At 45.2% G+C, this 72,089-nt stretch overlaps 1 protein-coding gene and 1 long non-coding RNA gene across 5 annotated transcripts; one reads left to right on the plus strand and one right to left on the minus strand.

Annotated features, from left to right (window-relative positions):
- Nucleotides 1–14,649: 14,649 nt before the first annotated feature.
- On the plus strand, nucleotides 14,650–21,491 carry LOC123497156 (uncharacterized). Its single transcript, XR_012203912.1, has 2 exons — nucleotides 14,650–15,158; nucleotides 21,189–21,491. It is a non-coding gene; the product is annotated as an uncharacterized lncRNA (long non-coding RNA).
- Nucleotides 21,492–22,726: 1,235 nt separating this feature from the next.
- On the minus strand, nucleotides 22,727–39,296 carry LOC109772644 (uncharacterized). 4 transcript variants are annotated; one of them, XM_045233312.2, is made up of 14 exons: nucleotides 38,477–39,296; nucleotides 37,923–38,075; nucleotides 37,779–37,829; nucleotides 37,550–37,645; nucleotides 37,201–37,299; nucleotides 36,864–36,986; nucleotides 29,609–29,704; nucleotides 29,401–29,478; nucleotides 29,228–29,314; nucleotides 28,914–29,137; nucleotides 27,416–28,166; nucleotides 27,142–27,216; nucleotides 26,982–27,063; nucleotides 22,727–23,455 (listed from the first exon to the last, which is right to left on the minus strand). In XM_045233312.2, exons 1-10 carry the CDS (start codon nucleotides 39,023–39,025, stop codon nucleotides 29,117–29,119), a joined length of 1,353 nt encoding a protein of 450 aa, XP_045089247.1. In that variant the 5' UTR covers nucleotides 39,026–39,296; the 3' UTR covers nucleotides 22,727–23,455; nucleotides 26,982–27,063; nucleotides 27,142–27,216; nucleotides 27,416–28,166; nucleotides 28,914–29,116. The 4 variants fall into 4 exon arrangements, with proteins under 4 accessions (XP_045089247.1, XP_045089246.1, XP_045089245.1 ...); XM_045233311.2 differs by having other exon boundaries at nucleotides 22,728–23,455; nucleotides 27,142–27,284; XM_045233310.2 differs by having other exon boundaries at nucleotides 22,730–23,455; nucleotides 27,142–27,293; nucleotides 27,416–28,003.
- Between the last annotated feature and the right edge of the window lie 32,793 nt (nucleotides 39,297–72,089).

A 72,089-nucleotide genomic window follows, 5' to 3' on the forward strand; every position in this document is an offset into this window, starting at 1 on the left:
TGATATAGCCGATCAGGCTAGGAATGACTTGAAGGATTAATAAACTTCTCAACAATGAAGTACTGGAAGTACTGAATCACAGTGTTGATTTGATTCACAAATCGGTGTTCTCGGTTGACGACAACCCAGAACCTGTGGAGTGACCATGACGGGGAAAGGTACTACTTCATCAGAAATTCATAAGATGTAGTGTAAGGGGTTGATATCCTCGAGATACCAGGGGGTATTACTCAAGGTAGATCAAAATAGAGGTTGGGCAGGCGTATTGATCTGCAGCAGGCAGGTACTTAAACTTGTCCGATAAAAGGATCAAAGATGATCAATCATGTTTGGAACCACGTTTGCAAAGGACCAACATGGATACAAGATGAACTTATAACAAGGGGACCATTATTAATTCAAGAAGCTTCCATGATAAGTTCCACATCGGGTCCATGGGCATGAACACAAAGTTCAAGGTCGACTCCCACTTCTCCAATACACAACTTTTCATTTACTGCTCTGAGTTAAGAATGTTTAGAGTTTGAAAGTTTAACTGGCGGAATACCAGAAGGTTATGACCCATGAAGACTTTTGGGTTCACACAAATTAAGGAAGGTATATGTTCAACCCATCGGGGCATCTTAGAAACATATACCAGAACTTCAGGAGAAACTTATACAAGCTCGAAAGTAGAGCATTGTTGAGAAAGCAGAGGATACAATCTACCAAAGGCATTATGTATCCGAGGAAAAGCTCACAAGGTTATTGAATATGAAGGACGCTGTCAGATAAAATCCAACAAGGGATCTGATGTGAGCATCGGTACTCAACCAGAAGAAGAAAGAATGCAAGGAGATAAAATTATAGAAACAACTGACTAATTCAAAGCTCAAATGTAAAGGAATTATTATTTCCAAATCAAGGGATCAGAAGCAAACGCTCTGATTAACAATGGATAAGTCGAATAGACTTAGGTGTACATTCAACGACAACTTGATTGGTCGAGGACCAGCTTATGTTCAAAATGACGTTTGAGCCGGAAGGATGAATTCTAGGATCTGATTAAGGATTGCGAGCATTCGCAACATATCGAATCAAGTGACTCGAAATGATAGTGACAGAGGATGTCAATGGAGATTACTAGAAGTATGGAATTAACCATAATGCAGGAAGGCAAGGAAAGCAAGAGCAATGGGCTGCTGAGGATCCTTAGAAAATTGAATGGTATTCTGAGTACTTTTGTGGAACACATGAACAGCTAGGGATGAGCGGATACTCGGCAAGTGCGAGGAATTATCTGTAGGGGTATTTATGTGGCAAGGAACTGCAAGGCAGTAGGCACAAAATTATACCCGGAACAATAGAGAGAATTTCAGGGTATCTTGTAATAACAAGATCGACTAGGAATAAAAGTAAGAACGAGAGGTGTAAGTATTTATCCATAGGGATATTTCGATGGTAGGGAATAGCAAAAGCAACGGGCACAAGGTCTCGAGAGAATATCAGAGAGTATATTCAAAATCTTCTGGTGCAGTAAGCAGTCATCTAGAGTGAGGGGCTCTCCGGGAGGATGTAGTTACGAGAACCTAGAGTCAAAGTTAGTAAAATCATTTCACCCGAATAGAAGAGAGGTCAGAGTCCCAAAGTATAGGTCGAGGAATAAAAGATCCTAATACCACCCAATGGCGACGTGCGCCCGTAAGACACACAGCCATGTTAGTAAAACTTTTTGCAATGTCTAGACTCGACTTCGGCCAAGGAGTGTGGAAGGGGGATTCCTACAGGCCGTCGGCTCTGATACCAACTTGTGACGCCCCCGATTTGATCGTACACTAATCATGCACGCAAACGTGTACGATCAAGATCAGGGACTCACGGGAAGATATCACAACACAACTCTAAAACATAAATAAGTCATAAAAGCATCATAATACAAGCCAGGGGCCTCGAGGGCTCGAATACAAGTGCTCGATCATAGACGAGTCAGCGGAAGCAACAATATCTGAGTACAGACATAGGTTAAACAAGTTTGCCTTAAGAAGGCTAGAACAAACTAGGATACAGATCAAAAGAGGCGCAGGCCTCCTGCCTGGGATCCTCCTAAATTACTCCTGGTCGTCGTCAGCGGGCTGCACGTAGTAGTAGGCACCTCCGGTGTAGTAGGAGTCGTCGTCGGCGGTGGCGTCTGGCTCTTGGGCTTCAGCATCTGGTTGCGACAACCAGGTAGAAAGGAAAGGGGAAAAGAGGGAGAAAAGCAACCGTGAGTACTCATCCAAAGTACTCACAAGCAAGGAGCTACACTACATATGCATGGGTATATGTGTAAAGGGCCATATCGGTGGACTGAACTGCAGAATGCCAGAATAAGAGGGGGATAGCTAATCCTGCCGAAGACTACGCTTCAGGCCACCTCCATCTTGCAGCATGTAGAAGAGAGTAGATGGTAAGTTCACCAAGTAGCATCGCATAGCATAATCCTACCCGGCGATCCCCTCCTCGTCGCCCTGTTAGAGAGCGATCACCGGGTTGTATCTGGCACTTGGAAGGGTGTATTTTATTAAGTATCCGGTTCTAGTTGTCATAAGGTCAAGGTACAACTCTGGGTCGTCCTTTTACCGAGGGACACGGCTATTCGAATAGATAAACTTCCCTGCAGGGGTGCACCACATAACCCAACACGCTCGATCCCATTTGGCCGGACACACTTTTCTGGGTCATGCCCGGCCTCGGAAGATCAACACGTCGCAGCCCCACCTAGGCACAACAGAGAGGTCAGCACGCCGGTCTAAATCCTATGGCGCAGGGGTCTGGGCCCATCTCCCATTGCACACCTGCACGTTGCGAACGCGGCCGGAAGCAGACCTAGCCTAGCAGGCGTTCCAGTCCAATCCGGCGCACGCCACTCAGTCGCTGACATCACGAAGGCTTCGACTGATACCACGACGTCGAGTGCCCATAACTGTTCCTGCGTAGTTGGTTAGTGCGTATAGACCAAATGGCCAGACTCGGATCAAACACCAAGAAATCGTTAAGCATGTTATTTTGAAGTAACCGCGGACGCCGACCAGGGCCAGGCCCACCTCTCTCCTAGGTGGTCTCAACCTGCCCTGTCGCTCCGCCACAAAGTAACAGTCGGGGGCCGTCAGGAACCCAGGCCCACCTCTACTGGGATGGAGCCACCTGTCCTTTCAGCCCCCTCATCAGAATCACTTGCGGGTACTCAACGAGCTGACCTGACTTTAGTCACAACATGTGTCATGTATATAAAGTATATAGTATATACCCGTGATCACCTCTCTAGTGATCACGGCCCGATAGTATAGCATGGCAGACGGACAAGAGTGTAGGGCCACTGATGGAACACTAGCATCCTATACTAAGAAGTAGGATAGCAGGTAAGGGTAACAACTGTAGCAACAATGACAGGCTATGCAACAGAATAGGATTAACCGAAAGCAGTAACATGCTACACTACTCTAATGCAAGCAGTAGAGAGAAGGACTAGGCGATATCATGTGATCAAGGGGGGGGGCTTGCCTGGTTGCTCTGTCAAGGAGGGGTCGTCAACAGCGTAGTTGGTCGAGGCACCAGCAGCGGCGTCGGTCTCGTAGTCTACGGAGAGAAGAGGGGGAAGAAACAATGAATACAATGCAAATAGATGCCTAACGATGCATGACATGACAAAGTGTGATGCTAGGTGTGCCCAAACGCGGTAGTAGGTGATACCGGCGAAGGGGGGAAACATCCGGGAAAGTATTCCCGGTGTTTCGCGTTTTCGGGCAGATGAACCGGAGGGGGAAAGTTGCGAGTTCGATATGTTAGGGATGTGTGGCGGACGAACAGGCTGCGTATCCGGATTCGTCTCGTCGTTCTGAGCAACTTTCATGTACAAAGTTTTTTCATCCGAGCTATGGTTTATTTTATATTAATTTTAAAAGATTTAAATTATTTTAGGATTTATTTAATTACTTTAATTCAACATTATCCAGAACAGTGTTTGCTAACGTCAGCATGACGTCAGCAGTCAACAGAGGTGTTGACTGGACAAACTGACGAGTGGGCCCAGCGGGACCCACCTGTCATACACTGTTAGGTTAATTAAGGTTTAGGTTAAACTAATTACTGTTTATTTAAACTAACAGATTAATTAGATTAATTAAATAGGATTTATTAACTTAATTGATTTAGTTAATTAATTAAATTTATTTTTATTATTAATATATATTTTTCTAATTCTTTTAATTCTAGTTTTTTTCACGTTCTGAGGGCGGGGCCCATATGTCATAGGCCCCAGGGGCCTAAGCGGGCGCACGGGCTTACGGGCGCAGGGGCGCTCTCTGATCAATTGGGCTAATAGGTAGTTAGCTAGGCCTTAATTCTAGCCCACCGTACGACTCACCTCCCGTACGTTTTTCTCAACAAAAAAAAGCTCCCATACGTACCTTCCTCTGTAAAAGAAGGTCGCCTCCACAGCAATCCCCTCCAGCCGCACGCACTCCGCCTTCACGAGCGGTCATACAACAAAAGTACTATGCCATCACGTGATTAGGAAAACCAAAAAAGAATCTTCAAGTTCTCTTCAGAAAATGAAGCAGCAGTAGCATTTGAGAAGATAAACGATGATATGTAAAATACAACTTCATGGCATTCGTACATAAAACACAAGCCAAGTCTTGCACGGTAATATGCAACCATCAGTGCCAATATTTTCCTTATGCTAACTTTTTTTGTACATATATAATGATTTCATCTGCTTGATGGAAGAAACTAATTTACAATGTTCCAAACAACGGACAATATGATGCTACTGTCAAGATGAGTAAGGTGCTTATTCAATATCATTTCTTCTTTCCCTAAAAAAGATTAAATTTATTTTGTGTGGAATATGTAATGTTAAATTAAGCTCTTGACATGTGCCCGATTTCATACACTTGCGTGGCAACCAATGCACATTTTAAGTTCAATATTATGCCCAATACCGTAGTGGGAAGCAAATCTATATGTGCAGTTTCACTTAGAATTATACTTGAGTTTAAGTGCAAAATCCAGTATTCTAGGTCATTGGTGTACTTGACGCTACAACTCATAATTTTCACTCACCGTCGATCTTTTAAATGTTTTCCTTAATCTGTCTTCTATTTTTCGGGTTTGCGAAAGATTTGTAAAATCTCATGCAGAATTTCTTGTTCAAAGATATTTGATGATTATTTGAACTGGCCCCTTCTATATATGCGTGTACCCAAATTTTGGTATTCAAATATACTATAGTTTATGCTATTGAGGCGCTCAATTCAAATCTGAATTAAAAATTATACTTCTATTTCTTTCATAAATGCTCATATTATCACTAAGATGGACAGGTGCGGCAACGCGCACCTTGATGTTCTAGTGAAGAAGATAAACAAACACGCCATGACCAAGTTTAGCGACGCGTTGGCTGCTTGGAAAGCAAGAGTGAAACATCGGATCGTCAACAAAAAGGAACCCTATTCCGAGATTGTAAAGGATAATCCGACAATCACGGAAGAGCACTTTGAAATATTCAAGGCGGCTTGCGAGGCCGAAGCTGCCAAAAAAAGTCAAAGTACATGAAGGGGCTTCAACAGAGGAACATGGGGTGCCACCACCTCGGAAGCCGTGGTTACAGCGGGGAGAGGTCCATATGGGCCAAGGAGGACGCGGAATGCGAGAGTCTGGGCATCCCAGACCCCTTGGCGGACTTCACCGTCCCGCAGGAGCGTGACGTCCTCAGGGCAGGGCACCATTGGGACTCAGTCAAGAAGGTTTTCGAGACGGACCCGGTCACGATGGAGTTCATGAGACTGCTGATAATTTTAGTTTCTGATCAATTCGACTGCACGTTAGTCATATTTGTAAATGATCCTTCTTCCTTTTGCAGAGAGAGTAGCACAGGATTGCGGCCGAAAGCGACTCGCCGTCTGAGGCGTTGGCGAGGCCCAAGTGGGACACTCCATTCAACCGGGCGTTGAACATATTGAAAGGACTCCCGGTGGAGACTCGGTCGTCGTATGGACGCGTGCACGGTGTCGGAGACGGCGCCATGTGGAAGAAGTACTACCGTGAGACCACGGAGGAGAGAAAGGAAAGACGGAGGTTAACTGAAGAAAACATCAACAAGAAGGTTGAGAGTGCGGTTGAGAAGAAATCATCTGAGACAGTCGCAACAGCGGTAGCTGCCGCAAAACAGGTGGTTGCAGATATGTATACTGTCTTGGTTCTGGCCATTTTCAATTGGAGCGGGTAAAATCCAGAAAAAAATGCAGCAGACTTTCCCCTTGCTGACTTCGTCGGGAGCAGCTTGACTAGCATTGCACCAGCACCTGCACCTGCACCTGCTCCGGCACCGGCTCCGGCACTGGACTTACTCGGTGGTTCTTCGTCTTTGGCTGAGCTCGACGCCCTCACGGTATCTGTCACACCGGCCCTGTTCAAATGTATAATCTCCCGTTTCCGTTGCCTTTCGGATGTCTCACGTCGCAGACATGTCTTTGCAGGCCGACGTAACCCCGTGCACCATATTGTACACCATCGGCGACCAGAAGGTGGACGTGGGGAAGGCGACGATAATGAAGCCGAAGGAACCATTGTTCCACGGCCGGCCGATCCCCCCGGACGTCTTCAAGGTTTCCGTGGCCAGTGTCAAACCGGACCACGAGAATTTGGCTCCGCTGGTACTAGGGGGGATGACGAAGAGACCCCGCGGCGGCTTGGTGATTGCAATGGGTGGGTCCTGTTGTGGCCAAAGAGTCTGCTTCGTCTGGAGGCGGCAGGGAGCACAACCACGAGCACGCAGTTAGGTATGAACATCAACACCCCACCTACCCAATTAGCATCGGCTGTCGTGCTGGGTGATAGCGGACGGGGTGAGGAAGAGGCTCCATTAGTCGCCGGTGACGGCGCCATAGATAAGGGTGAGGATGACGATGACACTCAACAGTATTTCAATACTGGCGCCTACTCAGGGTTTGAGCGTCATGAGTCGGTGCCTGAATTGCCGCCTCCGGAGGCTGAATGTATTATAGACGACCTTCCGGTAGCAAAGAAGCCTGGAACGTATTATAGATTCTCTTAATGATGGATTCTATGTCCTACACCACATGCTGGAGTACAGACGGGATCACCAGAACCTTCGCATGTCACCTAGATCCGGCGATGCCCATATTCTGCAATGGGCAAAGAACTTAGGAGATATCGAGGACCATCGATTTCGAGCTGAGTTCTATCACATCCAGCGCGAACTTGCCCAAATCATCATGAAGGAGGTCGTCGAAAAAACAGGGATGTTCTACGAAGAAGGATAAATGTCGCGGGAAGACGTCCGAACACGCGTAGCCGCTCAGCTTGAAGCCTTTCACTAAGCTCGGGAACTATCTCCCTGACTTGGACGGATGGCAAGACATGTTGGAGTGATTGTCGATATATGACAATGTGTCCGTTTAGTCCATACTTTCTGTATGACGAAACTTTGAGTTATGCACGACGAAACTTTATTTGTGATGTAATTAAACCGTCCTCCTCGAGTAGCGAAGATCACTCTAGTTAGGGCATTTTGGGTACGATGAACTTTGTTATTTATGCTTATGATATGTTGCTTCTATTTTTGCCAAGTCTGTCTCTTTGTGTTGCTCAACTATATATGTTGCATATCATCGACTCATGTGACGATGCAGGTGCATAGATCATCGATGGCGAAGAAGTGCTACGCCAGGAGTATACGACGAGTGGCCGGAGTGTCAGGCCCAAGCGTACCGATTTCCAGTTTCCGAGCGACAGCCAGTAGTTAGTTTAGCTAGGTTCACGCTAATGCGAGAGAGGGATATATACGAACTCATGTACTGCATAGTTCCGCTATCACTCATAGTGATAGCACTTCTCGCGTATATCTTTATTTAGATGGATGATGTTATAGTTGCAAGTATTCGAGACTTGCATGTATCGCTATTTTCGAGATGATGACGAGAGACCATTTTGTGTTGGATGATGATTATGATGAGACTATTTGTATGTATATGCTATGATTACATTTGTGGTCTCGCAACCATTTGTATGTATATGATGATGATATTTGTATGTGCTAAACATTCTTGTATAAAGCCTGATCAAATACAAAACAAATATGCAGAAAAAAAACAAAAACTAATAAAATTAGCAGTAGCGAGTGGAGAAAAGTTAGCAGCAGCGTGCACTAGCAGTAGCGCGGCCTAGCAAAGTGCGCTAGAGCTATTAGCAGTAGCGCGCTTTCCTAGAGCTCGCTGCTGCTACGCTTGTATAGCAGTAGCGCGGGTGCACACGCGCTGCTGCTACGGGTTAGCTGTAGTGTCATATCAGTAGCGCGGGATCCAAAACCCGCGCTGCTGCTAGGCTTTGCCCTAGTAGTGTCTCCATAGTTAACTAATAAGGACATTGCCATCTATGAATACATGAACAAAACAAATTGGTGGCACAATGCTACTGTAATTTTGTAGTAGCTAGCTGCTAGGTCATGCTACTGCCGCTAATGTATAGATGTGATATACATGTAAATGTCATGCTACTGTCGCTGATGTATATATCTAGATGTGTTAATGTGTATGCAGTAGTGTGAACGTGTTAAAAACTAAAAAAAATCTCTGAAAAAGCTCAATGTGCATATATGTAGATGTGTTAAAATTTCAATGTTTTTTGTTCTTTGTCCGTTTTCACCGTCATGATAGTCTTTTAATCATGCATCTCTCGTTGCAACGCACGGGCAATTTTCCTAGTTACTTCTTAAAACCCAGTGTTTTATGTATCTGCTTGCAGCCTTCTATTATCTTTCATGTTTGATCCAGGCAATGCGGACAGCAGTGTGATGTCATTGTTGCACAATGTAAAGATCTTGTAGCTCATGGTCGAGAAAGCGGCACTGAAGCTCAATCATGTCATTGAAATCATTAAATGCTATCTCTACAATACTAGTCAGTCAGAACATAAGTGTCTAGTATTTGTTTCTATCACCTTAGCTTTCACTCTGTATTCATCCCTATGTTGAGTTTTACTCTAAATTATTTATTTGCCACATCTGGCTTCGTTTTCAGACACTGTTGAACCATGTTCCAACAAAGCTGAACGACAATCCATTTGATAGTACAGGTGAGTGCATTGACAAACATCTCAAGAAAGTAGTAGTGGGAAACTATTCAGACAACAGAGCTAGATTCAATGGATTTTCATGTCCCTTTTAGCTTGAACAAAAGATGGAGTTCTAAGTAACGTAAGCTGATGGATGTTCTCACTACTGGTAAAATTATGTACGTCGAGTGCTTTGGGCTATGCCGATAGCCAAAGCACGGGCTCTCGGCAGAGGCGATCAAAGCCAAGAGCCGTCCTCAGCAAAGAGCAGCACAGGGCAAAGACTTGCCATTGCCGAGACAATGCAATGTACATGATGAAGAGAAAACACTCAGCAAAAATGACATACGCCGAGGATCAAACAGTAAAGGCACGGCAATAACTTGCCACGTGGCATCTCCGTTTGCACTTCATGGCTCTGCGACGTCGGGTTGTGTTTGCTGAGAGCTCAGATCTGGCTCTCGGCATATATTTTCAAAAAATCATTTTCTTCGAGTACTTTTCCAGGTAAAGCCACGTGGTAATGCCACATTTTCAAACACTTTTAAAGTTTGCCGAGAGCCTAATAAATGATCTCAGTATAGCACAGACACTTACCAAGGTAATGCCACGTGGAAGTTTTCGCCCAGTGCAGCTGCTCTTGACAAAGACATGTAGTTGGCACTATAAGTCAGGTGCCGCCTCTGCCGAGAGCTGCCTCTCAGCAAAAGTTTTGCTTTCTGAGTGGGGCCCTCGGGAATGTCTGTAGTATCAATCAGCTGAAGAATATATTGCATGTTTGCTTGTTTTGACACAAAATATGATCGGTAGAAGTATAGTTCAGTCAACCCGAGTTGAGCATATCTTATGTCTTGAACCCACTTCTTGGCTCCTGCTATCTTATGTGTTGAAGCCACTTCTTGGATCCTGCTATAGCAAAAATGAACTAAACATGAAATGGGAATTATCAATAAAGAATTGTTTGTATAGGAATCCAATCCCGCGAAAAAGACAAACATAAATACTTAATAAAATGTGCAACAATCATAGAACTGAAACAGTTGGGGGGAGGATAATAACATGCTCATACAGTCTTACGCAAGGAGAGATCAAGATACAGGTGATCTCTCGAGAAAAGGCAAGGAAGGAAGAACATACCGCTGTGTTGAAGCCAGTTCTTATCTCTTGACATATTGCGTTTTGAAGCCACTTCTTAGCTCCTTACATAATCTTCTTATTAGTGATCTTTGCGCGGTATTAATTAATGCTTCCATGTGTACAACAATGCACCAGATATGGGTATTACAAAAATCTGGTGGAGTTTAATATTCTGAGAACCTTGGATCCCTATGCTACTTTTCACTAACTTAATTGTGGTTGTTTACTCTACATTTTGTGATGATGTGAGAAATGTTATATAACCAACCTAGGCATGTCATTATGAAGGGCAATAATCAATCTAATTGGTTTCAAATGACTAGACAACCACTAACATTAATGTTGAAGTGCATTATATTCTTCACATTATTGGGCGGACTCAGTTAGGATCAGATCAATAGGTCATAGCCTCGTTGTGATATCACGTTCTTTCTCTACCTTTATTATATAGCATGTTTTCCACATCAAAAATAAAATAAAATAGTGTAGCATTTTCTTCGCTTTTTGATGTTGGGGTTTTTTCACGTGTTTGTCATAGTATTGGCCTTTTATTGTCTCAGTTGCATCTCCGCTATCGACTCACAACAGGGCTTTTTGATTTCTTTTGCCGCAGTTGCAAGTCAATGAAAGACTCGCAACTAGGTCCGACCCTTTTTTTGTCCCGGTTGTAAGTCCACCATCGACATGGAACTCAGCTCTTGGTCCTTTTTTGCAACCAGTGACAAGCCCATCCTTGACTCACAACTGGACCCAATATTTTTTTGTCTCCAGCTACAAGCCTACCCCTCGACTCGAAATTGGCTCAATGTTTCTTTTGTATCACAATTGGGCTCGAGTCATTTTTTACATTAGTTGCAAGTTGAGTGTGGACTTGCAACTACGAGTGACTTTCTTTACGCCTTAGTTGCAAGTCCACCATCGACTCGCAACTAGGGGCTGACTTTTTTGTCCTAGTTTCAAGTCAACCATCGACTCGCAGCTATGTTTGTTTCTTTTCTTATCCCAGTTACAAGAAAAAATCATGGAAACACGACTGGAATCTTAATTTTTTTTTCCTGGAGTTGCAAGTCAACCAACAACTCATAACGAGATCCGATTCCTTTTTTGTCCCAGTTGCAAGTCCATCATTGACATGCAACTGGGCCTTTGATCTTTTTTGCCCCAGTTGCATGTCCACCCTTGACTCGCAACTAGGCCTGATTTTTTTATCTCCAATTACAAGTCCACCCTTCGCTCGCAACCGGTTTGATGTTTCTTTTATTTTATAATTAGGTTCGAGTCTTTTTTTTTGCATTAGTTGCAAGTCCACCTTAACATGCAACTAGGTCTGATTTTTTTTCTCAGTTTCAAGTCCACTATTGACTCGTAACTAGGTGCTGACTTTTATTGGTCCCAGTTTGCAAGTTAACATCGACTCGCAATTGGGCCCGCTCCTACTTTAACCATTGACTCAAAGATGGGCTCTCGATCCTTTTCTTTTCCGTAGTTGCAACTCAACCAACTACTTGCAACTGGGTTTGAGCCTTCTTTCGTCCCATTTGCAAGTTCTCCACTGACATACAATTGGACCCTTGATCCTTTTTGCCCTAGTTGCAAGTCCACTCTTGACTCGCAACTAGGTGTTCACTTTTTTTTGTCCCAATCTCAAGTGAACCATCGACTCGCAACTAGACCCGCCCCTTTTTTATCCCAGCTACAAGACAACCATCGACTCAAAACTGGGCTCTTGATCCTTTTGTTTACCGCAGTTGCAAGTCAACCAACGACTTGCAACTAGGCCTGACCCTTTTTTCAACCTAGTTGCAAGTCCTCTACTAACATGCAACTGGGCCCTTCATCCTTTTTTTGCCCTAGTTGTAAATCCACCCTTGACTTGCAATTCGGCCCGATGTTTTTTACTCAATTGCAAGTCTAACATCGACTCGCAACTGGGCCCTTCATCCTTTTTTTGCCCTAGTTGTAAGTCCACCCTTCACTTGCAATTCGGCCCGATGTTTTCTACTCAATTGCAAGTCTAACATCGACTCCCAACTGGGCCCTTCATCCTTTTTTTGCCCTAGTTGTAAGTCCACCCTTGACTTGCAATTCGGCCCAACGTTTTTTACCCAATTGCAAGTCCAACATCGACTTGCAACTGGGCTGACCCTTTTATTTGCCCGAGTTGTCCACCATTAACATGCAACTCGGCTCTTTGACCTTTTTTCCCCTAGTTTGCAACTCCATTCTTTGACACGCAACTGAGCCTAAATTTGTTTCCTCGGTTGCAAGTCCACTATCGACTCGCGAATGGGGCTGATTTTTTTTGCCTCATACGTGACTAAGCCCTACAATTCATTTGTTGAATGTGGAAGTTATTTGTTATGGGTAGGATACATAGGGAAGGAAGCATGTCATCATGCATTAGCTGATCCTTCGATGAGCTTTGCATGTTCATGCATATCAAGGTACGTACTAGCACATGCACATATCCAACGCAAGGCATAAAAGGCTTGCACGACAATCAGCGCATACAAGTACACACTAAAAAACTAAAAAGGTTCACTATACACTAAAAAATGTTCAGTTTGTTAAAGAAAATGTTTATCGTATATATAAAAAGTTCATCCTACACTAAAAAAGTTCAGTTTGTTTATAAGAAATGCTCTGAATGTTTGAAACATGCTCCCATTTTCAAAAATTATTCACAAATTCAAAAGGTGTTCATGTTTTCGTAAAACATTTCACTTTTTTGTTTTTTTGGGAATTTCAAGAAATGCGTCCATTTTCAAAATTTGTCCGTGTTTTCAGAAAATGTCCAGAATTTTCAAAATTGTTCGCATTTAAAAGTATTTTCAGGATATAAAAAATTGTTCGCATTTCCAAAACTTCTCGTGTTTCAAAAAGTGTTTGGAATTATATTTTTGTTCAGATTTTTTTTAAACTTGGAGTTCCAAAAATTCTTTCTGTTTAAAAAAAATCGGCATTTTCAAAATTATTCACAATTTTTCAATAAATTGTTCAAACAAGGTTTCATGCAGCATTGAGTTCTTAAATATTCACGTTGATCTTTTGCCACCAACATTCATTAGTTCCAGTGGATGCGTTTAGATGCAAGATGGTTGAGAGTTCTATTCTCGTTAGGTGCGCCAATTTTTCCTGTCTTTTACCCAAAACTGGGCTGGACAATAAAAAAACACAACAAACAGCGGCTGGGCTGGAAATCAAAAAACGAGGCTGGCTGGGCAATAAGAAAATATATAGGGGTGACGTTATGTCACATCGAAATGAGCTATAGTCACTCTCTTTTGGCTAATATTTTTTTTCCAATTACAGGATATGTGGTGTCGCGATTTTTTTTTCCTAATGAACGTGTGATATTAGGTTTTGCTAGAAGCCTAGAACTAGCTTTATGTTTTGCTGGAACTTGCTAGTTGTTGTTTAGCTGGAACATGCTATTTTTTTTTTTTGCTACATTGTTTTTTTAGTAGATTTTTTCTGCATTGACTTTGTTGGTGGAATTTGCCTCCTGTGATATTTTTTTTTGCCGACCGGCGCCCAACGCTGCGCTTTTTTGCTAAATGATGACAGGCTAAAACTTGGGCCGAAGAACCTCAAAAAAAAAAAAAAAATAACTAACCCTAACCGCGCCGCCACCATCGATCCCCAAATCCCTTGTCCTTCCTCCACCCAACCCTAGCTAGCTAGCCGCCATGGCCCCTCCGATGGTTCTGCTCAAGCGCGAGGTTGTTTTCTCCGACGACGAGGCGGTGTGCGGCGGAGAGTCACTCCGCTACCCATTGATACGAAGACCACAACCAGTAGTATGCTTCCAAGACATCACTGATGCAGTCACCAAGTACATGCGGACCTTCAAGGCCCACACAGTCCTCGCAGATCCGCCGAAACTCTCCTTCCTCAACATACTGCACCCGCCGGAATCCGTCCCGCGCCTGCACCAATTCCACGTGCTGCACTCGGGCCGCCTCTCCAGCGCGGACAAGAACCTGCTCGCCCTCTACGCCGGCAGGTACCGCCCTGGCGAGCATATCATGGCCATGGGAGGCTACCTCATCTACGACGCCACTGACAACTCCCTCTCCGTCATCCCTCGGCTTCGCGAAGACAACCACCATGTCCCCGCAGGGACCAGGTCGGCCGTCGTTATGTGCAACGGGGAGGACGGCACCTACCTTCTTGCCGAACTCGTCAGGCTCAGGCCACGATTTTCCCAAGCAGCGGTCTGGCTGTGGAAGTCGTCCGCCCCAGGATCAGGATGGGCCTTGCAGCCCGCGCGCCTGACCCTTTCACGAACCTTCTGCGCCCACCTGTGCTTCTCTTATCGCGGGTCTACCCTCTGCTGGGTGGATCTGCTCGGAGGCTTGGTGGTATGTAATCTGGCCAGCCCGGAGCCGGAGCTCCGTTTCATTCAGTTGCCCCTAGATTGTCCATCCTACAATATCGATGTTCCCCGTAGCGCAGACGACCCAAAAATATATCGGCACCTCTCGGCCGAGGAGTTCCGTTCCATGGCCTGTGTTGGCGACACCATCAAGCTCGTCTGCGTCGATGGCAATGTGTTCCAAGTGCCAGGCAAAAGCTTTGATCTGACCGTCTATGCTCTGTCGGATGACCTGTCAGAGTGGACCATAGACAGGAAGTACAATGTTGGAAACATCTGGGCAAGCGAGGCCTACCATTCTACTGGCATGCCAAATCTTGCTCCCTTGTTCCCTGTCCTGAGCATCAATGAAGATGACGTCATCTACCTGGTTTTCACTCCTCTCAAGTTGGTGGATGATAGAGCAGAGTGCACAAGCCAGTATTTGATTCGTGTCGACATGAAGAATAACAAGGTCCAGCTCTATCCACAGAGTACAGAGTCCAGAATTCATTCCCAAGTCTTGGCCAGTGAGATCAGTGCATACCAACAGCATTTACAGGATCACCCGGTACTACTATCACCACTGAGCATAATTTTATTTGCATACTGCTATCATTGTATTTATGTTCATTATCACTAAACATGCTTTCATTTGCATGCTATTTTAATTATGCTTAGGTTTTAATAAAATCACTAACATGCCAATGCTTGTTTATTGAATCCAGTTTGTGTCGTGCTTTCTAATAGAAATCAAGATATTTGTCCACCTACCCATGTTGAACAGTACATGTCTGATATTTGATGGTCCTTCGTTATCATGATTCTGCAGTCAATTGTTACTACTCCCTCCGTTTCTAAATATAAGACTTTTTTGACATTTCAATAGGCATATTTTAGAGCGTAGGTTAACTCATTTTGCTCCGTAGGTGGTCCATATTAGAATCTCTAAAAAGGCTTATATGTAGGAACGGAGGGAGTACAAAGTTACTCTGCCCCCTCGTCGTATTATGACCCAACTTGCACATCATGATGACTTCTTTTTTGCATGTCTTGTTATATCTTTTCCTTTTTTGCATACAATGTTATCATTAGCTTCGCCTCTCCACTTTAAGATTTGATGACGTGGGCATTCAGTGTTATCATACAGGGTACACGTAGTTTGCCCCTGAAGTCGGAATTGATATGACCCAAGTCCATTCAAAGATGCGCATAGCAGATGAAGCATGATTTCATACTAGAGCTGAACACTGACAGTTGTCTGAATGAAAGATGTCAAAAGTAAAAAATGTATCCTTGACACATAGATGTTCTAAAAAAATTTAATTGAGAGCATGTTGGACTGATCTTAGACATTGTGTTAGTGTTGCCCAGCTAATTAATATCGCCGCTGCACACGTACTCTGCCATGCACTTTTTTCCTCCTTTAAAATTGTTCTTATGGTAATTACTGTTAGGAATAAGCAACTTGTATTCCCATGAGGCCATAGGCCGATATATATACATGTACAGGTGTGGAACATATGCAGGAAACCCCTTATACAACGGGATAAATACAAAGGGGTACATGACCTATATTATAACTCTAACACCCCCCCTCAAACTCATGGTGGAGGAACAACACTGAGTTTGGAGAGATAAAAGCCATGTTGTGCTCTAGTCTGGGCCTTCGTCAGGAAATCTGCCAACTGTGACTCGGAAGGCACATACTGAAGAGCAATAACCTGATCCTGCACAGCAGCGCGCACATAGAAAGATCAACACCAATATGCTTGGTGAGCTCATGCTTCACAGGATCGCGCGCAATGCTAATAGCACCTGTACTGTCAGATAAGAGCAGAGTCGGTGTAGTGACAGAAACACCAAAATCCTGAAGTAACCACCGTAACCAAGTCACCTCTGCCGTCAAAAGAGCCATGGCTCGCAACTCAGCCTCAGCACTCGAGCGGGAAACTGCAATCTGTTTCTTCGTCTTCCAGGCAATGAGAGAACCGCCAAGAAAAACACAGTAAGCCGAAAGTGAACGGCGATTAGAAGGATCACTAGCCCACGTAGGATCCGCATAGACCTGAAGCTGTAAAGAACTGGAGCTAGGAAAGAATAGACGGTGAGAGATCGTGGCCCGAAGATATCGGAGAACACGAAGGAGATGACTATAGTGAACCGATGTGGGAGCAGAGACAAACTGACTCAGAATATGAACCGGATAAGAGATGTCCGGATGAGTGACAGCTAGATAGACAAGACTGCCAACAAGATGACGATAACGCGTCGGGTCAGGGAGAGGATCACCATCAGTAGCACGGAGGTGAACATTGAGCTCCATAGGAGTCTCAACAATGCGCTCGTCAGTAAGAGCAGCACGAGCAAGAAGATCCTGGATATACTTTTCCTGGATATAAAAAAGCCATCAGAGGTAGAAGAGACTTCAATCCCAAGAAAGTAGCGAAGAGGTCCAAGATCAGACATAAGAAACTGCTCACTAAGACGGGCCTTTACAAAGGCAATATACTCAGGGTCATCCCCAGTGATGACCATATCATCAACATAGAGAAGAAGAAGAGTCCGGCCACGAGGAGAAAGGTGAATAAACAATGCTGGATCATGAGCACTTGCTGAAAAATCAGCAGTACTGACCACAGAGGCAAAACGCTCAAACCAGGCGCGAGGGGCTTGCTTAAGGCCATAGAGAGAGCGACGAAGACGACACACCATGCCATCAGGAACAGAATCCCCAGGTGGTGGCTGCATGTACACCTCCTCACGCAGCTCACCATTAAGAAAGGCATTCTTAACATCAAGCTGAGATATAGACCAGTGGCGTGCAGAGGCAACGGCAAGAAGTGTACGAATAGTGGTCATATGGGCCACAGGAGCAAAAGTCTTGTCATAATCACGACCATGCTCCTGCTGAAAACCACGAGCCACGAGACGAGCTTTGTGACGCTCAAGAGAACCATCGGAGCGAGTCTTAACCTTGTAGACCCACTTACAAGTGATGGGACGGACTCCGAGAGGAAGAGAAACAAGATCCCAGGTACCAGTGCGTTCAAGAGCAGCAATCTCCTCTGCCATCGCAAACTACCATTCAGGATGAACAACAGCCTGACGGTAAGAAGTCGGCTCAAGAACAGCAGCACCAGCGGTGGGAAAGCCAAAGCGATCAATAGGCGGACGAGGACGAGAACGCAAGCCATAAGTAGGCTGAGAGGAAGAGGACGACTCATCCAAGGAAGCATCCACAGGTCGTGAACGACGAGTGTAATGCTGAGGAAAAGATGGAACAAGAGAAGGAGGAATCGCCAAGGTAGAATCGGGGGGTGGCGACGAAGAAGTCACCGGAGATGAAGGTGTAGAATCCGGTGACATGCTAGGTGAGGAGACCGGGGAAGATGGTGGCGGCGAATCGACGAGGGGTGGAGAAGCAGAGGGAGTGGAACGAATAGGCACAAGCGCGACGGGGGTGATAGGTGAGTCAGGAAAAGTGAGGAAAGAGATATCCTCCACTGAAAAAAACGAGGAAGATGGGCGTGGGTAGAAAGGACGAGACTCATCAAAAGTCACGTCTCGAGAGATACGCATCCGACGACCGATAGGATCCCAACAACGATAGCCCTTATGCTCATCACTGTAGCCTAAGAAGACACACTCAACAGACTGAGCGGTCAGTTTGGTGCGTTCGCGAGGGGCAAGAAGAACATAGAAAACACAACCAAACAAGCGAAGCATCGAATAATCGGGAGAACGATCAAAAAGACGCTCAAAAGGAACACCACCCTGCAAAGCAGCGGACGGCTGAAGGTTGATGAGATAGGCGGAAGTGGAGATAGCCTCGGCCCAAAAATGAGGCGGAAGAGAGGCGGCGATCATCATAGCACGAGCCGTCTCAAGAAGGTGACGATGCTTGCGCTTAGACACGCCATTCTGAGCATGAGCACCAGGACAAGAGAACTGGGTAAGAGTACCCTGCTCAGCAAGAACACCACGCAACATCTTAGAGATATACTCGCCAGCGGAGTCAGCACGAAAAACACGAATGGGTGAAGAGAACTGAGTATGAACCATGGCAGCAAAACGCTTATAAATAGACAACACCTCACTACGTGAAGTCATGAAATAAAGCCATGTGTAACGAGAAAAATCATCGATGAAAATAATATAGTATTTATGACCACCTTTCGAAGCGAAAGGAGCCGGACCCCATACATCAGAATGGACTAAATCGAAAGGACGCTTAGACACTGACTCACTATGTGAATATGGTAACTGAATCTGCTTGCCAAGACGACAACCCTGACACTCTAAAGAGACATCTCCTGAGACAGACCCCAGAAGACCTCGACGAACTAAAGACGATAACCGAGAACCACACAGATGACCAAGTCGATGATGCCACTGCTTGAAGGAACCAGTAACAGAGGCGACAGCAGCGGAGGGACTGGCGATGGTGGTGGCAGCGGAAGGAACATGAAGCCAGTCCAACTCCCAAAGACCCTAAGAATCACGGCGGCGAGGGCCAGCCCCAACCAGAGTGTGTGTGCGATGATCCTGGACAGAACAAGAGTCAACATCAAGGATGACACGACAACCAGAATCAGTAAGTTGACCGGCAGAAAACAGATTCATGGTAAGTCGAGGAACATGAGCAACATCAGGAACAGAATAAGAAGGAGTGGAAAGATGGCCTCTACTAGCAACAGAAAGTGGAGTACCATCAGCAGTGAAGACATGAACAGGAGAATCCAGCGATCGAAGAGACGACAAAGCGGAAGAATGAGAAGACATATGAAAAGAAGCTCCAGAGTCCAGAACCCATGGGGATGTACCTGACTGTGTAGAGGGCGGGTGCTCAGTGCGGGAAGCATCAGTCACAGAACCAGCAGTACCCGTCGAGGAAGAACCTGAAGCCGCGAGCAGACGCTTAAGTCTCAGAATATCCTGCTCAGTCAAAGCAATGGCTGAAGCTGGCGAGGGAGATGACGAAGTCCCTGAGGAGGATGATCGCGCCTTGCGCAGGTGTATCCGCTTTGTGTAGCACTGGGACTCAATATGACCATCATTGTTGCAGTAGTCACAATGTGGACGGGGGCGACCTGAGCCTCCAGAAGGAGTGGGCAAGAGCGGCGGAGCACTCGAGCGAGAATGGGGCGGTGCAGCAGGTGGAGTGGAAGAAGCCCGAGTAGCGAGCACAGAGGGAACCTCCAGCAAACCAGCACCACGTAGGCGAGTCTCCTCAGCACGAATCTCTGAAAGCGCCTCCATGAGAGAAATACGGCCACGAGCAAACAACTGAGCACGCCGGGGCTCAAACTCCTTACGGAGCCGAGACAGGAACTCGTAGACGCGATGAAACTCCAAATCGGCCTGGACAGCCTGGCAGCAGGGGCAAGTACGACAACCAGCACTGCGGAGAGAATCAAGCTGGCGCCAGATAGCAGAACTATGTGCATAAAAGTCATCAACAGTAGAGTCACCCTGCTGAAGAGCATGCTCCTGACGAACCACAGAAAGGTATAAGGCATCACCAGAGGGCTCATAGCGCTGACGAAGACAGGTCCACATCTGGAAGACAGTAGGAAGACCCAGAAACTCAGAAGCAAACTGAGGCAGAACACTAGCAGTGAGAACAGCTGCAGCACGAGCATCATCATCAAGCCACTGGGTGTAAACAGACAAAGTACCATGATACGTCTGAAGAGCCTCCTCATAAGCCAAAACCCTCTCATCATAGGCACAATCAGCAGCCTCATCAGCAATCTTAGCCGCATCCTTGGCGGCCTGATTAGCATCCGTAGGAAGAACCAGTGGAGTCAGCGGAGTAGGGGCCACCGGAGGAACCGGACGTGGCGGACAGCAGACCTCGCCAGAAAGAACACCCCAGAGACGGATGCCACGCATGTGAATGCGCATGAAGCCAGCGAACTCGGTGTAGTTAGTACCATCGAAGATCACCGGACAGCGAGGGACAGCAACATAGCCCGATGCAGCAGACATTTTTTTATCAGAGACCCGAAATCAGCAGAGCACCGGACGGCAGGCAGTCGATCACGAGACCCGAAATCAGCAGAGCACCGGACGGCACTGGACTGGCGGGAGACCGGGAGCAGGCGGGAGACCGGGGCTGGCGGCTGTGACGTGCGGGAGACCACGAGCAGCAGGAGACGACCGGGACTGGCGAAAGACCGCACGGCGGCTGTGGCGTCCAGAGGGAGCAGCGCCCCGGCGCGTGTTGAGGAGCGTCCAGAAGGAGCAGCGCCCCGGCGCGTGTTGAGGAGGCCGTCGGGCGTGGACGCTTCAGGCCGGGGCAGCGGATCGGAGCAGCGGCGGCCGTCATGACGGGATCGAGCACGAGTTGCGGCGTGCGAAAAGAAAACCCTAGAGCTCTAATACCATGTTAGGAATAAGCAACTTGTATTCCCATGAGGCCATAGGCCGATATATATACATGTACAGGTGTGGAACATATGCAGGAAACCCCTTATACAACGGGATAAATACAAAGGGCTACATGACCTATATTATAACTCTAACAATTACAACCTGACAATATGGATACATTATAAGTATTATATTTGACAGACATCTCTATTTATTTTTGCAGAGAGAGATAGAAGCAACTGAGTTGGGGGCAAGCGGAAAGAGGCTAAGGCTTTGAGATGTTGGCAACATATCAATGTTATTGCAGATGTTTGCAGCAAGTCCACTGGAGACATTTAATGTTATCGTGATCAGATGTTAAGTAGTTAAAACTGAATGGTGGGTAGTATGTGCTGTCAGTCATGGCTTTTAACGGAGTGGCTTCTTTTGGATTTGAAACTGGTCATGGCCATTCCATGTCTTTATATGTATATTGCTCTGATTGTGTGAATCTGGTTACGCGCATAATTAATTTTGCATTTCCTTGCATGGATCCTACTGGTGACCCCAACCCACTAAGGAAGGGCACCTTTTCTCCTATTGTAGTGTGGCGTAGCTTTAAAGCAATCTGGTATTACTCTCTCCATTCCTAAATATAAGTCTTTCTAGAGATTCCACTATGAGCTACATACGGAGCAAAATGAGTGAATCTACACTCTAAAATGCATCTATATACATCCGTTAGTCCATAGTGGAATATCTACAAAGACTTATATTTAGGAACGGATGGAGTAGATAATTTCAAACTATTTGATGTCTGAATATCTACAAAGACTTATATATAGGAACGGAGGGAGTAGATAATTTCAAACTATCTGATGTCTGAATATCTACAAAGACTTATATATTTAGGAACGGATGGAGTAGATAATTTCAAACTATTTGATGTCTGCTTTGCTTGACCATTTGACTAATGTTAAAAGGAGAAACAAAACACGTCTCCCATGTTATGGTTTTAAGTCTGAGCAATTTGTTCCTTTAGCCCTGTTGCGTACCTTGATCTCTGCTCCGTGGTGTTGTAATTGGATTATTATTACAAAAGTACTAAGCATCCAGTGAATTTGAATACGAACTCCTGATGGGAATACAAGCCTGGCATGGAATTTAAGTCCTAAATTTAACTAGCAGAGTATGTATGTATAATGTCCCACATAGTACATGTTTAGAAGAAACTTGGGTTGGCCAGCATATCTGAAGATATAATTTTGATGGCATAAAACATATATTCCACTAGTGAAACTGAAGACATAATTATATGTGCCCTACTTATTATTCCGCCCGTCAGGATGACACACAGATCATATTCCACTAGTGAAACTAAAGACCTAAAGCATCGGATGCAAAACAATATAAAAAAAAATCATTAGGTGTGCACTGCAGTCTGTTCATCCTGAAAACAAGCATGCACGGCATGCCCCTGAATGAGCTGAGCTATTTCCGTTGTATGCATGCATGATGTCAATAGGATTGATGTTCCAGGACATGAAGTGGTAGGATTGATGTGGATAACCCTGGACAAGAAGTCGTAGGATTGATGTTCACGGATATACTTTGCTCGAGAGAGATTCGAGTTAACAGAAAAAACAATGAGAAAGGAAACAAATTGATCCCAGCAAATTTATGTTGGCGCACAGCCTGGCTACTTATTTTTCTCCTATTGTACAAGACACTCCTTTCCCAAAGTTCCTTAACCATCCGCAGTGATAAGTCATAACGCTCCTATCCCATGCTGGTGCATCATGCTAGAAGGATCACTGTGTCTACACTACACGCCTTGCAAAATTCCTATAGCAGAACAACCAAAAGAGAGTCAAAATCATTGTTATGTCAAAGGACATGAAAAAATGGTAATCTTTTGCCTGGAATCTGCAAGCAGATATTAGATTGGAACTACCACAGATTTTAACAAAGAATGTAATACTCACTAACCCAAGGGCCAATCTGCTATACGAACTAGAGGATAAATAGTTGTCAATCTGCTTCTCTTTTTTTTTGATCAAAAGGTGTTTCCCCCCTCTCCATTTTATAGATAAAACGGAGAACAGCATCCAAACACTTAAAAGCTCTCGGACCTAACCAGAGTAGCAGGCCAGAAATTAACTACCACTAACAAACCAAAAAGAAAACCGTCCGCAACAGCAAAAGGTTCAGCAGTATCCAAAGCCAGTAGCCGAATAAAGAGGGAGCCTAGCCTATTACATCTTCCTCACGCAGGAGGGGGTAGGATCATCCCAGAGTGTGCATTGAGCATGAGGCCAGCTAGTCCCTTCTTTGCTCCAGGTCTGGTTCTTTCTACCACGCGATGCGCAGCAGCTCGCCTCTTCGCCGGTCCAGCAGCAGGAGACAGCGTCGCAAAAGCACCGACTGATCCCCCTTGCATAAGATCTTCCACTGGTGTAACAGAGCACAAGCTCTCCCCAAGATCACTCGTATACTTGTCCATGGCACGCCCTGAAAACAAATGTCGTTACGCATAGTCCAAATGCTCCAAATGGTAGCAACACAAGCAATGTTAATGACAGTTTTTTTATTATTAGCATTCCAAAGTACGGATAGGGTCATCATGCACTGTGGATATTTGAAATCAAAAGATTCAGCAACGATTTTCCAAATCTCCCTCGCAACCACACATTCAAAAAACAGGTGGTTCACAGATTCATTTTCACAGCAAAATAGGCAGGTCTTGTCATTCACAGGGTGTCTTTTGGCAAGGTTATCTCTAGTGAGAATTTTGTTATGAAAAGCTAACCAGATAAAAACCAGGTATCTATGTGGTACCAAAATCTTCCAGAAGTTCTTCCAAACAGGGGTAGCCCCCCCCCCCCCCCCCCCAATTGATCATCTTATAGAAGGATTTAACAGAGTAAATCATCACAGATGCCTCGAGCATCCAAATAGGGTGGTCCTTTTCATCACGGGGAATGTTATTAGAGAGTAATTGAAGCAATTCCTGCTCAGGAATTGTGTGTCCACACACCGCTTGAAAGTAAGTTTCAATGTTACCCCATCCCACACCTGAGCCACAGTGCATTCTTGCTGTTGACAAATGTCATAGACCTCCAAAAACTTATGAGTCGCCAGCCCAGGTATCATGCCAAAAACTTATGTTCTGGCCCATTCCAAAGATTCCATTTGTAAAAAGGTCTAGCACCAGCCAAGGCCTAGAGCATATTAGGCTTGTCTGTCTTGTATTTGTGCTTAACTAAGGTTTTCCAGTCTTTATCCTCACCCAAAAGGAATCTTTTAGACCAGGAAGCCAACAGTGCCATGTTAAATTCCCGTAGATTAACTACACCCAAACCACCAAAAGCCTTCTTTTGGGATACAAACCCCCAGTTAGCTAGGTGATATTTATGGTTATCACCCAAGTTCCCCCAGAAGTAATGGCCTTAATAGCCCATTTGGGAAATTTTATAACAGACATTAGATATGTGGGAATGCTAGCAATACATGTTTGTAACAGCACCAGCTTAGCCTCATAACTAAGCAGCCTGCCCCTCCACCCACAGATTCTTTTAATGATCTTGTCAATAATGGGTTGGAGATCCTCCCACCTTAATTTTAAATAATGCAGGAGAACCCCAGATATTTGGGAGGGAAGGACCCAATTTTGCAGCAGAAGATCTGCAATAAAATTTTAGTTTTTGCTTCATCCAAATTAATGGGGACCAACTCACACTTGTCATAATTGATCTTTAACCCAGAAAGGTTCTCAAAACAGGCTAACAACCACTTGAGGTTTTTTGCATGGTCAATGTCAGGATCCAAGAAGAGGACAGTGTCATCAGCATACTGTAAGCTAATCAGGCTAATTGGAATAATATGAGGAATAATCCCCGAGATAATTTTTTTCCTAACAGCTTTGGCCGAAATTCTAGAGAATACATCGGCAACTAAGTTGAAAAGAATGGGGGAGATGGAATCCCCCTGTTTTAATCCTTTACCACCCACAAAATATGGGCCAATAGTATCATTGATCTTAACAGAAAAAGAGCTGTTTTGGAGGATAGACAAGATCCAACTTATCCATTTAGTCCCAAAACCTCGAGAAGTTAACATTTCAACCAAAAAATCCCAGTTAACCCTGTCATACGCTTTCTCGTAATCCAATTTGAGGACAACCCCAGACTTGCCCGACTTGTGTAGCTCATGGATAGCTTCATGAGCAGTGACAACGCTTTCTAAAATAAATCTGCCCCTAACAAAAGCAGATTGGCATGGTGAGAGCAGTCTATCTCCAATGGGGGACACCCTGTTGCACATGGCTTTACTAAAAATTTTGATTGAGCAATTACTCAAACAAATAGGTCTAAATTTCTTCATATGCCTAGCATCTGGTTCTTTCGGGATGAGAGTAACAGTAGAGTAGTTAAGTCTTTGTATGTCTAGAGCACCATATTCAAAGTCTCTAACCATAGCCATAAAATCTTTTTTAATCAGTTCCCAAAAGGTTTGATAAAAAAGAAAAGATAAGCCATCAGGGCCAGGAGCACCATTGGCATAGGATCCCATAATGGCTTCTTTAATCTCTTCCTCTGTAAAAGGTTTCTCAAGATTTTCATTTTCAGATTCTGTAACAAGTTCTTCAGCACCACATTCAAAGTCTCTAACCATAGCCATAAAATCTTTTTTAATCACTTCCCAAAAGGTTTGATAAAAAAGAAAAGATAAGCCATCAGGGCCAGGAGCACCATTGGCATAGGATCCCATAATGGCTTCTTTAATCTCTTCCTCTGTAAAAGGTTTCTCAAGATTTTCATTTTCAGATTCTGTAACAAGTTCTTCAGCAGACCAAAAATTGGTTACCCAAATGGATATTAGGTTTTGGTTCAAACCCAAATAGGTTTTTGTAGTAGCTAGTAGCAACCTCCAACATATCTTTTGTGGAGTGAAGAGGGCCATTAGGACCCTCTAGAACTGACAAATGGTTCTTTCTTCTGCATTGATTAGCCACAGCGTGAAAATAAGCTGTGTTTTTATCACCCTCCAATATTTAACGGTCTCTAGATCTCTGCCACATGGCAGTTTCCTCTTTCTTCCATATATTCTCTAATTCCTTTTTGATTTCATTCATCCTGAGGATATCCTCGGCAGAAACTCTATTTTGCTCAGAGAAAACATCAAGGATATCAAATTCTTGTAAGAGGTCTTTTTTTTCATAGCAGCCTCAAGGTTGATACTCCAACCTTTTGCTTTTTTTCTAAAGAGTTTAGTTATGAACTGCCAAGTGTCAATGGCAGAACTATAGGGAGAGGGAGTGCCCCAGACTTGCTCTACCATGTCAGAGAAGCCAGGTTGACCCAACCATGATTTTTCAAACTTGAAAGGCTTGTTCATTTTACCAGTTCCAACTCCACTGTCTAAGAGGAGGGGGGCCATGATCACTCCCCACCCTGGGAAGGGCACAAAGAGTGGTCAGACGGAAGTGACTATCCCATTCAGGAGTGGCAAGAACCCTATCAATGGTGGCAAAAACAGGAGTATCTTGGCTATTCCCCCAGGTATAAACCCTATTAGCCAGCTTGATCTCCATGTGCCCCCATTTATTGACTCGGTCATTAAATAGGAAGGCTCAAGAGTTGTTAATGTTACCAGAGGATTTCTCCTTGGCTTCTCTTATCAAGTTAAAGCCACCTCCAAATATAACAGAATAGGACAACCCATCACATACTTCATGTAATTCAGCTATAAATTCCACCTTGTCAACAGCATAAGCTGCCCCATACACTACCACTAGGAGCCAACAGAAGTCATCAAACTTATTTTTCAAGGTAACAACTAGACAGTACCTTTTGCACACAATACCAATGCACTCAAAAGAGTTGAGTTAAGAACTACCAGAATACCACCAGCAGAGCCAACAACAGGTAAAGAGTGCTGTCAATCTGCTATACTAACTCTTTTTGGAAGACAATGGCAAATATGGTGCACAGTGGAACAATAGCAGCATGCTTTAAATGATGGTATGTACACTTACATGGTCAAGTACACCATTCTTATTGTATCAGCTTGTGGATGGCTCATCCCTCCTCTTGCAACAAAGAGTGTTCTTACCCAACCTGGAAATGAGTAGTTGATGATGAATCAGTTTACATCAAAATAAAGTGTCAAACTATCAAACAAATTTGTCAGCTCACATTGAAATCACTTCATCGATAAACTGTTGTACATCCTCTGTTATATCTGCTACCACGTTCTGGAACGTTATCGCGCTGTCAAATAGAAGTATGGGCATAAAGTTGTCATCTTTCATCGCAAGCGAAAAGGCTGCTTCACGCTGCTGCAGAGGCTGTTCCAAATTAAAATTTCTTTTCATGCAAACGTTGTATCATAGTCCACATATGGGACACAATAAGATAGAAGCATGTTTGAAGAAATAGGAGCATGTTTGAAGAATGGAAGTTCACTTACAAATTTAGCGTGCTTGAAGAAATTGTTTGAAAAGTGCAGGAGACTGAGATTATCATGGTTAGAATACGGGACATCAATAACATAGCCGCGCTCGTCATACGTGGCATCATATAAATATACTGGTTTCATTCCTGTGATCGCTTTCACTGCAGCTGTCCAGGAAATGTTGCCCCATATGCCAATAGCAAACTTGTAGTCTAACAAACCATTTGTACCCAGCATTGCACGCAAGCTATCAAGCACTTCACTCATTTTGATCCTCTGTGAATGAGATAGGAGGCTATAATGATTTGTAAGATAAGCTATGAGAGCCTCGCTTCGTGGGTCAACTAAATCAGGAGGACATGCCAGGAAGTTGATCAAATGGCCAGCATGTATTGGATAAGAACCATCGGCTGAACAGAATTCTTTGTCAAAAATTTCAGAAATCCGATTATAATCTTTGAAGGCTGATGTGATACTATATTCCTCAATGGGAACACAAGTGTCAAATCTGAAATTTCCATTGTCGAAGAGTAATTGCTTTGAAGTAAAATTACCGCCAAAACTTATCCCGCTGAAATGCTCTCGACACATCCCAATCAAGACCTGCTTACACAAATACTGTAAACTTTCTGACAAATATGTCACAGAATTCGAATTCCTTTTTTTGTTGTCCGGGCCAATTAGATTGGGGTCCAAAGGCAGAGTCTGGTAGTGAGGATAAACCTTCATTTTGGCATCCCAAGTTTCAACCTCAATTGTCAATGGCCTGCATAAGCCGACACAATTACTGATGCATCCACTACTCTGCATCATTCGTTATTTAAAACTACACCAAAATGCTATCAAGTGCTCCTGGACTCAAGACACTGTACGTGGCGCTGTGAAAACTAATCTACAGCAGGCATGGTCCAGCTTGTTAAGTCTAGGCCTATACACGTCAGACTATGGCCTGTCCGCTAACTTCTACATACTCGGGGTACGCCCTCATAGCAGCACCTATGCTCGTCAGCCTAGTCTGTCCGCTACCTTCGATAGACTTGGAGTACATCCTCATAACAGCGCTTATACCCATCGGTACTAATTATTTATAGTTCAGCAGCATCCGAATTATTGACACATTACCTTAGCTTGTTTACACCAAAAGATTCAGGTAGATCTAACATGAGTCTTAAAAAACAGTTCTTGCATTAACTATGTGCTTTAGTGTCAAGCCTCCTCCCAGGTCATATAGATCATCTTAAGAGTTGAAAGGGAATGCATACAAATTATTACTACCTATAAAGAAAAGTCATCCTTGTTGACAAGCAAAAACTATAGCATCAAACTACAAGATACAGTAATAATAATGTCAATTAGCAAAGCAAAAGCACAGTTAACAGCGGTCTAAGGTAAAAAAAAAAGAACCAAGAATCAGTGCTTCAGGAACATTCAACAAAATTTACAGTAAAGTAAAAACAAACTGTAGCATCAAACTAAAAATACAGTAATAATAAGATTTGTAGTTAAAACCTACCTGCCACCTCGTAGTCTGTGATTAATGTAAACCACAGAATCCTTCTGGAGTTGATAATACGATAAAACTTGCTCCGGCTCCAAAATTTTCCCACTAAATGTTGTATACAAGTCACTCTGCCTAACCCCCACTCTACGACAAATGTGCTCAATCAACATATTTGCACTTAGTTTGTTCAGGTTCTTCCGCACCGGGATTGTTGATCAAAAGAATTTAACAAGAATCTGAGAATCAAAACATTTCAAATATGAACATAAAGGGAGAACTACGGTAGTAAATAAGGTATACAAATGGGGACAGAATAGAGGGAGCACCTGTGTAGTTTTACCAGCAGATATGTTAGTGCTTGAACTAGTAGAACAGCTGCTGCTTGCTTCTCCAGCCCTCAAGTAATAGTTCATCTACAATATATGATCATCCAAAATGTAAAAAAAATAAAATTCAGTACATTGATGCAGGCTCTCAGATAATTAGTGTGTCAAAGTACCTTTGATATATAATTCCATTTTCCATTATTAGACCCAGAGCAGCCTCCCCTATCACTACAGACAAAATCTGGTACATCCTGCAATGAACAGAAAGGATTAGTGCAAAACAATGCATTTGTTACATCTAAAAAGGGAACATTATTTGGACAAGCCAAAAATATCTTATCAGCATGATTTCATACTTATCATGTATTATGCGTCACATACCTCGTAATCTTGTGGTTTTAAGCTGTTATCCCTTGCTCTTTGAGGCAACTGCTTCACCTCCTCACCGATTGCACCATGTCGCTTCTTGTCTGCATCCTGCAACACAAATAAAGAGTTAGAAAAGAGAGAAAATGCATAATAACTCTGAAAAACTACATCACTACAATTCCGTTCTTAATTATTGGACACACACATGATTAGAACTGCAGCATAAATACTTACTAAGCACTACATCACTGCTACAAGCAATTCTTTTTGAGTGTTTACGCAACCAGTGTAGGTATTTCACTTGCAAGGATGGAGTACTGTGGTCATTGTTTCATGCTAGTCACCTAAATATAGTATTCTAGTGGTTCTTAAAGTACAGAAAATATGCTTGTTACAGCTTCCTGTTTTTCTATGTTGTACAACCATTTAGAAGTTATTTTATCATATGGGAGAAATCAAATCTCAGCTTCTCTGGAAGAACAATGGAACCTTTTTGGTCAATATGGTCACCAAGTACTTCCTACACTTGCAATTGCGAAACCATCATGGGTACAAAAAAGCCCTCCCTGTAAAATCTGAGGCTTGAAAACATACCCTTAGAGCAAAGTTCGGCATATGGGTAAATGTGTAGTTTGGAGCAGTGATAGTACGCCATGTGTAATCAACCAGCCAACAGTGATAGGAGTATCTCAATGTAATTTAGCATACTTAACAGGTTAACTGATGATCGGTATAAAGAAATTAATCAGTAAAGAATGTTACTTTGCATTTCACTTCATCGCCAACAGACAATGCCTTGGAGTCAGGCCCTTCCAGAAATGAACCGATGTGCAGGACATAGCCAGCAAACACTTGGACATTGTTCACAGTAAAAGATCCAGATGGCCCCTCTATACTCCCAGTGTCATAGATCTAATCCAGAAATATCATATGGTGTTGGTGTATAGATAATGTAATTAGAAGAATCCTTAGGGTCTAAAATGTAAATTGTACAAACAAATATAAATCAGAACGCAGAGAAGGGATCGGTGAGGAACGATCCAGAATTTCCCCAAATCCTCCTCAGGCTCCCTCCAATCCCTAACACAAATTCCTCAAATCTCAGATGATATTCAACATGGCATCGGAGTAGGTTAATCCTGTGTGATTTCGACCTTGGTGACTGCTAATTGCGGTGCTGTGTCGCCGTGATTTACTGTCGTGGGCACTTGAGCTGCCGCCACTGCGAGCTGCCGCCGTGACCTGGGATATCATCTCCAAGCTACGGCAAGGAGTACTGCGACCAACCTAAGGTAACCTGTTGGACTGCCTCCTGGTGCAGCTGTGATTACTCCGTGCTGAGAAGTGGATTTGGTTTTGTCGCCGGAAAATTGCTTGTTGCGGCTGTGCCGTACCTGTCTAAGCAGTAAGCTGGCTTCCTGTAGTTAATTGACAGTGGTACTAGTACTTGTGGCTGCTGTTGGAGAACCGTGAGTAGTGCAGCAGGATAGCTCATCTTTGCTTGGTGGCCGGATTAAAATACTTGTGCAGTCTGTGTGCATTTGAGAGCAACTCGCACTAGTATATCTACTTGACTAGTGCCAACTCTGCTTTTACTCTGCTTGTGATGCCTGTGTGTTGTTGTCAGTGGAGATCTGCAAAAGCCAACTCCTGTGTGTCTGGTATTTTTTGTGTGGTGGTAAATCATGGCAGATCAAACAAAGGAGAAATCAGGGGATACTAGTGTGGATAAGTTGTATGAAATTTTAAGCAAAGTATTTGAGCAGCAACAACAACAACTCAAGGTGGTTCCTGAAGCTGTCAAGTATGCTCTTGAGCCTAATCCAGTAAAGTTGGCTGGACCGGGCAATTACATCAGCTGGGCACGACATGCCCAGTTAATTTTGAGTTCTCATGGCTACGAAGAATTGCTTAGTGCTGATGAAGAGAAACTGAAAAGTGGTACTATCACCAAACAGATCAATGATAGAGTTTTGGTGTGGTTATTACCAAGCATGGAACCACCGATACGAGAACAAGTTGAGACTATAACCACTGTATTTGAAGTGTGGAAAGCTCTGGAGAAGCAATTTTCAGGAAAATCAAATAAGATGCAGGCTACTTGCATCATGCAGGAGTTGACTAACTTGAAGCAAGGCTCAAAATCAGTGACTGGGTATGCAGGTGAGATGAAGAGATTGTATAGGGAGTTGCATTATTACCATCCTTTTCAACCCGTTGACAAGAATGATGTGGCTGTTCACCATACCTGGTTTGAACCATTTGTGGGCAAGCTCTTCCTTGATGGCCTAAATCAGGAGTTTGATCTCCGCCGTCAGCTAATATTCTCCAAAACTGAATGGCTAAGCCTTGATGATATCATTTCCAGTGTGATGGAGGAGGAGACTCGTCTTGCTCAATCCAATGAGCATGTTCAAGAAAAATCAGATGCACGTGCAGCCCTATCCATACAAGCTCGTCGTGCTCCTAAGACCTTTGCTAAAACAGATAAAAGCAAACTTTTTTGCAACCACTGCAAAAGGCCTGGACACACAAAGGATTCATGCTTTGAGCTGCATGGTTATCCAACTTGGTGGGAAAAAGGAAAGTCTTAGCCAGGGGGAGGTCAGGGAGCTCATAAAAGACAGGCGAACCTCACTACATCCAAGAGGGAGCTACCGATAGTAGATGTGCGAGCTCTTGAGGATTTCACCCCCAAGATTAGACTCTCAGAAGACTTGTCTTCCTTCCAGGATTCCTCTAAAGCTGAAACTAGTTTGCATGCCACTTCACACCAAGGTATGACACCTCACCAGACCCACAATTCTATAACACAATCAAAATCCTGGATTATTGATACAGGAGCTACCAATCACATGACAGGAGCTTCAAATATATTCACTTCCTATACACCTTGTTCAGGTAAGGATAAAGTACGTGTAGCTGATGGATCCATGGCACCTATCACAGGACGTGGATCTATTAGGTGCACTAAGACATTGTCCTTATCTCATGTCTTACATGTTCCTAAATTTCCAATCAATCTCTTGTCAGTTAGCTCTATTACAGGATCTCTCAATTGTAGAGGTTTGTTTTATCCTACCTGGTGTGCTTTTCAGGAGCTACAAACAGGCAAACTGTTGGGGACTGGGACCGTGCATGATGGACACTACTATCTTGATGAAGGGAGTGATGAAGTTTCTTTTGCATCATGCTTGTCTCCTAGTCAAGAGCTACTACTACACCATCGCAGGCTTGGGCATCTCTCTTTTGCTACATTGTTTCGTATTGACCCCTCTCTTTTCAAGTTGTGTTCTAGGGAGCTGCTTGTATGTGATGCTTGTGAATTGGCTAAACATACAAGAGGTTCATATCCTAGTATAGGATTAAGAAGTGCCAAACCATTTGAAATGATTCACTCGGATGTCTGGGGACCCTGTGAGGTTCGTTCGATTTCTGGGCATCGATGGTTTGTAACTTTTATCGATTGCTTTAGTCGTTACACTTGGCTCTATCTCTTGAAGCATAAGAGTGATGTGTGCTCAGTTTTTAAAGATCTATGTGCTCTCATTAAAAATCAACATGGGGCAACTATTAAAATCTTACGTTCAGACAATGGTACAGAATACATGAACCAGGAGTTTGGACAGTTCCTTATCTCAAACGGCATAGAACATCAAACTACCTGTGTTAACACTCCAGAACAAAATGGTGTTGCAGAGCGCAAAAATAGACATTTGCTTGAGGTTGCACGCTCACTTATGTTTACAATGAATGTGCCTAAATTTCTTTGGGGGGAAGCAATAAAAACTGCAACATATTTGATAAACCGTATGCCTCTTCGGGTTCTTGGCCATAAGACTCCTGCTCAGTGTCTCTTGAAATCTAATGATTTTGTAGTCCCTCCTAAGGTCTTTGGGTGTGTTTGCTTTGTGCATGATTATAGGAACTCTGTTGGAAAATTAGATCCCCGTGCTCTCAAATGTGTTTTCATGGGTTATTCTCCCTCTCAAAAGGGTTATAGGTGTTGGTGCCCTTCGGAGCACCGTTTTTTTGTGAGCATGGATGTGACATTCCGTGAACATGAATCATATTATGGCTCGACCAGTGACACTGGCATTGCCCTATCCCCACCTGAAGTGCAACAAGAAGGGGAGAGGGGTAATGAAGGCTCTCCATTAAGCCCTATTCTTGTTTCCACTTCGGATGGTTTATCCACTCTAGATAATGTTCAAAATCAGGGGGAGGACACAACTAGTGATGGGTGTAATCATGGTTCTGGTCATGGAGACATACAAGATGCAACAGGAAACTCTCCACTTCCTTCACAAGATGTTGAGCTTCACAGGCATGAGGACCCAGGTACTAACAATAACCCCTCTAGTCCTGTCGCTCCTATTAGCACCACAAGGCAGAGTGATAACCAATTATCTATTCTTGCTCCTGAAAATGATCTACCTATTGCTGTCAGGAAACCTACTAGAAATCGAAACATTCCAGGGCACCTCAAAGATTTTAAACATGATATAGCCAATTTCATTTCCTATGAATATTGTACTCCACCTTTCAAAAGCTTTATTGTGTCTTTGGATTCTGTCTCCATACCATCAAACTGGAAAATAGCTATAGAGGACCCAAATTGGAAGGAAGCAATGCTTGATGAGATGAAAGCCTTGGATAAGAATGAGACTTGGGAGCTTGTGGATCTACCACCAGGTAAGCAACCTGTAGGTTGTAAGTGGGTCTTTACTATTAAACACACCCCTGAGGGCAAGGTGGAGAGGTACAAAGCCCGCCTTGTAGCAAAGGGCTACACACAAACATATGGAATCGATTACGAAGAGACCTTTGCACCGGTGGCAAAGATGAATTCAGTAAGGACACTTATATCATGTGCTGTAAATCTTGATTGGGATATTTACCAGATGGATGTGAAGAATGCTTTCCTTCATGGTGATCTCCAAGAAGAAGTATACATGCATATACCGCCTGGATTTGAGTCAAGTCAAACTGTTGGAAAGGTATTGCGCCTACATTGTTCTTTATATGGCTTAAAGCAATCACCACGAGCTTGGTTTGATCGGTTTAGACATGCTATGCTAAAGAGGGGTTATCTTCAAAGTAATGCTGACCATACGCTATTTTACAAGCATATTAATGGCAAGATTGCAATCTTGATAGTGTATGTCGATGACATTGTGATTACTGGAGATGATTCCAAGGAAGTTGCAGATCTGAAGTGTCATCTTGCACATGAGTTTGAAGTGAAGGACTTGGGACAACTAAGATATTTTCTTGGTATAGAGGTCTCACGAGTGTCAAAAGGTATTTTTCTCTCACAACGAAAATATATCTTGGATCTGCTCAAGGAAACAGGTATGCTTGGTTGTCGACCTGCTGCTACACCTATTGAGCAAAATCATCGGTTATGTAGTGATGCTGGGACACCAGTGGATCGAGAGCGCTACCAGAGACTAGTTGGAAGATTAATATATTTATCTCATACCCGTCCAGATATTGCTTTTGCTGTGAGTGTAGTTAGCCAATACATGCATGACCCAAAATCAATTCATATGGAAGCTGTAAATAGGATCCTACGGTATCTTAAAGGGTGCCCAGGAAACGGCCTCTTATATACCAGACAAGGGGACTTGCAAGTTGAGTGCTACACTGATGCTGATTGGGCTGGTTCCCTAGATGACAGGCGCTCAACATCTGGTTACTGTGCATTTATTGGAGGAAACCTAGTTTCATGGAGAAGTAAGAAACAAAGTGTGGTGGCTCGGTCTACTGCAGAGGCCAAGTTTAGGTCTATGGCTCAAGGCATATGTGAGTTATTATGGTTGCAGATTCTCCTAGCAGAGCTGCGGTTGCACAAGCACAAACCTCTGATGTTGTACTGTGACAACAAAGCTGCCATTGATATCGCAAATAACCCTGTTCAGCATGATCAAACCAAGCACATAGAAATTGATCGTCATTTCATCAAGGAGAAGCTTGATAGAGGGATAATTTGCCTACCATATGTAACTTCAGCCAGTCAAGTAGCAGATGTACTAACAAAAGGACTCCGTGAAAAAACTTTTTCCATGTTTTGTAGCAAGATGGGTTTGTACGACATCTTCGCCCCATCTTGAGGGGGAGTGTTGGTGTATAGATAATGTAATTAGAGGAATCCTTAGGGTCTAAAATGTAAATTGTACAAACAAATATAAATCAGAACGCAGAGAAGGGATCGGTGAGGAACGATCCAGAATTTCCCCAAATCCTCCTCAGGCCCCCTCCAATCCCTAACACAAATTCCTCAAATCTCAGATGATATTCAACATATGGCATGTCAAAAGAGATTCATACAATGCATGACGCAACTCTCAAACATGCATGAGAGCTCCGTATCGTTCATTAAAAAGAGGAAAAGTTCATATATATAACCTCTCGAACATTCACGCATTTGAAGTAGAACAAGAAACGACCGTAGCAGCACGGTGACTTCAAATAAACGAGAAAACATCCATGGTTGTTGAATGCAAATTGTAATGTTTGTTGTGCAATGTACCGGTATGAACTTGTCAAATTTTGACTGAAATTTTGAAGCCAATGTATTGTATGGACAACTTCGAAGCCCTCAACACAATTTTCCTCAGAGTGAGATTGGATACAACCGTAATTTGGTGTTCGAAATGGTGTAATGACAAAAAATATTACTTCAACCATTTATTTATGAGTGCTGTAGATTATTATGATGACATACAACAAGCAACAAAGAATACCAATCAGGTTTCAACGAACCAGAGGGTAATCACTCCAGGGTGCACTAATCATTTTTTGTTCTGGTTACAATCAAAGAATAATTTTGAAACAAAAATTGTGCGTCTATTTTACTTACAAATCAACCAACATGATTATGTTAAAATTAACAAATTTACTGCCATGTGGGGCCATTGCAACAGGAGGACACCCCATCAGACATCAGCTCAATAGCTACTATAGAAAATATCTACTCCATCCCATAATATAAGATCGTTTTTCAAACTATGTTAGCTTGAAAACGGTCTTATATTGTGGGACGGAGCGAGTAACTCGCAAACTGAGGTAACTATCAAGCTGATGTCAGCTGGGGTTTCTTCCTTTAGTAATGGCCCCACATGACAAATACATTAAAAATAGAATGTCATGCTTATTCAGTAGGTAAGCATATTTAATTGCATGATTGCAACTCGAGAGGTGATTGCACTTGACATTTTCATTCAACTACACCAACATGACACTGTGGAAAGTGAAATTGTACCTGACCACCCTGTTCCGCATAGAAACTTGTGCTTTCCAAAACAAGACCAAAATCTTCATCACCAGATGCAGTGGCTATGAACTCTGAGCCAGTATAGATAGCTTTTACCACAGTGCTATGTACCTGCAAAATGTTTTTAGGTATATCGGCCATAATCAATATATAAGTGTTTAACCACAGCGCGAAATATGAACAGTGCAAGAACAAGCAAAGGCAGGTAGCCAGGTAAATTCACTACTTGAATGAAATTCTACAAAATCCCAAACAGGCACTGAATATTGAAGGAACTATACCTAATAGCCAAACCACAACTAAATAATCTAACTAAGAATCTAACCTCGTGTTGGAATTTCGGGCTAGCATTTATGCTGGCAAGCCCCTGATTGCGCAGGTGCGATGTAGCATTAGCATCCAGGACAATGGACTTGCCAGCAGCCTGCAAGAAAAACATATATAACAAAATCAGAAGAAGTATGATATATCAACCATAACAGACAAAAGTTGCCCAATCAATTGAGCATCAGTGGCATATAAGAGATGCTAAGTTTAGTTAATTAGAACATTATTAAACAGCAAAGAGCAGGAATAATACTTTTTTTTTGCGATAAGCAGGAATAATACTTGGATAGCATAAACTACCACAAGTGAGGAATTTAGTTTTATATTTAAGAAGAAAGAAATAAAACCTTGTAGCGAGCATTCCTAGCCTTTTGCCTTGCTTCTTCCATAGAAACATTAAAACCCTTCATGTCAACAGATGGCCCGAAGTCAACTGCCATGACCTATGAGATACGAAACAACAACGATACCAAGAAAAACAGACAAAAAAAGCTTTAACAACAGCATAAACATGAAAAATATAGCACTGTCAAATTAATTTGATCAGATTTACTGATGAAAACATGAAGAACAAACCTCAGTCAAATCAATTGGATAGCCATAGGTGTCCGACAGAACAAATGCATCCTACCAAGAGTAATAGAAGAACCGCAGTTTAATTTGGCAAATTTCACAGGTTAACTCATTCAGTACAAAGAATTAATCAGTAAAGAATGTTACCTTACATTTCACTTCATCGCCAACAGACAATGCCTTGGAGTCAGGCCCTTCCAGAAATGAACCGGTATGCGGGACATCGCCAGCAAACTTCACTTGGACATTGTTCACAGTGAAAGATCCAGATGGCCCCTCGATACTCCCAGTTTCATACATCTGATCCAGAAATAACATATGACATGTCAAAAGAATTCATGCAATGCATGGCGCAAATCTCAAACATGCAGAAGAGAGGTTCATTCGAAATAGAACAAGGAAAAGTTTATATATACAACCTGGAACCACACACAAGATCTAGAAGTGTTGTTACAGCAACAAATATGAACAAGGGAATGCACTATCCTGGCAGTGTGGTTACAGCAACAAGATATGAACAAGGGAATGCGCGTCCCTCATATATATAGCGCGCGCTCACATAAACAAACAACCACGTCCACACCTACGGGCTACAGCGGGCACACACATGACATGAGCCAGCACCGATGAAGGTGCATATTGTAACTCCAGCAGAATTTCAAGCGCGCGCGTGCACACGAGAACAACGGAGAAGGCCATACCTCTGTGCGCAGATCCGCAGTGGGGACGTGCAGCTCCGCAGCCCGTGGCCTCGAGGTGCCGTAGTAGTCGTCGTGGGTGTCCTTGTGGCCGCGACCCCCTCCAACTGCCACCGGGATGCAGGCCCCCATCTGCGCGCACCGCGTAGAGTCCATCCGTGGCGGCGTGGGGCACCGCCGCACCAGGCTCGGGTTTCGGAAGCCGCACCGCGCGACTGACTCTTCGAAGCCGTCCATGGGCACTCCACCGCGGCTCACCTCCACGCGCAACTCGTCGCGCTTGTTCTTCTGGCCCCGCGCTCCGCGGCCGCCCTTGATGCCGAGGGCCGTCGACGCGCTGACCGGAGTAGGGCGTCGGGGCGGGGTGTCGGTGTAGCTCCCGCACGTCCGCACGGCCTCCGCGGCGCCGGCCGCGGACGTGCCCTCGCCGTCGTCGACCCGTACAGGGCGTCTTCGGGGAACCGCGTCGTGGCGGCGGTAGCGCTCGATGTGGCACCCGCACGTCGGCAACGCCTCCTGGACGACATCGGCGGCCGCGCCCTTGCCGCGCATCTCCCCCGGCACGACGCGCCTCTCAAGCGTCCGGCTCCCGCCCTCGCCGCAGGTGTACGAGCGGCTGACCTGGCCTCGTCGTCCGGGTGGCGCCGGGTCGGGCAGATGCCGCCGGATCTGGCGCGGCGGCTGACGCTGGCCGAATCCTCGTCCTCCCCCTCGGCCGGGTCGCCGCCCCGCCGCTCCCCCTTGGACGGCGCCATGCCGCCGAGACCTCCCTCAGCCACCGCTAAACCCTACCCAGCAGCGGAAAGGGAGGGGAGAAGGGGAGAGACAGGAAGGCGAGGAGACCGCGGGAGTGAATGATTGGGGGCGCGGAGTGTTTGGGTTTTTCCTTCCGTTGGCTGAGCTGGATTTCGGGTTTGGGGACGCGGGTGGGGCCGGGGTGTCGGTCTTACCCTGTGGCACTTTCAGTCAACACCCTTGTTCATTCAGAGAAGGGGTGTAGCAGATCCGGCAATAGCGATTCAGAGGAACGGACGGCTACGATGGCTCCTTACTTGGGCGACGAGTCGCCACCGCAGGATTTGCTTTACCGTTGTCGCCATAGCATTTCTACCGTTCACTGGTCTTACGCTCGCTCTTGTTTTCCAACCTATAACCAGCCGGGATGTGGCTGGAGAGGTTCATTGTTGAATCCCCGGTTGCTGCCTACCATGGCTATCACGTGAACCCTACATTCTTCGCCCTATAGAAATAATAGTTCGGACCCGGTCGGTAGTTCCCACATTCTTTGTCGATTTACAATTCATCTCCTCAAATATTGTTCGGGTCCTAACAAATTTGTATCATGAGCCATCGTTCCTTGGCAGAGGCATTTCCTTTATGAGTCAAGACTTTTTTGGTGATGCCCTTTGGGCAGTCCAATGCACCAGGCACTTTCCAAACATTGATGAACAACTTTTTTGGCCCTTATTCGAGACAGTTTGTGTTAGTGTTCTTTGATGATATACTCATTTACAGTAAAACTCTGAAAGATCACATGGACGCACATAGAGACTGTCCTGAGAGTTTTAAAGGAAAACCAGTTATGTGCAAAGTTATCTAAGTGTGTTTTTGCATTAAAACAAGTAGAATATCTGGGTCATATGATCTTTGTGGCATGAGTAGCCACTAATCCACAAAAATTCAAAGCTGTTGCAGACTGGCCAACACCTGATAGTGTTACAAAATTAAAATGCTTCCTTGGGTTAGCAGGTTATTATAGAAAATTTATTAAAGGGTATGTGATCTATTAAGAAAGGACAATTTTCCTGGAAGAGTGAACATGGCAAAGCTTTTGCTCAGCTCCGAAATGCTCTCATTACAACCCCAGTTCTAGCCCTACCAAATACCTCTCAGCCTTTTATCTTGGAGACTGATGCTTCTGGTAAAGGAATTTGGCGCAATGTTGATGCAGCATGGAAGATCTCCAACATACTACAACTCTTCCTTGTGCCCTAGAAATATTGCACTTTCCACTCATGGGAAAGAGACTGTGGCTATTCTAGAAGCACTTAAAAGACGGAGACTGTCTAATTGGAAATGAACTCATCATCGAAACAAATCAACGATCTCTTAAATTCATTACTGATCAGAAAATAACAGAGGGTGTTCAACATAAATTTTCATAGAGGGACTTCCACAATCTCAAGGCAATGAAGTAATATTGGTGGTAGTGCATAGATTTACTAGGCATGCTCATTTTATGCCACTAGCACATCTATACACTGTCCTTGGTGTAGCACGGGCCTTTGTGGACAACATTATCAGATTGCATGGCCCTCCTAAGCTCATTATTTCAGACATAGATGGAATTTTCACTAGTAAATTGTGGAAGGATATTTTTGCTAGTTTGAAAAGTGAACTGAGGTACATTATTCCAGCCATCCTCAAACTGATGGTCAAACTGAGAGGGTAAACCAATGTGTGGAAACTTATCTTAGGCGCATGACAACCAATGAACCCAAGAAATGGTGTTCTTGGCTTTCTTTGGTAGAGTTTTGGTATAATACTACATATCATACTACCCTGAAAATGTCTCCCTTTCAAGCTATTTATGTTTTTCCTCCACCCTTGATCTCTGAGCTAGCTATTCCGGAACCTGAGGATGAAGAAGCTCACACCTTCTTGTCTGTTAAACAACACATGTTGGAACAACTGAAAGACAACTTACAACAAGCCTAGAACAGAATGAAAAGATATGTAGATCTCAAGAGAAGTGAAAGAGTGTTTGAGGTTGGAGACATGGTGTATCTTAAAATGGAACCATATAGGCTAGCAGCTTTCGGATTCAGAGGAGCTCCGAAATTTACAAAACAAATATTATGGACCATTCTTGATCATCCAGAAGATTGGCAAGATGGCTCACAAACTTCAATTTCGTGACCATGTGAAAATCCACCATGTTATTCATGTGAGTCAACTAAAGAAGCACATTGGCAGCAAATCCATACCTAGCCCAAATTTACCCATGGTCACTTCTGATCGAACTATCAAAATAGGTCCTGCTTCAGTCTTACAAGTGAGGCAAGTTCCTAGAAATAACTTGCTTGTGTGTAGTGGTACATCCAGTGGGAGGATTTGTCACCTGGAGAGGCAACATGGGAAGGCGCGGAATTTATCAAGTACATATTTCCAAAGTTCTTCAAGACAACAACTCAAATCTGGCGTGCAAATCAACAAGCGCCATGAGGACACGTCGTTTCTCAAGGGAGGGGCAATGTCAGGCTTAGACTGTCGCACGTTCAGTTAACACTGTTGTTCATTCAAAGAAGGGCTGTAGCAGATCTGGCAATACCGATTCAGAGGAATGGACGGCTGTGATGGCTCCTTACTCAGACGACTAGTCGCCATCGCATGATTTACTTTACCGTTGTTGTTGTAGCATTTCTACCTTTCACTGTTTTACGCTCGCTATTGTTTTCCAGCCTATAACCAGGCGAGATGTGGCTCGAGAGGTTCATTGTTGAATTCCCCAATTGGTACTTGCCATGGCTAACACATGAACCCTGCACTCTTCGCCCTGTAGAAATAATAGTTCAGATCCAATCAATAGTTGCCAAATTATTCGTAAATTTAGAATTCATCTCCTCAAATATTGTTTGGGTCCTGACAAATTGGTATCATGAGCCATCAATCCTTGGCAAAGGCGTTTCTTGGTGAGAAACAATTGTCAAATCGGTGATTCACACCCCTTTTCCCACCCTTCTTTGTGAGCGGCGGCGAAGGTGGTGTATTGGGCGGCGTCGACGGAGGGGTTGAGGTTCGGTGTGGCGGTGTGGAGGCGCTCGAGTCGGTGCGAGTTCGGGCATGGATCAGTAGAGTAGAGGTGGTTGTTCGAGTACTCTGCTCGAGCGGTAAGATCCCACGTTCACGCATTGATCCGTGTGCCAGGGAGACGTGGATCTCGGTGGCGGCAGGATCAGAGGTTTAGGGATGGTTGCTAGGTGATTCCTAATGGTAAAATTCCCAACCTACACCTCAGATCAAGGAGATGGGACGCGCAAAAGCAATCGATGAGGCGGATCTTCAAGAGGTTCTATCCTTGCGCGATGATTTTGGTGTTCTTCTAAAAGATAGTGCCCAAATGCAAACTCAGGTGTCTAAATTAGAAGAGAAGCACAGTCAATAAGTTCCAAGCAGGGAGGAATTTCATTACAAGTTGGGTATGTAGAGAAAGTACTTTTGGACTTCAGTAAGCAACTTTCAGCTATCAGTTCTGTTCTTCACACATTGGTGAAACTAATGTAGAACATGCCTCAAAGTGATAACCCTTCCAGTTCGACTCAAGTGCTCTGATCTCCTACCTTGCATCATGAGCAAACACATGAAAAAGTTGAAAGAGTGAATCGGTTGAGGAAGCAATTAGCAGCAGAGAACGGAACGTCTAAGCAATTGGAGAACTTAGAAATGCAGAATTTGCCACCTATTAGTACTAACAGGGCAACAACGCCTCCTGGGTTTCCCATCCAAGTGAGATAGGACACTAATAGTGTGGCAGGAAACCCAGTTACTACAAGAAACAATGTACACACTCCTGCATTCAATCAGTTTTATCAACAGAACAAAGACATGCAACTATGGCAAGGTTACTGTAGAACATATGTACGGGAGGTGCAAGGACAGTTCATGAAATCCTTAACTAAAAGTCCCAAACTATATTTTCCGAAGAATATCCAGTAGGCTAGATAAGGCAATGTAATAAATATTTTTAGATGTTTGTTGCACCTGAGGAGTTAAAAGTATCTCTTGCTCAAATGTATGTCACCGATGAAGTTGATATATGGTTGAGAAGACATGGGAAATCAAAGAAAAAACTCTCCTTGAAATAGTTTGGAGTTGAGATGGTGATGATATTTTGAGAGCAAGGCTCTTATGACTTAACTAAAACCTTTGAAGGCTAATGGAAGATGTGCTGGAAGAAAATGCTGAGCTGGGAGAATTGTGGTTTGTCAGGTGTTATGTGAATGATTTAAGGGAGGGAATTAAATTACAGGTTAGACCATTAAGGCCACAATCACTCATTGGTGCTTATTGTCTAACCAAGGAAGTGGAACCTAACTATCCTATAGTTAGTGCAATCCTTAAGAAGCAAATCAGTCCTTATGTCAATTATTATCAGAAGAACAACGGAAGTTTCTAGAACAAAAATAGTAACACAACAACACATATACAACAGAGTATACATGTCAAACAAACTGAAACTTCTAATGTTCACTTAATGCAACACAAATTGGGAGAGGAAACTTCTAATGCAGAAGAAACTATTCGAAAAATACAAGAGGAAATTCCTGAAGAAGGGGAACAAGCTATGTTCATTACTTAAAGACGATGTTATTAACCGCTCCTCGGTGACCTCCCCAGCAGGGGAAACGAAGACCCTCTTGCATGGGAGCACAGAGCATCTTATCGAGCATGTCCTCCTCTCCATCAACGACGCTGCTCACCTAGCGACTCACATTGTGGCGTACCACTCGACGCGATAGACTTATATCTACACGCAGCAAAACTTATGCAGCGTTTGAGTTTGTTGGTTTGTTGCACCTTGGATGCTTTTCTTTCTTTCTTTCGTTCTGTTACCTTCTGGTAGTGGGATACGATCCATTTTTTGATCAAATGGAAAAAAAATCACGCCCACTAACAAGTGTATTTGCACATGTATTGTGGAAAGGACCTCCGTCCGGAAATACTTATTCGAGAAATGGATGTATCTAGACATATTTTAGTTATAGACACATTCATTTCATGAGTAATTCCGTACGAGGGAGTAGAAAATAATCCATCTCTATATACGGCAACAACATTCTTCGGTTGGGTTGACTAGCCCACGCGCGTCGAATCGTGTGGCACACCATTTTATTTTCTATCTCTTTCTCTCCCCCACAAACATGTGGGACTTGCTACCACGGTGGCATGCCATGTAGGTGGAATCAACAAAACAGGAGTGACGGAAATCTGCCCAAGTGTTCCCGAACATCAAGTTACATGATCAACTCGTGTCTTTCCTAAGTTATCGTATGACTATGTACCCACCGTGCAAGTTCATGTACCGTAGGTACAATTACTCCTTTTAGCCTTCCTTCTACTCCCTCCGTTTTCGGACGGAGGGAGTACTTATCACCTCCGTCTTCTCACCGAGGAAGCCGTCGGCCTAGTCCTTGCTCTCACGGTGCAGAAGTCGGTGCCCTACATTGTATCGAATGCCTTGTCCTTTGTCGCATGCCTCGTCTACTACATTTCGTCCTTAGTTGTCTCTGCCATCTGGGACGTTTTGTCCATGTCCTCGCCATTTGTAAGTTTGTTGGCGTGGCAGTGACGACAACTCCCTTTTACAACTTGGTCATACAGACTCCGCTTCGTCATGTTGGTGCGGGCTCCGGTATCATCATGAGGCGTGTGAACTTATTTTGAAGATTTTGATCTTGGATGTGTGGATCTTCCAGCGGCGATTCCTTCGACCTTTTTTTCTCTTGAAAGCATTGGTTCCGCGGGCATGTGTCCTTGATGGCTTGCCCCGCGCAATCTACAATGACGAGCTGGCTCTGCCGATGGAGAGGCATCAGGGGTGGCGCGCCATCAGCCTGTTCTCGAGGAAGAAAAGAGAATCAGACCCTAGGGACATTGGTGTATTTCTTGGTTTATTTTAGAGGGGTGTGATGCCTCTTTCGCAAAAGAAAGTAAAGAAAAACAAAAATACAAACCTGGGTCCCCCTCCGCGGACTTTGTTACAAAGAAATATATTTTTCACATTGTACGTCTTTTTAACAAAGAAAAACTGGTGTAATGCAAAAGGAATGACATAAACTTTCAAAAAGCATAGTAAGTACGTACTCCATATTAACCGTGTTCGAAGCCTTTAACGGAAAACAAAATAATGTAGGCTAGTTTTTAAAATACATACTTTAAATATATTCTTGTCTAATCTTCGGCTTTCATTTCTTCTTTGCATAAGAAAACGATGTCCAGTTAACGTAATGCAAAAAAGAAGAATGTAAACTTTCTAAAACTATAGCAAGCACTCCAGAATAGTCACCTTTGAAGGCTTGATGGAAGAGCAAAATAACTTAGGTTAGTTTTCAAGATACGTAACTTTTATTTCTTTTTTATCTAATACATAATCTCTGGCATTTAGCATATCTTACTTTTTCAGAGTTATTTAACTCCAATTTTCTCATTTGCTCAAAGGAGAAAAATAAACAACAAACAAACACGGATCGATGCATATGTGCGCCCGTGACACACTGCACAGAGGGGTCACACACACAGACGTACGTACACGGTCATCCCAGTCAAAAGTGGAAACGAGTACGTATACAAAGGTAAGGTGGAGTAGATGGTAAGGTGGTACGCCTGTTTACCGGAGCGGTAGAACTCTTGCGTGTCTCAAACCGGCAAATGAAGTCAGCTCCTCCTCTCTCCCTCTCTCTCTCTCTCACTCTCTCTCTCTCTCTCCCTCTCTGCACATTTTCCTCGCATCTTTTTCCTCTCCCCCATCTCCAAATAAACGCCTCTAGGGGTGGACCGCCGTTCGCCAGAGTCCGCATGCAGAGACACCCATCCCATCCTCGCTTGTGTTCTCTTGATTGATTGATTGGTTGCCTTGCCTGATACACGGGACGTACATACGTCCGAGAGGACGGCTCGGCTCGGCTCGGACGCAGCGAATGCAAGCAGCACCGCACCGCGGCAGCCGATGAACGTCGCCGTACGTAGGTACGTAGGCGAGACACCGGCCGGCTCCACTCGCGGCGGGGGCGTCGTCGGCGCTTGGAGTTGGCGGGGCCGGAAGGAGGAAGCCCGGCGTGTCCGTCCGTGCGTGCTCGTGGATGCGACGGCAAGGGGGGGAGGGAGCGGCGTGCGTGCGTGCATGCATGCAAGACGGACCGGGCGGCGGCCGAGGCGCAACGCACAGGAGCTCCCAGGCTTTGGTGGTACGCAGTCTGCGTACCAGTCTGCTGCCCGGCCATCGCAGGTGTTCAGACCTGGCCCCGTCGCGATGCGCAGCGCAGCGCACCTGACAAGCCCGCCCCGTGAGGGAAGGAGCCAGCAACGCGTGCCCGGGCTTCCCGGAGCTCCGGCTGAACGCTTTGCATGTTGCAACAAGGTGTGCCCTGCCCGGCTCTTTCGTGCGTGCCTCTTCGGTACGTACATGCCCCTGCCTCCGTTCATGGAAAGCCTACACACTCAACAATGCCCTCCAATGAAACATGACGACTTGCTTAATGCAAGTTTTAAAATAAAAAAGGAGGCATCCTCTACTTGGAAAAGCACCGTGGCATATTCGCAGCAAAAAAAAAAAAATGCGGCACGCGAGCGCTGAAATTTCGTTTCGGTACCCACACACCCCTTTAAAAAAGTTTACATATTTCGATGCAGTATAAGTTACCCCTTCAATAAAAATAACGAGAAAGCTATTCTCCTGCCGACTGGCAGTTAGCGACAGATACGTACGATTGCTCCCGTCAGTTTTTTTCCTTCGATCTTTCTTTATGATCGCTCCCGCGCCCGCTCGCTTTTTTTCCCTTCGATCTTCCTTTCTGATCCTGTCGCTCCTGCCCGCCTTTTTTTTCCTTCAGCGCTAAAAAAATATAAGTGCTACGTGTAGGATTCAAACCTAGCACCTGTTGTGTTTATACACATCATCCTTACCATTACAACAACTAGTACCAGTTGTTCTCTATCAAAAGATAACGAGGTATTTGTACCTTTTTACTACTACATGAGAAAAGAAATGAAAAAAATTTCTTGTTCTTTTTCTTTGGATTTCTCCAATAACTCACGTACAATCATCATGATATCTAGTTTCACGAGTCTCAAGTTGATAACACCCTATTAATTTTCGTGCGGTGGTGGGGGTGAGGGGGGAGTTGATGAAACATCCACTCGGTAACTTTTTGTGTGAACAGCATGGTAACTCACACATCATAGACCTGATAACTCGCATATCACAGATCTGATAACTTATATAACTTAGTACTGATAACTTTGGCGTAGGGGTGGGTGTTGATGAAATATCCCCCGGAAACTTTTTGGTGTGAATAGCATGATAACTCATACATCGGAGACCTGATAACTTATGCAACCCGGTCTTGATAACTTTTTGGTCAATAGAGGTGATGAAATATACTCCGATAACTTTTATGTGAATATATGTATGTCATTTACAACCCCGGCGTATTGAGGCCGCTTGAAGGCCCCGCTCACCCGAAGTGATTTATAAAAATTCTTCTTTCTATCATGGTAACTCACACCTCGCTGACCTGATAACTTATGTGCATAGGTCTTGGTAAATTTGGCGATCGGGTGGAGGGGGGCACGTTGATGAAATACCCCTTGGTTATTTTTTGTGCGAATAGCTTGATAACTCACACATCGCAGGCCTGATAATTTTGGGAGAAAAAAATGTTGGAAACAAATCTTGATGCTAGTAGTTTCCATATTGTAGTTTCGACCTTGTAGTTTTATAGCCTAAAAAATTATGATAAAGCTGATAATTGAACTCAAGACTTCAATATTGAGATCTTAACACACTAGCCAACTCACCCACTACTTGGCTCCTGACAAGTTCAAATAAAATACCACTTTTTTTACCATCTGAGGTGAACAAATTGTTAAAATATACCCCCGGTAGCTTTCTGTGTAAATAAGATGATAACTTACGTACAATTAACCTGATAACTTACATATAAACGCATTGATAACTTTTCACCTTGGGCGAAAAGTTCTAGAAATATGCCCTGATAACCTAGTGCAAATAGCATGGTAATTTACGCACCAGACAACCGGTAACTTACATACAACACATTTGATAACTCTTTACCCATGTGAAAAACGTTACTGAAACATGTCCCGGTAACTTTTTGTTGTCGAAACATACCCCAGTGTGAAGTTACCACTACCCCATGCTAAAGTTATCGTGCTTCTCATCGTATAGTCATTAACCTTCTCATATTATAGTTATCAGGCTTATCATAGTATAGTTATCATGTTGCTCAAGTCATAGTTATCACGCTGGTTATGCCAAAGTTACCAAGCAAAAACAATTATTATCGCTGATATGACAGAAAAAAGAAAGGTTAAAATAACCTTGTTTATATTCAATAGGCAACAACTAAGGATGGCTTAGTTGGTTATTGGGCTCAAACTCTAATGAATAGACCTGGGTTCAAGTCCCCTTTCTAGCACTTTTATTTTCTTTTCATATTGTGTAGCCAAAAAACCAGAAAAACCACTAGCGATTTACTATTGGTGTATACGGTTTTTGAGAGAAGAAGAAAAATCGGTGGAATCGAGCGTGCGGGTCGCGAGAGGAAGCTGGGTTATGGTCGTGCGGATCTGTCGCTAACGACTAGTCGACTGGTCGTTAGCACAGTCCTAAAAATAAATAGATTGTTCCGACCTCTTATTCGGTCCATTGGGAGAACGAGGATCAACTAGAAGGGATCGTTGGTGCTATAATCCTTGATCATAACGGGAAGTTTATAGGGGCAACCAATGAGAAGATGAGCTTCTGTTTCGATGCTTTTTATTGCAAAGGTCATAACGGTTAGATTTCGGCTAAACTTGGCTAGAACAGTCGGACGAAACAAGCTAGAGTTGGAATCTGATAATGCCAAGCTGGTTTCGGCCTTTCAAGCGGTGATGGGACCTATCTTTTTTTTGAAATGGAGGCAAAAGTTTTGCCTCGTCTATTAATTAAGCAAAAGAGAGTTGGCCGGTTAATTAACGGGAAGCCAGGCTAAAGCCATCACAACCGCTGAGCGGGCACACAAGATACCCCACACATGCCACTTCAAAGAGTGCCTCGTCGAGACAGCACACGTGCATCATCGTCATCATTCCTCCCCTAGAGGCGTCATCGCCAACCCTAAACCCTGAGCAAACGACTCCAATTCCGTTGCAGGCAATCGTTGACTCAACCCACACTGTAGAGGACGAGTGAAGTTGTATGAAGATCCACGCCAAACTCAGCCACCTACGATCAGACAACGCAGCTCGGACTCTGATGCAGAACAACGAATGGCAAAACAAGGCACGGCTGGCGCCACGGAAGATCACCGAACGGTCCACCTGCACCATTTATCATATACCACAAGGCCCCACCGCCGCAGTTTCGACTTCACAACAACAAAACAAACCGAGGAAATCTCGTGGACACACCAAAGAAGAGTCGACTGCCTCAACCATTGCCGCGTCGCGCGATGTCGTTCCCGCCATCATCGTTGCCACAGAAATCTGAACCCCAAGACCACCGCCATCCACTGGTCCCACTCACTGATGCCGAGCTCCAAAGATGAAGCTCCCAAGAGGGAATACGACACCAAGGCGCCGCCATTGTCCAATCACACAAGATCAAGGGATTCGAACACTAAAATTCCGTTTTGGTACCAACACATCCCTCTAAAAAAGGTTTGCATATTTCGATGCAGATTAAAGGTGACGATTATAAGTTACCCCTTCAATAAAAACAAATAGAATGTTTTGATCTCTTATTCGGTCCATTGGGAAAACGAGGATCAACGAGAAGGGGGTGTTGGTGCTATAATCCGTGATCATAACGGGAAGTTTATATCGGCAACCAATTAGAAGATGAGCTTCTGTTTCGATGCTTTCACCGCAAAGGCGACAATGGTTAGATTTCGGCTAAACTTGTCTAGAACAGTGTGATATGACAAGGTAGAGCTGGAATCTGATAACGCCAGGGTGGTTTCGGCCTTGCAAGAGGGAAGATTGAGTTCAGTGACGGGACCTATCTTTGATGATTGCCACTACATGACCCGAGACTTTAAGCATGTTTTGTTCACTCGTTGTAACATGGAGAGCAATCAAGTTGCCCATGAAATAGCGAAGTTAGATGGATTTTCTACCCCCGGTACCTGGATGGAGTCACCTCTGGTTGAGGTGGTCTCGTTTATTGTATCTGATACGCTGGTTCTCACAAATAATTAAATATAATATAATTTGTCAAAAAAGAAAAGAATTAGAATTAGTTGATTGTGAATGTCCGAGAGTACCCTTTGAAATAACTTTAAGATCCGTGTAAACTTTTAACGTGGTGTACCGAAGCAAAACAAGTGAAATGCAAGAAACCACCACATTTGCGCCATCACTAGAAGAAAAGATGTTTTGTAAAGGATTTTGTAGAAACAATCGTGCGCAGACGCTGATCGCTCGTTTTGGCTCCGTTAATCCCCTGAACTGACAGGCGGGGCCCGCTTGCAGATGCCGACGTGGCAAAAACATATCAATTGCATACAGATCTAAGTTTCTTTTGCAGAGAGACTCCTCAATGGAAAAAAGTGATCGGGTCCCTCCCTCCAATTCCAGCCCCATCCGCCCCTCGTCCGGTGGTGGATGCCGGCTGCCATGCACAACCCCGCTAGACACGTCGTGGTCACGCCCGGCTTGGCAGCGTGCCTGGCCGTGTCATGCTGCACGGCTCCGTTACTCATGGGCCGCGGTATTTTAATCAAGAAGAGGGTGTGAGTGAGGCACTGAATACTACTCCCTCCGTCCCAAAATTCTTGTATTAGATTTGTCTAGATATGAATGTATCTAATACTAAAATGTGACTTGATACATCCATATTTAGACAAATTTAAGACAAGAATTTTGGGACGGAGGGAGTAAGAAGCACACTACACTACTAGGAAAAGGGCAATAGCTAATATGCACATTAATGACGCACCACATATGTGGTGCGCAGTGGCGCACCATGTGTAGGTACGCCATTAGTGTCCATCACACTAATGGCGCACCACACCCACGGTGCGCCACTACTAACATTTTTTTTCCAAAACTAGTAATGGCGCACCAGGGTCTAGTGCGCCATTACTAGTTATAACTAGTAATGGCGCACCACGCTCTCTGTGCGCCACTACTAACAATTTTTTTTTACTTTTTTTCTTCAAAACTACTAATGGCGCACCATGGTACAGTGCGCCATTACTAGTTCAAACCAGTAATGGTGCACCACAACCACGGTGCGCCACTACTAACAATTTTTTTTATTTTTTTGCAAAACTAGTAATGGCGCACCACGTAACAGGTGCGCCATTAGTAACCAGGGTTACTAATGGCGCATTGCTAGGTGGTGCGCCATTTGTAACCTGAGAGCAGCTAGATATTTTGGACAACCACCTACCACATTCACTTTCCCCACTTCATTCTCTCCACCTCCTCCTCCAATCTTGTCTCGGGTGCCTCCTCCTCACCTCATTTGCACCATAGATTCACCCAAATTAAGTGGTTAAATTTCCTTTTTTTGATAGGTAAGTAAGGGGAATGCTTTTTTTTATGTTGTAGATCTACTTTTTTCTCCCTCCAACAACGTGCACATGCATTTTTTATGGCCTAGATCTACGTATATTTGTGGTGTTGCATATGTTTGTGGTGTTGCAGATGTTTGTGTTTGCAGGTACCGGTATTTGAAATGCGACAGTTGCCAATATTTTGCCGGAATGTTGATTCATTTCCGTTTCCGCGAGAATTTGGCACTATGCATTCTTTTTGGTCCTATTTTTAGGCAAAGTCATGCCAATTTTTTTTTTGGTTCTAAAATATCGTTTTGCTCTACCCCGCAGGCGACCATGGTCCGCACGATGACCGAAGGCATCGTGAATAGGTTTTTGAGCTCCGCGAAGGCCGAGATGCTTCAAAAGAACGAGACGAAGATAAGATGTCCGTGTCGAAGATGCAAGCTGAAGAGCCTTATGGACCCGGATTCCGTACAGGTGCGGGACCACCTGCTCTTGCGTGGTTTCATGGATGGCTATCGGTGGCAAGGTGATGAAGATGATTACGAAGTCGTCCATGGGGGCCGGGCAAGAAATGAGGAAGGGCAGCAAGACAACCGTGGTGAGGGCGGGCGAGAAGACGAAGAATCTCCAGGACATGATCACGAAGTAGATGCAGTACACAGTCATCATGTAGAAGATGCCGGACATGATGATGAGGAAGATGCCGGAGCAGACGAAGGGCATGATCACGAAGATGAAGATGCCGGAGCAGACAACGATGGACCATCGATGGGCTGGGTGCAGGACCCTCATATTCAAGAGCTGCTTCTCAAGCAGACGGATAATGCAAGAGCTGCCACCCGAGAGAAAGCCAAGCTGGATCAACTGGAGATAGACGTGGTTACTCCATTGTATGAAGGATGCAGGCCCGAGGATACCCGCCTGAAAGTAACGCTCATGGCTCTGGAGATGAAGGTAAAACACAAAATGACCGATGCATGCTTCGACGAGAACATGTCATTCTGGCACGAACGTCTTCCCAAGGGGAACAAGTGCCCGACCAGTTTCAAGGAGGCGAAGAAAATCGTGTATCCTCTGGATTTTCCGCACGTGAAATACCATGTGTGCATGAACATTGCATCATTTATCGGGACGAGCACGCGGAGTCTACCATATGTCCGGTGTGCGGCGTCACTGGATACAAGAAGAGGAAGAAAGCTCCTCGAAAAGTGGTGTGGTACTTTCCGATCACTCCTCGTCTGCAGCGGTATTTCGCGGACCCTAAGGTAGCGAAGCTCCTGCGTTGGCACGCGGATAGGGAGGAGAAGAAGCGAGAAGATGACGGAAATGATCCGGAGATAAATAAAAAAGACAAGATGCTGAGTCACCCTAAGGATGCGAGCCAGTGGCAAGCGTTGAACTTCGAACACCCAGAATTTGGGGACGATCCAAGGAACATCGTGCTGGGCGCGAGCACCGATGGAGTCAATCCGTTTGGCAGCCAGAGAAGCACAACCTTCCCCCCTGGTTGTGGATGAAGAGGAAGTACATTCACATGAGTATGCTTATTGAAGGGCCGAAACAACCAGGGAACGACATCAATCTGTATCTGGGGCTGCTGAAAGAGGAGCTAGACACGCTGTGGAAAACGCCAGCCAATACGTGGGACGCCGCAGAGAAAGAATATTTCCCTATGAGAGCCGCACTGCTCACGACGGTGCATGACTATCTCGGTTATGGATATACCGCGGGGCAGGTGGTCCACGGATTGAATGCATGCGTCAGGTGCATGGATGACATAACGTATCGCCAGCTAGATAGAGATCCCGGGTCATCGAAAACCGTGTTCATGGGACATCGAAGGTGGCTTCGTGACGATGACTCATGGAGAAAACGCAAGGATCTGTTCGATGGTGAAACCGAACCCCGAAGACGCCCGCGTACAAGGAGCGGCAAGGAAATAGACGAGCTATTGAAAAATTGGAAAGAGTGCCCGGAGCCGGGAAAGAAGCGAAAGGCGCCAGAGCCGCTGCTGAAGGTATGGAAAACGAGGTCTGTTTTCTGGGACTTGCCGTACTGGAAGATCCTCCGTGTGCCTCACAGCCTTGATGTCATGCATATCACGAAGAACGTGTGCGAGAGTCTGCTTGGTACCCTGCTCAACATGCCAGAGAGGACCAAAGATGGGCCGAAAGCAAGGGCAGACTTGAAATCAATGGGCATCAGGGAGGAGCTTCACGCTAATGATGATGATGATGATGATGATGATGAGGCGAAGGACACGGAAAGTCATCGCAAAGGCAAAAAGGCCAAGAAGATCATAAATGACTTCCCTCCCGCGTGCTTCACTCTAAGTCAGGAGGAGATCGAGCAGTTTTTCACCTGCCTCGTAGGAGTAAAACTTCCTTATGGTTACGCGGGGAAGATAAGCAGATACCTAGACTCAGTGAAGCAGAAGTTCAGCGGGATGAAGTCTCACGACTGTCACGTGCTGATGACGCAGATACTTCCAGTTGCAATCCGTGGGATCATGGACGCGCATGTCCGTGCAACTCTATTTGTCCTATGCATCTTTTTCGACGTCATCTCTCGGAAGTCGGTTGGCGTGAGGCAACTCAAAAGGCTACAGGAAAAGATCGTGGTGATACTATGCGAGCTTGAGATGTACTTCCCGCTCGCATTCTTTGACGTTATGGTGCATCTACTGGTCCATATCGTGGAGGATATCATCCAACTCGGGCCGACGTTCCAGCACAGCATGATGCCGTTCGAAAGAATGAATGGTGTCACCAAAGGATACATTCGCAATATGTCACGTCCAGAGGGAAGTATAGCCAGGGGCTTTCTGACCGAAGAGTGCATTTCCTACTGCACGAATTATCTAGGCATCGAGAACCCCGTTGGTCTGCCCGTCAACAGGCACCTCGGCAGGCTCGCTGGATGGGGTCACCGTGTGGGTCGCCGCGAAATGCATGTCGACTTCGAGGGTCGACTCGCCGACTTTGAAAGAGCAAACCTAGTCGCGCTACAACACATAGACGTGGTCGATCCTTGGGTGGTAGAGCACAAAACCTTTATTGAGAAGACGTACAATGACCGAGGCCAACAGAGGACGGACGGAGATATAATCAAAGAGTACAAATCATGTTTCACGCATTGGTTCAAAGAGAAGCTTCTGTCGTACCCTTTACATGAGGATTCTTCCGCGGAAGAACAACTCATATTCGCCTTGTCATAGGTGAAAGGATCGATATAGTTGACTAGATGGGGGGGGTGAATAGGCAACTAACAATTTTTAGCTTTTCTTTACCAAATTAAACTTTGCATCAAAATAGGTTGTCTAGATATGCAACTAAGTGAGCAACCTATATGATACAATGACAACAAGCACGCAAGCAAATAAGAGATATAACACAAGTAAGCTTGTGAAAGTAAAGGGACGAGATAACCAAGAGTGGAGCCGGTGAAGACGAGGATGTGTTACCAAAGTTCCTTCCTTTTGAGGGGAAGTACGTCTCCGTTGGAGCGGTGTGGAGGCACAATGCTCCCCAAGAAGCCACTAGGGCCACCGTATTCTCCTCACGCCCTCACACAATGCGAGATGCCGTGATTCCACTATTGGTGCCCTTGAAGGCGGCGACCGGACCTTTACAAACAAGGTTGGGGCAATCTCCACAACTTAATTGGAGGCTCCCAACGACACCACAAAGCTTCACCACAATGGACTATGGCTCCGCGGTGACCTCAACCGTCTAGGGTGCTCAAACACCCAAGAGTAACAAGATCCGCTAGGGATAAGTGGGGGGAATCAACTTTCTCTTGGTGGAAGTGTAGACCAGGCCTTCTCAACCAATCCCGAGCAAATCAACAAGTTTGATTGGCTAGGGAGAGAGATCGGGCGAAAATGGAGCTTGGAGCAACAATGGAGCTTTTGGGGGAAGAGGTGAGTCAACTTTGGGGAAGAAGACCCCCTTTTATAGTGGGGGAAGCAATCCAACCGTTACCCCCCACTTCAGCCCCGCAGAGAGCGGTACTACCGCTTGGCCAACGGTACTACCGCTTAGCCAGCGGTACTACCGTTCCCTCCCGCGGTACTGCCGCTGGGCCCAGAGTGTTACTACCGTGGTGGTCAGGGCGGTACTATCGCACACGAGCGGTATTACCCCCCCACTGCCGCGGCAAGTACCGTAAAACCCGACACGGAAAAAGACCACTCGAATCGAGGCGGTACTAGCATGACGCCGCAGCGGTACTACGGCTGGGAGCTACAGCGGTACTACCGCTGTGGAGCGGTACTGCCGCTTGTAGCACCCAAGCGGTACTACCGCTCCGGCCTGCGGTACTACCGCTGGGACCAGAGAGGGCACACTGAGAGAGGGGAACGAGCTCATCAACGAAGCAGAAAGGTTCGGAGGGTGTGCAAAGGAAGTGTACGTGATGATTCCACCCTAGCCTTTCCAAAGCGGACCTCCTCTTGATAGTACGGTGATCCCTACGAAACTAGTCCACCAAACTAATTCGAAAGTACTACACCGTCTTCGCTTCAAACTCCGAGGGGAGGGAATCGTCTCGTGCCAAAGGATGAATCTCTGAAAAACTCAATGCACACGATTAGTCCGCAAAAGCATTGTCATCAATCACCAAAATATCTTATGGATAAATATGCCCTTACAATCTCCCCCTTTTTGGTGGATTGATGACAATACGGGATTTGCACAAACGGAAAAAGACAAAGGACATAAGCAAACCCCCAAGTCTCTAAAATATAGACGGGCTCCCCCTAGATGTGTGCCATCAAGATAACTGCTTTGGACTGCACGACACACATACTAGGATCAACACTCCCCCTGTATTTTAGAGACCAACAACCTAAGCGTGATTCAAGAGAGCAGGATATATAACATAATAAGCATGCAACTCATGAGATACCAAAAGACTAGAGACATAGATAACGATATGATAAGGATAAGGTAGCATATGTCTCACACCATATGACTGGAACTTAGGTCTCACGGAACACAAAACCAAACAAAGCACAAGGTAGCAAACACAACGAAAGCACAAAGACAAAGACACAGTCGCAACACAACGACGCAAATCCCTAAACTCTCTCCCCCATTGGCATCGAGACACCAAAAGGGGCAAAGAGCTAACCTACGGCTCCAGGTGAGAGCATGCTGAGGATCTCGAACATCAGGACTCTGCGTGATCATCTGCACCACCATCCTCGGCCGGAAACTGCTCGGCATCTGAATCGGTCCACGGACAGTGCTGCTGGATCCACTCCTCCTCCTCAGTGATCTGACCCTCAGAGCCACTGGTGACTGTCGCACCCAACTGACGCATAAGCTCCTTGTGACGTCCCCTTGCCTTCTTCTCAGCCACATGAGTCATGTACTGACCGTGAGACTCCATGCAGAACAGCTTCTTCATCTTGTGTTTGAGCTTCTTTGCCCAAGAGGGCTCTGCCACAGAAGGCTTTGTCCCAGAAGGCACATAATCCTCATCGCCATCATCGGCCTCATCCTCGCCCTCGATTTCCATGCCAGCAGCAGAAGACGGAACCCCAGATGTAGGAACGGAGGTGCCCCAATTATCCTTCTTCCTCAGACACTTGATCTCATGAGAAACCAACTCTCCAGTTTCCAGCTGCTCCGCGGGAAAGGAACGTCTCCAGGCCTTCTCAATGAGCAACATGATGAATGGACCATAGATCGGGCACTTGCGCTCAGAAATGGCAGTGAGAAGTTCCGACCACATAACATGAGAGATGTCCAGGGACTCGCCAGTGTTTGCTTCCTTCTCACGCTGGCAGAAGAGAAGCATATCCACAAGATAGGAGTGAACCATATCCAGATTCCCGATGTGAGGAAAGAGGGTCTCTCGAAAGATACGATGAAGGATGTCTAGGTAGGCGGACAACTCATAGGTCTCCTTCTTAGTCACTGGGTGAACCTTCACAGTGCAGTAGGGCCAGAGGGCTTGCTTGTGAGTGGAGTTGACGTTGTGGTGAGGGCGAAAGCCAACAGGAGTCTCAAGCCCGCGATCTTCCACATGAAGTAACTACATGAAGGCCTTCCACTTGACAGACAGTAACTTGCCATTTGTCATCCCGGTCAGAGTCCTTTCTTCATCAGTTAGCAAAGAACTGAGCCACCAACTCTGCATCAAAGTCCTTGTTGAACTGCATGATTCTGAGAATGTTGAGCTGAGAACACATCTGAAGAGCTTCACCAAAGTATTCGGGATCCTTCTCCATGGCATCTGTGTCGATGGAGCGAACATTAACAAAGAGATTCTTCTTGGCCTTGATCACATCAAAAAAGATGGCAAACTGAAAGCGGTTCCAGAATGGGCAGTTGACCAAACTGGGTTCTTGGTCTTCCGCATAGGGGTTGCGGCGACGCTTTGCCCAGAACTCCTTTGCAGACATCTCAGTCATAGTCTTGGCCCTTGGCTTCGGCTTGTTGGCAAGTTTCTTCTGACGTTGAGGATTAGCACTTGAGGAAGCACCCACTGGCGGCGGTGGAGCACTGGAGGAACCACCAGCAGACTCAGATGTGCAGTACCGCTTTGACGTTAAACGCCCGGGGTTGACACGGCGGACTTGCTGCTCAGGATGTTCATCACGTGGAACCAAACACACGAACAGAAAACCAACATGAAAGAAACAAAGCGTAAGCCTCCAAACAAAACAACATGGATCAAACAAAGGTAGGGAATGATGGAATCTGGCAGACAGCGGTAGTACCGCTGGCCATAGGCGGCAGTACCGCCCCAGCGGGAGCGGTAGTACCGCGCAAGACGGGGAACCGGCGGTTCCTACTGCCGTGGTCAGATCCGGCACTACCGGACTGCCAAATTCAAAAATAAACCTACCGAAACTTAATCCACATAGTCTAGACGCCTTCTCCAAACTACTCAAACCGAGATTTAGCCAAAAATCTAGAGATTCAACCACTATTGCCCCAAAAGCACTAGATCTGAGAACTAGACAAAAAGAGAGAAAGAACGAGGGCAATACCGGCATCCATGGCAAGAGGACGAGGTGGGGATCGATTCCACCGAAGGGAATGGAGAGGGATGGCCCGGAGACGGCGGCCCGCCGGAGCCCTCCCGCGGCGAGGAGTCGCTGGAGAGAGGGAGAGGGACGAAGGGGTGGTGCGAATGGGTATGGGGGAGGAGAAACCTCCCCCTGCCCCGACATAACCCCCTGATCCCGCCCCCCAGCGGTAGTACCGCTCGGGTGGGCGGTAGTACCACTTGTCCATATAAGCGGTAGTACCGCGCACCACCAGCGGTAGTACCGCCCAGCCAATACTCCACAGACTAGACACAGAGGCTTAGCTCAAAAGAAGAGAGAAACAAACGGCAAGAAAAGAGAGCAAAACACACAGCAACAAAAGCATCAGCACGAGGACAAGAACCACACACCTCTACAAGAGAGGGTGGTGGCCAAGGCCACCTATGTTTGAGTCAATTGGTATGGCACCGCGAAGAATTATCCTTGGGCCCATGACCAAAACTCGTCTTTGAAGCACAAGTACCATAAAAAATGGCTAATGTGAAAGAGTTGATCAATCTATGCATAATAAGGGGAGGGAGAGTTCATTAAGAGAACAACACTCCCCCTATGTCTATGCCTACACCTAAACAAGATAACAAGTCGAGTATGGTGGGAAGTGCAAGTGCTCAAGCAACATTGCTCGAATCAATGATATTTAGCTCATGCCTTAACTCGCGAAATCTTGCTTCATCCAATGGCTTCGTGAAAATATCTGCAAGGTTATCATGAGTGTTGACATAGTTGAGCTCGATCTCCCCTCGCCTAATATGATCCCGGATGAAGTGATACCGAATCTCAATATGCTTCGTCTTGAAGTGTTGCACCGGGTTGAGAGAAATCTTGATGGCACTTTCATTGTCACACCAAAGAGGCACTTTGTCACAAATGACACCATAATCCTTTAAAGTTTGCCTCATCCATAAGAGTTGTGCACAACAACTCCCGGCCGCCACATACTCCGCTTCGGTGGACGAGAGAGACACACAACTTTGCTTTTTGGAAGACCAACTTACCAACGAGCAACCAAGAAATTGACACCCTCCGGAAGTGGACTTCCTATCCACTTTGTCTCCCACCCAATCAGAGTCCGAATAACCTACAAGCTTGAAGTTTGCTCCTCTTGGGTACCATAAGCCAAAGTTTGGGGTATGAGCCAAATATCGAAAGATTCGCTTGACTGCCACAAAGTGGCTTTCCTTAGGTGTGGCTTGAAACCGTGCACAAATTCCCACACTCAACATGATATCTGGTCTAGATGCACAAAGGTAAAGTAATGAACCAATCATGGAGCGATATACCTTTTGATCCACTGCTTTACCATTGGGATCGATGTCAAGTTGGCACTTGGTGGGCATTGGAGTGGACGCCGGCTTGACATCACTTAGCTTGAATCTCTTGAGCATGTCTTGAGTGTATTTGGCTTGGTTGATGAAGGTTCCTTCTCTTCTTTGCTTTAGTTCGAAACCGAGAAAGAACTTCAACTCTCCCATGGAAGACATCTTGAACTTTGAGGTCATGAGTGCGGCAAATTCCTCATTGAAAGCTTTTTTAGGGGAACCAAAGATAATGTCATCAACATATAGTTGGCACACAAACAACTCCCCTTTGAACTTCTTAGTAAAAAGAGTGGGTTCGATTAGCCCAACTTCAAACCCACGATCTTGTAACAACTCGGTAAGGTGGTCATACCACGCATGTGGGGCTTGTTTAAGGCCATAGAGTGCCTTATCGAGTTGATACCCATGATCGGGAAAGTAGGGATCCTCGAACCCGGGGGGTTGTTTGACATACACCAACTCATTAATAGGTCCATTAAGAAAAGCACTCTTCACATCCATTTGTTGTAACTTAAAGTTGTGATGAGAAGCATAAGTAATCAACAAACGAATAGATTCAAGGCAAGCAACGGGAGCAAAGGTTTCACCGTAGTCGATACCCTCGACTTGGGAGTAGCCTTGTGCCACCAATCGTGCCTTGTTGCGGATGATGGTCCCATGAGCATCTTGCTTGTTCTTGAATATCCACTTAGTTCCAATGACATTGTGGTTCCCCGTTGGCCTTGGCACTAATCTCCACACCTACTCGAAGTTGTTGAGTTTTTCATGCATGGCACTGAGCCAATCCGGATCTTCGAGAGCTTCATATACCTTTTGGGGTTCCACACAAGAGACAAACGCGTGATGTTCACAATAGTTTGCCAATTGTGTACGAGTGCTTACCCCCTTTTGAATGCTTCCAAGTACATTCTTCATGAGATGACCCTTGGTGGAGAGCTTGGAAGCAATCTTGGCGGCACGACGCTCCAATTCCTCCTCGGAGGTGAGTTGAGGAGCGGTCACTTGATCATCTTGAGCGCCGTCTTGAGCTTGTTCTTGATCTTGAACTTGCTCGGAGGAGAGAACTTGACCTTGGTCATCACTTGGTGTGTCTCCACCGTCTTGATCATGATTTTGCCCTTGGTCTTGTTCATGAGGTTGAGGGCCTTCACTTTGTTCTTCGGAAGCGTGTGGGCCTTGGGTTGGTGATGGCTCCACTTGAGTGGAGCATTGTCCTTCTCCTTCGGCCACAAGGGGTTCCTCAATGGGTAGGATAAAACCAACACTCATTCTTCTTATGGCTTGAGGAGGAATTTCATCACCTACATCACAATTGCCACTTTGCTCCACTTGGGAGCCGTTATTCCCATCAAACTCCACGTTACACGTCTCCTCAATAAGTCCCGTGGATTTATTGAGGACACGGTAAGCATGAGAGTTTGTAGCATAACCAACAAATATGCCCTCATATGCTCTAGCCTCAAATTTAGACAATCGAACACCTTTCTTGAGAATGAAACACTTACACCCGAACACCCGAAAGTACTTGAGGTTGGGCTTGTTACCGGTGAGTATCTCATATGGAGTCTTGTTCAAGCCTTTGCGGAGGTAGAGCCGATTGGATGCATGACACGCAGTGTTGATGGCTTCGGCCCAAAAGTTGTATGGAGACTTGAACTCCGCCATCATGGTCCTTGCGGCATCCATCAACGTCCGGTTCTTCCTCTCCGCAACACCGTTTTGTTGAGGGGTGTAAGGTGCGGAATATTGATGCTTGATCCCCTCATCACTAAGAAACTCATCCAAGGTGTAGTTCTTGAACTCGGTGCCGTTGTCACTTCTTATTGTCAAGATCTTTGCATTGTGTTGACGTTGGGATTCATTTGCAAAGTCAATGACGGTTTGTTGGGCCTCACTTTTCCTCTTGAAGAAATACACCCAAGTGTATCTTGAATAGTCATCCACAATTACCAAGCAATACTTTCTACCCCCAAGACTATCAAAGGATGGAGGTCCAAAGAGATCCAAATGAAGGAGCTCCAAAGGCCTCTTCGAGTAAATGAGAGTCATGGGAGGGTGAGCCTTCTCATGAAGCTTTCCTTCGATACAAGCACTGCAAGCACGATCTTTAGCAAAACTAACGTTCGTTAGTCCACGGACATGGTCCCCCTTGAGAAGACTTTGCAAAGATCTCATATTGACATGGGCTAAACGGCGATGCCAAAGCCATCCCACGTCAACTTTAGCCATTAGGCATGTCGCGGTCTTAGTGGGTCGCTCCGAAAAGTTAATCACATAGAGACCGTTCTCGACATGCCCAACAAAGGCTACTTTAAGAGTCTTGCTCCACAAGAGGGCCACGGTATCAATATCAAAGAAAGTGGCAAAGCCCATGATAGCAAGTTGACGAACGGAAAGTAAATTTTATGCAAGGGACTCAACTAGCATGACCTTCTCGATCGTCAAATCATGAGAAATGACAACTTTGCCGAGTCCCAATACCTTAGAAGACGAGGCATCACCCCACTCGACATTGGTGGGCATAGATGGAATCTTGTGCACGTCCACCACCAAGTCCTTGCTTCCGGTCATATGATTTGTAGCTCCACTATCGAGCAACCATGATCCCCCACCAAAAGCAAACACCTACAAGAGATCAATGCTTGGTTTTAGGTACCCATTTTGTAATGGGTCCTTTGATGTTAGTAACAAGGGTCTTAGGAACCCAAATGGACCATTCAATATACTCATGAGGAGAACCAACAAATTTGGCATAAACATGCCCATCACTAGCACGACATAACACATAAGAAGGATTAAAGTCGCCGGCTTTGTTGGATGGGGTGGTATTGCCCTTCTTGACACCGTCACCCTTCGCATTGTTCTTCTTCTCCTTGTAAGCACCCTCTCCCTCCTTCACAAAAGTTTGCTTGAGAGGAGGAGGTCGTTTGGTCTTGTCATTCTTCTTCTTGTTCTTGGGCTTGGGTCCGAACCCAATCCCCTCCTTGGCCACAACTTCCTTTTGGTTTCTCAAAAGATCGTTGAGGTTCTTCTCACCTTGTATGCATGACACAAGGCCTTTCTCAAGTTGCTCCTTCAACTTAGCATTCTCCTCAACAAGGTGCACATGCTCACAACAAGGGTTAGTAGCATTTGCATTATCAATTAACACCATATGAGGAAAGGTGGCTTTCTCCTTAGTTAGCTTTACTTGGAGTTGATCATGAGACTCCTTGAGGCTAGCATGAACACCCTTCAAGACTTTGTGAGCCTTGTCGAGAATGTCAAACTCCTCTTTAAGTCTAGCAAGATCAACCCCAAGTTTTGCCTTCTCGGAATTTAGCACACGAGACACAACAAGAGCATTATCAAGATCTTTCTTTAACTTAGCATGATCATCGTTGTATGACTCCTCAAGAGCCAAACGAAGACCACGCTCTTCATCAAGAGCATTGGAAAGATCTGAAATCTCATCGGCATAGTCACGACTATGCCCCTCCATCTTAGAGATGGTATCTTCGTGAGCCTCGATCATGTCATTGGCTTCACCAAGTTGTTCCAAGAGAGCAACAAAGTGCTTCTTGGATTTACCCTTGAGTTTACCCATAAAGGTCTCAAACTCATTTTCCTCCACATTTGTCCCCTCATGTCCATCAATGCTATCCGTCGAAGAAGGATGATTAATGATGGTAGTTTTGATGTTGGGGGTTACCTTGTTGGTGGCTTTAGCCGAGGCACTTGGCGGTGATGTTCTCATTGGGTGAGTCGAATAGAGACACCCGTGGAGTCTTCGCAATGGCAACGGAGGCCATGGCAATCGACTCACCATCTTCATCATCATCAATGCCTTGGGAGGAGTCTTCTTGGTGAAGTTGCTCTTGTTGGGCAACGACTTGGCCTTGTCCTTTCTAATGAGCTTGCCACCATTGTCTTCCCTCTTCTCGTAAGGGCACTCCGCAACAAAGTGGCTCACATTGCCACAATTGAAGCAAGTCCTCACTCGTTGCTTGCCCTTTGCGCCACTTGAATTGCTCTTGTTGAAGTTTGGCCTTGTGTTCTTCTTGCTCCAAAATTTCCTTGAAGCAAGAGCCATGTGTTCATGATAGGCATACTTCGTATCTTCGAGGTTGCCCTCCTCTTCTTCCTCTTCATCCTCTTCCTCCATACTAACCTTGGCCTTTAGAGCAAGGTTGGGCTTCTTTACTCTTTGAGAGCGAAGAACCGCATTGTCGGCGGTCTTATCCAAGATGCTCATAGCAACAAACTCATCCAACACTTCACTTGATGACAAGGTGTGGAAGTCCGGCCTTTGACGAATTACAGAGGACATGGCTTTGTGGTAGGGCATCATTTCCTTGAGGAATTTGCGCTTGATCCAATTGTCATCCGTGTCCTTACTTCCATGATCTCGGAGAGAGACTGCGAGTTTGGTTACTCTCCAAAAAGCTCACGAGGTTCTTCATCTTCTTTCATTGCAAAATCGTCGGCTTCATCTTGCACCACTTCATAGTTGGAGCGTTGAATGCTTGCGCTTCCCCGATAGAGGGAAACAACTTGGAGCCAAGCATCTTTGGCCACGGTGTAAGGCCAGAGATGAGGAAGATATTCGGGTGGGATTGCTTCTTGGATGATGAAGAGAGCATTCTCATTGAATTGATGATCCACAACTTCTCTAGGAGTGAAGTTACTTCGGTCATGCGGATAAAAACCTTCTTCAATGATTCTCCAAAGGTTAGTGTTCACATGATTTAAATGACGCTTAAAACGATAGACCCAAGAATCAAAATCTACATTCTTCTCAATCTTAGGGGCCGGGCCGGCATGATTCAAATGAGTGGAAGGGAGCGGTCCACCATAGACAGGTGGAGGTTCCACATGGGCAAAGATGCCGGTCCCATTTTTACCACTAGAAGAAGGAGCTTTCTCGCTAGTAGCTTCCCCCTTGTCGGAGGTAGCATCCGTCACCTTGTTAGCGGGATCACCCACTTTCAACGGTGCGGTGGAAAGTTTAAGCCCTTCTAAGAATTTATTAAACATGCTTTCGACCTCGGTCGTCATGGAGGTTTTCAATGTGTCCAACGCCACATTGAATTCCTCACGAGAGACCGCGGTTCCCCCATCTCCCGTAGACGAGACCGGATTCACACCGGAGTGCTCCTCCACACCGTCTACGACGTCAACCATACTCTTTGGACGGTAAAGTCCTTAATAAAGAGACGAGGCTCTGATACCAATTGAAAGGATCGATATAGTTGACTAGAGGGGGGGGGGTGAATAGGCAACTAACAATTTTTAGCTTTTCTTTACCAAATTAAACTTTGCATCAAAATAGGTTGTCTAGATATGCAACTAAGTGAGCAACCTATATGATGCAATGACAACAAGCATGCAAGCAAATAAGAGATATAACACAAGTAAGCTTGTGAAAGTAAAGAGACGAGATAACCAAGAGTGGAGCCGGTGAAGACGAGGATGTGTTACCGAAGTTCCTTCCTTTTGAGGGGAAGTACGTCTTCGTTGGAGCGGTGTGGAGGCACAATGCTCCCCAAGAAGCCACTAGGGCCACCGTATTCTCCTCACGCCCTCACACAATGCGAGATGCCGTGATTCCACTATTGGTGCCCTTGAAGGCGGCGACCGGACCTTTACAAACAAGGTTGGGGCAATCTCCACAACTTAATTGGAGGCTCCCAACGACACCACAAAGCTTCACCACAATGGACTATGGCTCCGCGGCGACCTCAACCGTCTAGGGTGCTCAAACACCCAAGAGTAACAAGATCCGCTAGGGATAAGTGGGGGGAATCAACTTTCTCTTGGTGGAAGTGTAGATCGGGGCCTTCTTAACCAATCCCGAGCAAATCAACAAGTTTGATTGGCTAGGGAGAGAGATCGGGCGAAAATGGAGCTTGGAGCAACAATGGAGCTTTTGGGGGAAGAGGTGAGTCAACTTTGGGGAAGAAGACCCCCTTTTATAGTGGGGGAAGCAATCCAACCGTTACCCCCCACTTCAGCCCCGCAGAGCGGTACTACCGCTTGGCCAGCGGTACTACCACTTAGCCAGCGGTACTACCGTCCCTCCCGCGGTACTGCCGCTGGGCCCAGAGCGTTACTACCGCGGTGGTCAGGGCGGTACTACCGCACACGAGCGGTACGACCCCCCCCCACTGCCGCGGCAAGTACCGTAAAACCCGACACGGAAAAAGACCCCTTGAATCGAGGCGGTATTAGCACGAAGCCGCAACGGTACTACAGCTGGGAGCTACAGCGGTAGTACCGCTGTGGAGCGGTACTACCGCTTGTAGCACCCAAGCGGTACTACCGCTGGGACCAGAGAGGGCACACTGAGAGAGGGGAACGAGCTCATCAACGAAGCGGAAAGGCTCGGAGGGTGTGCAAAGGAAGTGTACGTGATGATTCCACCTTAGCCTTTCCAAAGCGGACCTCCTCTTGATAGTACGGTGATCCCTACGAAACTAGTCCACCAAACTAATTCGAAAGTACTACACCGTCTTCGCTTCAAACTCTGAGGGGAGGGAATCGTCTCGTGCCAAAGGATGAATCTCTGAAAAACTCAATGCACACGATTAGTCCGCAAAAGCATTGTCATCAATCACCAAAATATCTTAGGGATAAATATGCCCTTACAATAGGGCGCCGAGCACAACCTGATGACGTATGAGGCGTACGATATCAACGGCTACACATTCTACACCGAGGGAAAGGACATGAAGAGCGATGGTTATCAGAACTCTGGGGTAACGATGGAATCCTACACCGGTAACGACAAGGACAGATACTACGGAAGGATCGAGGAGATCTGGGAGCTGAGCTACGCTGGAGAGAAGGTCCCGATGTTCCGTGTCAGATGGGCCAAGAGCGTCCTAAAAGAAGACCGGTATTTCACCACCATGGTTATACCCGAAGCCAAATCCAAGACCGCGGGCGCAAACGTTACCGCGAAAAATGAGCCATGGGTACTGGCTTCCCAAGTGGACCAATGCTTCTCCATTACCAACCCGGCAAAGCCCAGTCGTGTTGTCATGAGGAGAGGCAAAAGGAAGACCATCAGAATGGATGGAGTCGCCAATGAGCAAGACTTCGACAAGTACGGCGACCCGAAGATGGAACATGACGACGACGATGAAGTGCCATACACCACAAGAAGAAGCAGGACCACCCTACCTAAAGGACGTCCGTTCAAGAGAAGAAGTCCATTTGCGAAAAAGAAGGGCAAGAAGATTGTGAAAAGATAGCTAGCTAAGATCGATTATATTTAAATTGTAGTCTTCATTTCTCGATTGTATTTCGACATATGGAAATGATATTTCTTCTGTTCTAGTCCTCATGAATATTTATTTATGTTTATTCTGGTATTGAATTTCTAACTCACAAAAAGTATTAAATTTGTTAATATTTTTTGAACTCATGAATATTTTTAAATTTCATGGGCACTTTTTGAATTCATGAATATTTTTTCAAATTTGATGATATTTTTTCATATTCATAAATGTTTTACCAATTCACAAATGAATGCAACAAAAAAAATTGATGATATTTTCAAATAACAAATTTGATGATATTTTTTCATATTGATAAATATTTTCAAATAACAAATTTGATGATATTTTTTTACATGCATAAATGTTTTCAAATTTGATCGTCATTTTCTAAAAAAATATTAGATGCAACTAAAAATCCAAAAAAAAAGTTAGTAATGGCGCACCACGGGAAGGTGCGCCATTGCTATCAAAGTACTTATGGCACACCTCTAGGAGGTGCGCCATTGGTATACAAATTTTTATGATATTTTTTCAAATATTTTTAAATAACAAATTTGATGATATTTTTTCATATTCATAAATATTTTCAAATAACAAACTTGTTGATATTTTTTCACATTCATAAATATTTTCAACTAACAAATTTGTTGATATTTTCAAATAAAAAATATTAGATGCAACTAAAAATCCAAAAAAAAAGTTAGTAATGGCGCACCAAGAGAAGGTGCGCCATTGCTATCAAAGTACTTATGGCGCACCCCTAGGAGGTGCGCCATTGCTAACCTTTCCCCCTCGCTAACCCTCCCTCGCCAGATCGATCCCCCTCCCTCACCAGATCCCCCTCGCCCGCTCTCGCTCTCCACCGCCGCCGCCGACCCCCGCGCCCGCTCCGCCGCCGGAGTCGTCGCCGGAGCACTAGGAGGAGGAGTCCTTCTTCTTCCTCCAGCCGTCGCCATCTCGCGGTCGCCACCGTCTCTCCAGTCCACCCCGGCCTTCACCAAGCCTGCCACGATCTCCGCGGTGAGTCCCTCACCCGTTCCCCCCTTCGATCCGCCTCCATAGGCCGCCGTAAGCCGCCGCCGTCTACCTCGCGCTCACCCCACAGCCGGCCCGTGCCCCCGGGCTCCTCTGCCACGCCCCGGCGCACGCCCTCCCCGCTGCTCCTGCCCTTGGGCACGCATCCGCCTGCGCGCCCCTGGCCATCCCTCGCCCGTTGCCGCTCGCGCGCGCCCGTGCTGACTGTTGTCGCGCCGCCCCAGCTGCTGCTGTTGCTCTGCTGACTGCACTACTGCTGCTGTTGATGTTCGTTGCTTTCTCCCTTATATGCGTGACTGATTCTCTTTCCTCCTCCCTTTGTTTTCCTCCCTGAATCTGGTATTAGGTTTGTGCGTACCAGGCAGTAAATCAACCAGTGGTTAATTTAGGATAAGAATGGAGGATGGGCTGTAATCATTAGTCACTGTGTTAAACTGACATACGACTTATAGTATGGTTTTTGTGCACTTCACAAGTAGTACCATGTTCTCTGAATATACGTGAGATGTTGGTTGCTTTCCCCCTCTTTCCAGTTTAAGGTTTCAGTCTTTAACCCCCTGATTTTGGGGGCTATAATACCCTGATTAGTGCAGTAGTTATACAAAACTGGGGGCCCCAGATCTTGTACTCCGAAATTCATTGTATATCTTGTACAGTACTGTCATAGTATATTTTATATAGTACTCTGAAATGCATAGTACTCAGAGTAGTACTTAGAGCAGTAGTTAGACAAAATTTGGGACCAAAAAACTTGTAGTCTGAACTCTGATTATTACTGATATATGCAGTACTTAGATTGGGGCCAAAGATCTTGTACTCTGAACTCTGATTATTACTGATATATGCAGTACTTAGATTGGGGCCAAAGATCTTGTACTCTGAACTCTGATTAGTACTGAATTTAAAGAGTGCCAACTTCAGCACTAATCAGTGCCAACTTCAACCTCTTAGCCAGACAACAAGTGGATTCAAAAATTATTGGAGTTTATATCATATATATTGCTGGCATGTATTTCATATGTTCTGTAGCATTAAGGCTACATAGCATGCCATTTTTGTGCCTTGTATTAATTGTTTTCCCTACATGTTTGCAGGTTTAAGTGAAAAAGAGGAAGAAAAGAGAATCAGGGTAGGGTTTCATGGCTAGAAGATATATTGCTGGGTTTTGTCTCCGACCATCGTGTCGTGATGATATTGGGGGGTTTTGTCTAATACCATCGTGTCGTGATGATATTGTGGGGGTTGTGGGGTTGCAGTAGGGCGGGGGTGGGATAATGATTTTGCAGGTACCCCGAGAAGCCCTTGAGTTTGCCGAAATGTCGATTAACTTCCGTTCCGGCAAATTCGGGTACTCCATATGTCCTATTTTCAGCAAAGATCATGCTGAAATTTTCCGTGAATTTTAGCATGACTTTGCTAAAAATAGGACATATGGGGTACTTACGACTAATGCATGGGCCAGGGTATCTTAGTCTCATGGTGTTATATTTGCAAATGCAAGTGTTGAGATGTCTATTTTGTGTTAATCAGATAAAAAGATTAAGGTGTGCAGATAACAGTTAACTTAGTTAAGTCTGACAAATATAGTTTGGACAGGTAGAAAGTAGAATGCACCATAAGCCTGGTTATATATGCACTGTCACGTTAGGCTCAATTGTGAAATTTTGGATGCGAGATTTTTGACATGTGGTGTCCCTTTATTCTTGCTGCATTAAACACATATGCTGAATTCATGTGTGAACAGACAAAACCATGAGTCGTTTATAGTTCAGGAAAAGAATGTTATCATTATTGTTTTGGGGGTTGAAATAATCTGTTTGTTGCACTTTGTGCACTTTCTAGTTGAAAAGTGTTAAATGGAGATACTAGATTAGCTTTTTGAGGTATCCCATTAAATATTATTTATTACTTCCCACTCTTAAATTTTTTTTGCACAACTAATATGCAACTGCCATAGTCGGCAATAGAGCCAAGTGATTAGGCCCAACTTACAATTCTCCTTCCCTTTTCTGTCAGCACTTGCATGTCACTGTTGGCTATTTTTTTAACTATTGCGCCATACTTGATAGGGTATATTATTAGAAGATACCCATACATATCAGTCAACCTAGGGTGCCTCGGCATCGATAAACCCTAAATGATGAGAACTTAACTTAGCATTTAGGGTGCCTCAGCGTCGACAAACCCTAAATGATAAAACCTTGGCTTTTAGGGTGCCTCGATGTCGATAAAAACCTAAATGATGAAAGCTTAGGCTTTTAGGGTGCCTCGCCGTCGACAAACCCTAAATGATAAAAGCTTAGCTTTTAGGATGCCTCGGTGTCGACAAACCCTAAATGATGAGACCATGATAATTCCTCACAAACCAACCCTTAAATAACACTGAGCCATTATGCCGTCACCCTTGAAGCCTTGTGGGCATTTGCAGCCCTTAGCTTGTTCATTCTGTAGATTTCCAAAATTCAGTTTTGTACCGCACACCGAAGCCCCAAGAAAGAAAACTGCAATCTGAAACAGATGAACAATTTTCAGCCCTTGGATTAGTTTAGTATTTTTTCACACACTCAGACACCCTTGCTTGCCATGTGTGTGAGAGATATAGTGAGAGGAGACAAGAAGAAGGGGGTTAAGAAGGGACTTGGACCTTAGCAACAGCAGGTTCCATCCCAAAACACCTAGGCAATATCACAAACATCTCTCAATTGTTCGTTGACAATAACCAACTTTTTGGCGACATTCCTCGAGAATTAGGTTATTTGGTCAACTTAGAGATCTTGTTCCTTGACAATAACAACCTTTTTGACCAAACTTCTTTCCTATTTAGAGCGAACATGGCCCACAACAATGAGGCCGGCAGTTCGGGCAAGCAATTCTGGGAGGGAAAAAGTCTATTTTACTACCCTGAATAAAGTTGGTCGTTCACATTACCCCCTCATCTATTTTTCTGTTCCTTTCACCCCCTAAACAAACCCATACCGGATGAAAGACCCCCTGGGTGGTTTGTCACCACTTGCTGCTGATGTGGCATTGGTCAACGGTGGTTTTGACCTATGGGTGGGCCTCCCTTGTCAGGTGCGGCTGAGATTGACGGGTGGGGCCTAGATGAGGCGGGCCCACCTGGCAGGTCTGTCTCCTTCATCTGTCGCTCGCCCGTGGGATAGAGAGGAGCTCGGGCGCTCGTCTCGGTGGCACTGGCCACCCCCGGCGGAGCTACGACCATCGGAGTGACCCCTATGATGCGACGCGTCCTCCCATCCGGTTCATGAAGTCTGGGAACAACAGGGCCACGGCGGGGTCGGGCAGGGCGGTCGGCGGTGTCGGCTGATGATGGGCATGGCGGCATCAGTAGAGGCCAAGGGGGGATGGGGAGATGGCAGGGACGGCGGGTGCATCGGAGCAGGCCGGTGCACTGGTTGTCGTGTTCGATGGCAGCAGCGGGCAGCGGAGCATGGCCATGCAGGGAGAGGTCCTCGGGGGCGTGTGGCTCCAAATGGACTAGCCCGTCAGCTTTAGGGAAGCGCCATGGTGCCTGGGAACCACAAGAGGAGAATCAGGGGTCACTAGAGGATGAGATCAAGGAGGCGGCGCTCGATGTCGGGGGCGGGGAAGAAGATATGGGCAAGGGCGATTTACAGCGATTCAAAC

The sequence above is a fragment of the Aegilops tauschii genome, chromosome 2 (assembly GCF_002575655.3).
Source record: "Aegilops tauschii subsp. strangulata cultivar AL8/78 chromosome 2, Aet v6.0, whole genome shotgun sequence".
Taxonomy (NCBI): domain Eukaryota; kingdom Viridiplantae; phylum Streptophyta; class Magnoliopsida; order Poales; family Poaceae; genus Aegilops; species Aegilops tauschii.

What these genes read in the sequence shown, in the direction of transcription:
- LOC109772644 (XM_045233312.2), bottom strand. Translation starts at nt 39,025, where the DNA reads ATGCGCGGCAAGGGCGCGGCCGCCGATGTCGTCCAGGAGGCGTTGCCG. An exon ending in GCCCGAAATTCCAACACGAG is followed by an intron (nt 36,987 to 37,200) that starts GTTAGATTCTTA and finishes AACATTTTGCAG; the next exon opens with GTACATAGCACTGTGGTAAA. An exon ending in AATGGAATTATATATCAAAG is followed by an intron (nt 29,315 to 29,400) that starts GTACTTTGACAC and finishes CATATATTGTAG; the next exon opens with ATGAACTATTACTTGAGGGC.